Source organism: Lolium perenne, chromosome 4 (genome assembly GCF_019359855.2).
Source record: "Lolium perenne isolate Kyuss_39 chromosome 4, Kyuss_2.0, whole genome shotgun sequence".
In the NCBI taxonomy this organism is placed as follows: domain Eukaryota; kingdom Viridiplantae; phylum Streptophyta; class Magnoliopsida; order Poales; family Poaceae; genus Lolium; species Lolium perenne.
Genome location: NC_067247.2, coordinates 308,323,843 through 308,395,931, shown reverse-complemented (window position 1 = coordinate 308,395,931; position 72,089 = coordinate 308,323,843). Strand labels below are relative to the sequence as shown.

Below are 72,089 nucleotides of genomic sequence, written 5' to 3'. Positions count from 1 at the left end.
TATTTATTGAGCAGGGTACTTGCTTGCTTTGATGGATATGTGGGCGTTGTTCCCCTGCATATTTTCGAAAGATAAATACTGTAACATATATTCCAGTTTTTTACGGAGTTTGTTCATTTCTAGAACAGTTATATTTTTGTTTAGTACATACTATTTGTTCTGATGCTTCCGGTATTTGATTTCATGCTGACACTGAACTACACTCGCAGGGCACAGGCTCCTGAAGCCTGCAGTGATATGTGATCCAGAGATTACCATAACCACCAGGTCGGAGGACGACGACTGCCTGATCCTCGCGAGCGACGGTCTATGGGACGCGGTCTCGAACCAGGTGGCCTGTGACATCGCCTGGGAATGCCTTGAAGATATGAGCAATGAAGCCGCTCAGTACGGTGGCAGCGCACTGGTCGGACCAGATGAAGATGAATGGTGTGTCGACGCTGCGATCGTCCTCACGAGGCTCGCCGTCGCCAGGGGCATGCTAGATGACATCAGCGTGGTCGTTGTTGATCTGAAGATGATGGGTTAGCTAGGCAGATCAGATCATCATCTCCTATGCAGCTTAGACTTGATAGGCAGCTTAGCTCTCCGCAGTCTTTGCAAGCAATATCTCCGAGACATTTCCTCTGTTCTTTGGATTCTTAGCTCCCTAGCTAGTTCTTTTACAGTTGGTTGGCTTTATATATGTTCGGCCAAAAGAGTCTGCGCAACATCTAGTAATATGGATGGACGAAACAAGTTAGATTTATAACTGGAAACAAGCATGACTGCAAGTGACATAAGTTAATGCTGCTGTCAGTTATGGTTTTTTTATAAAAGGCGTTTTTATTGACTCATGATGTCGCATCAAATCGATATAAGAAAAACGAGTTCACACACCCAGCCTCCAGATGAATAGTGCACCCGATGATTTGGTGCTGTGTAACTTTCAAAATTTTCTCTTCTATTCTTCTATTAATTGAGAGGTTACAAACTTAACTCAAATGAAACTTCAGGCCATGAACCGAGAAGTGAGCGTTGTCATCCCAACTTTCCTTGCTCATCGCCCTGCTTCGTCGCCAGGTCCACTTCATTATCGTGCCATCCCACAATGTTATCACACGGTGCCGATCTACTCTACCAAACAACGGAATCAACGACTGCGTCAGCTTGGTTTATTCACTAACTGAAGAAAACACTAGCCGTCGGAACTGACAGAATAACAACTAACACTGAAGTTTCTAACGAAACTAAAAAAATTAAACATCTGAACCTAGCAGTTCCCGGCCTGCAGCAACACTGGTGAGCCAATGGCCCCTGCTTCAGCCCATAGTCTCGCTTCCACTCTAATCCAGAAAGCAGAGAAGTGACTCTTGCTCTGGTGTCTGGTGTGGTTGGCATGTAAAGTAAGAATGGATTAATAGCTCACTATTCCTATTGTTTTATTATATACAACAAATACTATAAAGCAACTGAATAATATGCAACGAACATAAAATGGAAAGGGGACGGCCTCAAAGCAACCCGCTGTCGCCATTTTTATTTGAGATCATGGCAAAATGTTGGCAGTCTTGATTGATCGTACAAAAGCTTCAGCCCAAATTGCAGTGGTAGTGTTACACCTGATCGATGGGGGTCTAGATATGTCAATGATATTATTTGCGGAGCCAGATTTACCGAAATGAGTGTACAGAGTCCAAAATTACCATGGATTTTTCCTTGGCACCGAAGGAAAGCGAGTCTGGGCTACTTCATATCCAAATTCTTCTGCCAAGTGGGTTTGGAAACTGCTAGCCCAAGCCCACGGGTTGATGACTAGTTTGCTCCTAATTAGTAATTACTTTGGTGGTTGGAGGACACAGGGAAGGAACATTTTTTTAACATGGGTGAGGATTTGGACCTCCACCACCCTAGACGCTCATACTGATTCTGAGTTGATCACGTGTATTGTATATTTTATATTTTACCTTTTGTATCTTTAATTTGGATATCGGATATTTGTACGGTTGTGTGCATCTTAGTTATATAGAGTCTGGGTGTAATGTTTAAACATTTTAAGTAATGAAGTGCCATTTATTAAAAAAACAATCGCATATGCCAACCCTGGAGTGATCAGAAAGTTCTAGAAAAATTGCCTATAGATGTAACGATGCAAGTGGGATGGGCCTTCCCGACAATCCCGCCTCCCATCCCGTCATAAAAGCCATTTTTTCCGTCTAAAAATACATGTTTAGCATCGGCGGGATTAGCCCTTCTATCCCATTAATCCCATTTGTAACGCTAGCTTACACCTGAAAAAGCTCGCGCATGCAGACGCAACTTTAATCCAGCAACGTTGTGCTAGCTAATTGAATCATGCATGTGCGGTCAATCGATGGGTCCCATGGGTGTGTCCGGCTTCCTTAATCCCGCTCGGTCCCACTTGATCCCAATGGGTGGAATACTCGCGAGGTGGGATATCCCGTTATCGCGCCGCTTGCATCTTTATATAGATGCAAGGTGTGCCTCGCAATGTACATATGTTGTGATTAATTGTTATCAATAGAGAAAGTGCTAGTATATGTCGAACTTTATCGGTACACTTTTGCAGTGTTCCTAGAGAATTTTGTAACCACGGACACAACTCATAGAAAACATAGTACACCTCTTTTATTTATTATAATTCGAACACACTACAATACACACTTAAACATCCATGCAACTGCTATTGACTAGTATGACAACAGTACCATGATACGGCACAACAAAGTAGCAGCATGCGGTACACTGCATTTAATTATGGGTTTGACTAGGCATCAGTTGACTGAGAACTTAGTTCGTTCTCAGCCAACATGATTGTTCGCTAAATAATCCCGGTCGATACTGATATCGGTACACTTTTGCAGTGTTCCTCGAGTATTTTGTAGCCACGGACACAACTCAAAGAAAACATAGTACCCCTCTTTTATTATTATAATTCGAACACACTACAATCTCTACCTAATCTATACCTACTAATAAAGGAAGGAAGGTTTCTCCCCTTTATTTTCGTCCGTTTTAAAATTGCCCCACCTTTTCGTTTAAATTACGGGCAATGCCACCGGTTATGTAAAAACGATTCGTGGCGGAACTGTGGCGCTGCTTCCGTCGACGTGAGCTGCGTTCGTTCGTCCTCCCGTGCGTGCGTGCCATGGAGCGGCCCACGTAGGCCCATAGTTTAACCGTGTCCTACACAGCTACATATCCGCATCTTTTCTTATCTTATGGGCCGCGCAACGCGAAGTAATCAACTTAGCAGGTATAGTTGTGTTTAGATTAGTCCCACCTCGCTCTCTTATACGGTGGTCCTCCTACTTATATACTCTCTTAAATTGACAGTTGCCGGGGAATCACCAAAACAGCAAGCCGCCTAATCAGGAAACAATTTCATATGCTGATGGACTGTGTGCATGGATATGATGGAAACTGAGGTCGAATCTATCGGATATAAGCGAGCCACCGCACCACTCGGAAGACACAGGGAGAAAAACGACGGATGCATAAACTTTGGCATCTCAGCGTTGGTCAATGGTTCCTTCATGCATGGCTTCATTGGCATAGGTCTCAAATGTGTTGAAAGTTCAAAGTGCTGGCCAGGCACCTCAAATAGGAGCAGCAACGAGCAGATTTGTCTCAACGTATTGAAAATTAACTGGATTCTCGAACTGCTGGCCGGGCAAGTCCAACACCAGCAGGGAAGTGTTTACCGGGTTTACGCTGAATCTGACTTGCTTCAGTATAATGGAAGTGCATGAATAACCAAAGATTACATTTAAAGCCAAGGAAGCTGCCGATAATACTGTTATTTTTTCCAACAAAAATAATCTTTCAGTTAGAAATTTGATTTGCTGGCAAGCAATGGTTTGAAGTTTGAGGAGCTCCAGAAATATAGTTTTTCTTCATGGAAATATACCTATTCAGACTTTTTAATGCCAACTGAAAGATTTAGTTAATTTGATTTTCATGATAAAATTACTTATTCAATGGAAATAAAATTATATATGTTTTATAATAGACAAATAAGACATGGATAAAATAAAGTGTGTTTTATCATTTGCAAGCATGATTAAACCTTTCGCGGCAAATAATATGGATAGGGCAGCAACTTTTTCTGTTTGAGCTTTTCTCTCTCTGTTTAGACTATTTTTTACTAGAAAATATCTCAGGTTTCAGATCAATTTCGTATTACAATCATTGATTTATTCCAAATGTTTACTTGTACAAAAGAACAATTAAAAGAATGGATTGTTTTTGGTGCATGTATTATGGTTTGTGCTAGCATTGCACATCGAACGAACAACGACCGACTCCGGTGGTGCAACTGTCTCCGGGAGCTATGCATATACGCTTTTCCACCCGTTGCAACGCACGGGCAATTGTGCTAGTAATAATAAAGGAGCTAAGGTTTCTGCCAAAATTTTCGTCCAACTTTTTATTGGACCGTTTTGCCCTCCCACCAAACCACATAATACGTAAACTGCCATCGTACCGGTTCGGTCTTATTTTTCCTCCTCCCCCTCCAGGTTCGCCCGAAGCACTAGCCACCTTCCTCCTCTTGCGTCTCCCACTCCGGTTCTGAATCCCCTCCTCCGCTCGTCGACACACCCGTCGACAAACGCGGCCCATAAACGATGCAGAGTTCGTGACCGATACTGGTTCCATCACCAGTTCGTAGGAGGTTTGGTCTCTCGACTCTCCGGTCTTCCTCTTTACAAAGATCCACACGACCGGCTCCTCCTATCCCCAACCAAGCCTGAGGTTCGATTGATTTTCTTCAGATCCAAGGCCAATACACGCCCCGCTGCCTCGCGCCGTCAAACCCAACAGGCCTCCCTTCTTCCAAACGCACGGATCTTGGAAGATGTTGGTCTCCTCCATGGAGGATATCACACCAAACAGCCAGATTGAGATCTGACAACTGATCCCCATGTCTAACTGTTGCTTCGAGGCAGAACGAGCCCCCCAAGCAAGATCTTTGCAAAACAATACCTACATGCTGGATTGCTGGAGCTCAGATTTGTTGGAAAGGAATTTTACCGTGAGCAACAAAGAAAAAAAGAACAAATTGAAGAACAAAACGAGCATGAAGGCCGGTCATGCCTAGCGCGGAGTCGGCGGATACCGACGCTCGCGGCGAAGTCGACGACCAAGGGGTGCGGTCCACCACGCCACCCCAGCGCTGCTCCTCCAAGTGCTCTGGCTCGAGGCGAAGGCGACGACCCACAAAGACGACTGCGACCTCGGCGAGACTCTAAATCACGCCTAGGAAGAGACCGGCGGGAAGGTGATGGAGCGGATCCTGCCGATCCTTGGCCGGCCACGCGGGGGATGGGAGGAGGCCGGCGGGGATGATTGGGTCGGACCATACGGATAGAAAAACAGAGAGATTCAGCAACAGATATGTTTGCTAGCTGTGCCTGTACTTTTCCTGCGTCTGCTTCGTTGCTGACTCAAGTTTTTGTTTTGTGTTTTAAGTGTTTCCCCGCCGCTGATTGCTTGCTCTATATGTTTAAATGATGCTGCTGATTTGCTTGTTGTAATTGGTAGTTATCATGAAGATCCTGCTGAAGCTGAAGGCGATGTTGCAACACCTGCACACATTGAAAAGGCCGGTACTGTATGTTCCTTGTTGCACCATTTTATATTCATCACGGTATTAAGCAAATCATGCTCGAATCTGATGTTTGCAAACTATCTGTACTTGATTTTACCTACCAACGTTTTAGCCTGTAATTTTCTGATTAATTAGTTTGGTGGCATCAAAATGAGAGGACGCTGAGAAAGATTGGATATTGTTGTTTCAGAAATGTGTAAGCTAATAAATCACAACATGACCAATCCAATTTTTTAATAATCGACCGTTGTCCGCGGCACAAGTGTAGATCAGACACGGGTGTTTCCCATCAAGCGGTATTACGAGTCGACGCAGCGATGGTTCGCTATCTAATCCTTTTAGGATTGATTATATTCATCATGAATAGAAGAAAACTTGACCACCAACGAACAATGGCGACGAACAGAAGTGTCAATATAGATAATTTATTTGTTTGAGTATTTATTTTTTCCGGTGCAACGCACGGGCACTTTTGCTAGTACACACTTAAACATCCATGCCACTGCTATTGACTAGTATGACAACAGTACCATGGTACGGCACAACAAAGTAGCAGCATGGGGTACACTGCATTTAATTTGATTGTTCGCTAAATAATCCCGGTCGATACTGATCAGTCGTGTCTCGTGAAATGTTCATGGGCTTTGACGGAGTAGAAATGTGCTGGGCCGAGTTGTCCTCTTCTAGGCCTTTTCAGTTCATGGGAGTTTATCTTTTTATTGATTTCATATATACGGATGAAACTTCATTTATTTATTGGCAAGAGGCCAACGAGAGACAACTCTATTAAAAACAAGACACCAAGAGACACGCCGTTAAATTATGTATTTTATATTTGCACATGAATTAAAAAATAAGAATTTTAATTGTAAGCGGGGTTTACAAATGATTTTTTTTAGTTGCAAGTCGGGTTGTAACTATATTTTTTCAGTTGTAAGTTGGGTTGCAACTATATTTTTTCACTTGCAAGTAGGGTTGCAACTATACTTTTTAAGTTGCAACTCGGGTTGCAACTATTTTTTCCAGTTTGCAACTGACTTTATTTTGAGTTACAAGTCGGGTTGAAACGAACTTTTTCTCGGTTGCACGTTTCAGATGGCATCTGAGTATTTTTCAGTTGCAGCTGGGATTATTCAGTTGCAAGTTGGGTTGCAATTGAGATAATTATGGTTGTAACTAAAAAATTCAATTGCAACTAATATATTTTCAATTGCAAGTGGGGTTGCAACTATATTTTTTCCCATAATCAAAATTATAAAATAAAATATCAAAAAATACTCGTACAATTTATGTGATAACATAAGAAATCTACCCATGAAGATATTCTACAATTACCGCACAAAATTTAGAAAAAAACGATTGGTATAAAAAAGGAATATATGTTCTACAAAAAAAAAGATAAGAGCCCATTTTTTCGCAAAAAAAAATAAAGAACCCATTCGCATAGCCCACAACTTCAGGCAGGTATATAGTACGTGGATGATAAAATACAACACTAGAACGCTAGGCCGGCCTCGCGTGGACAAGAACAGCCCAGGAAAGAAAAATGCAGGCCAATCCTACAGGTATGGGCTGCCCCTGCGAAACAATTAATTAAAAAGCCTAGTTCATGCACGAATCTTAACACAACACATCGGACGGTTACAAAGTTAAGTGAGAACTAGCAAATCCTTTTAATTATTTATGCATGTGGGAGTAGTAGATGGATAGAGATCACACATAATGGACCATAAATATTTATTGAGGGGCCGGCAGGTCTTCTTCTTTGGTCTTATACTGGACATTGAAGGTATCCATCCCAGTGTATATGCCATCGTGAAGCTGGGTAACCCTCACCTCTCCGGTGGGCAGAGCATCCTTCTGTGTGTAGGATAATGGGACATCACACTTGGCTTGTGATGCGATCTCACTCACCGTCACTTTCTTCATCTTTGGCATGACCACATCATAGACAATGTTCTGCTTCGTCTCTTTCACCTTGGTTTCACCCCAGTTATAGTCGGCGGTGAACTCGTAGCTGATTTCCGTCACCACTTCCACCACTGCCAGGACCCCGGCGGTGATGGTGGTCTTGACCTCCGCCTTGGTCGAGACGCTCGCGTCCCAGGTGCTCGTCTGCAATCTCCGTGACCGTCAGGGATAGCTTTTTTTTTTAACAAAGGGAGGTGCCGGAGGCGCCAAATTTCATTCAGCTCAAACACAGTTTACAGCATGCAGTACAATACCCTGAAGATAGAAGTTTTGGAATCCTAGAACTATAGGGCAACTGCCGTGATGATGAGCTGAATTTATACAACTAAAAATAGGCTCACAGATTATCTGATCTGATCGCCTGATGTGCACAGTTGTGAGCAACTCCGTTTATATCTCTTTTGATGTGATAGATCTTCCAGCGTAGCTCCCTGCAAATATGTTTGTCCTTTGCTACCTGCTCTCTAATCTCCCAGGGCACCTGTGTACTTGAAGTCGAAGCTACTGCAGTCGCCCTCGCCAAGCTCAAATTATCAGTAAGGAAGGTGACTTGATAAGCTTGAACCTGATTTGCAATGTGCGCCGCAAGAAGTAGGGCAAGTGCCTCAGCATGAAGCGGCGATGGAGATTTCTCCGCCGAAGCTTGAACGAGTATTGTTGCCTGAAGATTGCCTTGTTGAAGTTGACAGTAGACTCCTAAACCTGTTAGTGTTCTTCCCTGAGTACCTGGGACTTTCTTTGTCTTCCAAGCTGCATCCGAGAAAATCTTGTTTCCTATAATTGTCATATCAGTTTTGATTGTCTCCACAAGTCTGGCGCTTAGATCATGGCCTTGATCTTCATCTCTGTTACCTATATTGCTATTTGTGTGTTGATATCTCGGCCAATCCTGTGAAGTGCTCCATCAACCTGCAACCTATTATTTGAAATCTGCAATACATCCAACATCTCCATATTCATGTTTATTGCATTTGCCCTATGATATAGTTGCTTTTGATTGATGTCTTTTTTATTAAACAAACAGTCATTTCAAGCTTTCCAAATGCACCACATAAAAGTCAAAATATGTTTAAGGTTGGCATAAGGATGATCCATATTTAACATATTCAAAAGCAGTTGAGTGAGAGAGTCTGTATTTGCAACGAGTAAGTCAATTCTTATGTGCCAGGGTTCACAGAACCAAGCAGCTCTTGCAAAGCTACAAGTGAAGAAAAGATGTATTTCATTCTCCTCTACTCCACACCTACAACAAAGTTTGCTAATATGCTTGCTATATTTACCTTCTCGCGCACCTGTAGGCATTGCTTTCCGAAGTAATCTCCACCCAAAAGCTTTGACTCTCGGGATTATTTGCTTGTTCTTCCAGATTTGGTTTAGCATCTGCTTAGTGGATGGATGCACCTGGCTTGATTTTGGCTCTCCATGGTCCTGCAAATATTGAAGACAGGCACGATATGCACTTTTTGAATTACATTTACCCGTATGCGTTAGTTTCCAACATAAAAAATCTTCATCCTGCGAACAGATGATTGGCGTGTTCTTTATAGTGGTCGCCATAGGAGGTTGGAAGAGAGAGTCGATGAGATGATGGTTCCAGGATTTTTGAGTAGGAGTCCACAAATCTTTAGCTTGTGCTGGGTAAGAAAAGTTTTCAGGCTGAATGATAAGATAATCATAGATATGAGTCCAATCTTTGTTTGCACCATGGTGAACTCCAAATGGAGATGCAGCCCCGCGAAATTTGGTAGACTGAATGTGCCTTAAGAATAGGCAAGACTTTGATTATGGAGGCCTAGAAAGCTGACTTAGGTACATTAGTATTTGAGCGCCAAATAGAAGAAACGAGGAAGTATTTAGATTTCAACACTGCATGGAGAAAATCGTTTGGTTGATCCGCAATTCTCCAAGCCGCCATAAGGATGAGCCCATGGTTTATAGCTTGTAAATTCCTAATCCCAAGACCCCCTTCATTTTTTTGGAGAACAAATGTCTTTCCAAGCCCACAAACAAAGACTTCTCAAATTTGTTTCTTCTCTTATCCCCGTCCACCAAAAGTTTCTAATTATGGCCGTGAGTTTAACTATGAACTTTTTGGTGAAAAGAATATTTGATATGTAATAAACAGGTATGGAAGAGAAAACATATTTTATTAGCTCAAGTCTAGCTGCATGAGAAAGCTGGCCAGCTTTGTAGGTTGATAGTTTGGATTTGAATTTATAAAAAACAATATTATAAGCTGCAGTTCTATCCTTACCCGGAATAATGAGTGGATGTCCAAGATGCAAAAAGTTGTTGTCTATGTCTGGGACCGGGAAAATTTGTTTTATGGACTGCTTTTCACTTGGTGCGACATTCCTGCTAAAAATAATTCCAGATTTTGTCCAGTTTGGAGTTTGCCCTGATCGGATACAAAAGTCTTGCAAAATTCTCTTCATTCTAGCAGCTTCTTGGACAGTGGCTTGACCACAAACTAGAAGATCATCTGCAAAGATCAAAGAATGGATTGGAGGGCAATTTGGTCCTAGAGTTATCCCTGCAAAATAGTTAGTCGATATGGCTTCCTGCAGAGCAATAGATAATTCATTTATAGCCAGAACAAATAAATAGGGAGACAAGGGACAGCCTTGTCGGATGCCTCTATCACATCGGAACTTTGCAAAAGGTTGACCATTAATGACGACAGAGAAAGTCGGCGAAGATATACATGCATAGATAAGATTGATGAAATGACTATGCAGCCCCTTACGAGTAAGAGTTGCTACAATGAAATTCCATTCCATTCTATCAAAAGCTTTTGCAAGATCAATTTTGGGCATGAAAGCTTTGCATTTCCAAGATTTAAGAGCAAAATAATGCGTGAACTCTTGAGCAACAATGATGTTATTACTAATGCGTCTACCTTCTATAAAAGCTTGTTGGGTGGGGTGGATGTAGCCCGACAAATGAGGTTTAAGTCTATTTGCAATACATTTTGCAATAATTTTATAAATTACATTGCAAAGACTAATAGGTCTATAATCAGCCGGAATGGAAGTGAAAAGCTTTTTCAGGAATCAGAGCAATGTGAGTATCATTAATGTGAGCTGGCATGATACCTGTTTGGAAGAAACTTCTTACCAGCTGGATAACATCTGGTCCTATCCATCCCCTAGTGGAAATGTAGAATTCTACATTGAAACCATCTGGCCCTGGTGACGCATTCCTTTTCATCTCCTTTAGTGTGTCCAGAATCTCTTTCTCATCTGGAATGCAATATGTATAATCATGTGTATCTTGAGGGAGTTGTGTGTGCATGAAGGGCCTGCCATTGCTAGTTTGAGTGGAAGCAAAGATGGATCTGAAATAGTTAACAAAAATATTGCTTATCCTGTCTGGCATGTATTGAAGAACATTGTTTTCATCCTTGACAGAGAAAATGGTGTTTCTTCTTCTTTTAACAATAGAACGATGGAAAAAATGAGGTATTTCTATCTCCATCTTTGACCCACTGTTTTTTTGCTCTTTGCATATAAGAATCGGTTAATTTTGTCATGGTTTGCTCATACCTTTCCACCAAAGAAGATTCTAATTTATGATCTTGCTCTTCCCGGGCCTTCAATTGAATTTGGTTGATTTGATCTTCCAAGTTATTTAATTCCTGCTGCAAAGGTTTTTTTTCTTACACCAAATCGTGAGCGAACCTGCAAGATGGTTAGTTCTATTCGAGAAAGATTTATTTTTAGAAACATCCCAAACAGATTTAGCATATTCCTGGAAATCTTGCTCTTTGAGCCACCAATTTTCGAATTTGAATGGTTTTTTAATTTTTCGAGCCGGGCCCTCCGTGGAGAGAAGAATGGCAGCATGATCACTTAAACTATGAATGAGAGGTATGTTATAAACATTGGAAATGGGAAAACCATCACACCACTCAGCATTAACAAAACATCTATCTAATCTCTCAAAAGTGGGTTTAGACGAGAAATGCTTATTAGTCCAAGTGTAAGCCGGTCCGCTAAAGCCTAAATCAAAGAGACCACAGATCTTGACAAAGGAGCGAAAAGCATACATATGGGATTAATTTATATTAGAGGAGTTTTTGTCCATGTCATACAGAAGTTCATTCATGTCGCCCATACATAGCATTGGGAGGCTTGAGTTATCGTACACAAACGTAGCCACCTCATTCCAGATCTGATTTGTTTGTCGATGATACAGATCACCATAGATACATACTAAACCAAATTTTTGATTACTACTACAATGAACAACAGTGGCTAGGATAACATAGAAACTAGAGCTATGCACGGTCACTTGAATATCATCACTCCACATCAGCCACAACCCACCTGAGCGTTTTCGGGAGGGCACTACAAAGCTATTCGACATAAGCATTTAACTTTGGAAGATTTGATTTCAGAAACAAATGTTACCTGAGGTTTTCCGGAGTAGATCATCCTGGCAAGATGCATCATTTTCTCACTCCCAAGATTCTTGCTCATACCCTGGCAATTCCAGCCCAGTGCCCTCATGGCACCTGTGGCGTCTTGCAGTTGTCGGCCCTGCCTCGAAACCTATAATCGGTGGACTAGAGTTGCTCCTTTAGTTTTGTTTGTAGCTTCTCTGAATTTCATGGAGGCACTAAAACAAATTTATAAATGAATCCAAGCTCCAGGCCACGAAAAATTAACAAGAGAGAAACAAAAAAGTTCCCGGATTGCAATCAGATCAAAAAGAATAGCGCAGCTCCGCAGGCTTCTCTTCGCGAAGGGGCCTGTTGTGGGTATACTTCATGGGTGTACCATCGACAGTGCCTAGATCCGGCAAGCCCGGGTGGCCCATAGATGGTGATGTGGCATGCGGCCCATCGGGCGGCCCAGTTGCTGTTGATCCTGAAGGATGAAGTCCAGCCCAGGATAGGGAAGCCGGATCCCAACCGACCTTCGGAGGAAGCCGGATCCGTGGAGGCCCATATGGAACCCGGATCCAGTACGACGTAGATAGGAAGGCGGATCCTTGACGTACACAGCAAGATATTGTACCGTAGTTAGGCAACCTGAAATCCGGCTAGGACTCTCCATGTAAACCCTAGATCCGTGCGCCTTTATAAGCCGGATCCCGGGAGCCTTAGAGGCACAACTACAACTCATTGTAACAACACGAAAGCGCCCAGATAATTCCAGACAAGCAGCAGTAGGCCCTGTCATCGTGCAGGTGTTCCGAAGCTGGGTAAATTGCGTACCACCGTCCCGTGTGCACTCCGCCCTATGGCCCCTACTTCTTCACCCCCTCGTGAGGATCCCTCCTCCGAGGCATCGTCGAATAGGCAACGACAGTTGGCGCCCATCGTGGGGCCAGCGGTGTCTGGAGGCCGGAACTGGGAGGGTTCTGCCATGGGAAGCTACGACGACACAATCGCTGTGGGCGCGTCCTCTACGCCGAAAACCTTCCGATCGTCCCTCCGGATGAGTGCCGGATTCCGGCTAAGACCAACCCCGTCAAGCTCTCCATCGTCCCAGTCGGCGGCATACACATCTTCATCGGCGAAACCGTCGATTCCGATGGAAACGCTCTGGTAAGTAACGATGACGCGACCGCCGCTAAGCAGGACGCAGTCGTGAAGATCCGATCTGAGATGCATGAGCTTCCCAAAGAAAATTCCGCCTTGGATCTGGAAAAATGAAAACCCACCCAACCCGCCCCTGAGCAGGAAATAAAGGTGGAAGACCAATGCAGATCCGCATGGGTCTCCCAGGTGTTAGAGAAGCAAAGGTGTCACTTCGTACACTTCTTGGCCCATACCGCCGGAACCGCCCCTCAAGAAGCCGGAGCTGGTCCCGAGCAGGTTGAGGCACCGGAAAACAACGCTGCTCCGAATCAGCAGGAGGCTGTCGGATAAAGCAGCGCTCCAGCTGAAGAATCGATCATGGGCAACCTCAGCCCAATTTCCGGGGATACCCCCTCCATGGATACTGAAGAGTTCGATCGCAAGGTGAAGGAATATATACGGTGATCAGCCCGAAGTTGAATCCGCCCAACCTAAACAGGTTCTCGCAACCTTGGCGGCGCTGGATCAACGGGAATCAGAGGATGAAACCACCCAATCCGACCCACGGCCATCCCACGCAGGATCTCCGCTTTCGCGAGAACGACCGCGAAAGGAAGTTTTGTCCCCAGAAGAACTGGTTGAGCAAGCAGGCATGGATGCAACCGCGCACTCAGATATCCTCAACAAACCCATTACCTCCGAAGATGCAGCAAATGCGGAAGCGCTAGAAGCTAAGAGACAGGAGATGCTGGCCACAGCCAAAAGATTTGCCCAAACCGCAGCCGCAATGATTGACGAGAGAAAGGAAGCCGCGAACTTTGTGGACAATTTTCTCAAGCGAGAGTGTGAGGTGGACGAATCACTGGTGAAAGTCAAGCAACTCCGGAAGCATTGGGAGGACAAGATCACTGAGGCTCAATAGGAGGTCGATAAGATCCGGCGAGAAACTATTGCTCCCCGTAAGATCACCTTCGCAACTCCGACCGAGCAGCAGCCGTACGCCACTCCGAAGGATAACATGAAGAAGGCTACGGAGATCTTGAAGAAAAAAGACGAGGAGATCGACATCGACTACGTTCGTACGCTCGTTGCTTAAGCAATGAAGCAGATACTTCGCGCAAGTTGGAATCCAACCCTGAACATTGCATCTCTATCGCGCAGAAGGACGCCTACGACAATCGTCATCGTGATGATGAATCGCGAACCGCATCCTCGGAACGCAGAAGGAAAACCAGAGAACACCCCAATCCAATCCATGTACCATCAAAGACGCCTCCGTCAGATCCGAAGAAGGGAAAGGACGCAATGTACACTGGTAAGGACAAGTACCGAAATCCCTCATCTCCGCCTAACGGATATCCGCGTCCTCCACCTCCTTGCCGCCGTAGTCCAGCCGGAAACACCAGACCCCATGGCCTGGTGGAATCAATATCCGCGACAACGTGCTGCCCTCAAGGAACATGAACAGGGAGCGAACGCCGGAACCTCGCCGGAGCCAGACCAATGATCGCGAGCCTGAGCCCAGGAGGAGTCGGAACGAAGAACGCGACCCGGAGCTTCGCAGATGCCGGAACGGCCAAGGCAGCCAGCACCAAGGTGAAGGCAGCCATCGAAGCCGGAGTTAGCATCGCGAAGGGCGGGGATAATCAGAAGGCGGCAGCAAAAGGCCGCATCGGCCCCCTCGCAGGTCTCCCTCACCACCACCTAGCGGTGGAGGCGGAGGTGGAGGCGGAGGCGGTGGCCGGAGATCTCGCTCACGCTCAAAATCCCCCCGCAACGGCTCGCATGATGCGCGGGAACGCCTCAACGAATACAAACTGACTACATTGGCCCAAAGTGCTTTGGCAGGATGATTCGAGAGGAACCAAAGCCAAGGATGAACCTCAAGCTACCCGGAAACCTGAAGAATTATGATGGCACGGAAAGGCCGGATACCTGGATTGAGGATTACTATAATGCAGTAACCTTCGTCGGAGGAACCCCTAATATCGACTGCCGCATGCTTCAGCTGTACCATGTAGGTCCAGCCCGGATCTGGCTCAGCGACCTCGAGAAGAACTCCATCTTTTGCTGGTTTGACCTGAAGACCGCCTTCGAAAAGCACTTCAGGGGCACCTACAAAAGGCCTGCCACAACAAGCGACTTACAAGCATGTATCCAGTAGAAGGGAGAAACATCAAGAAACTTCCTCACACGGTGGTTGGCATGCAGGAACGAGTGCGAAAACGTCGACAATCGTACAGCCATGCATGCCTTCATAGGTGGATTGCAGAGAGGAGGACTGCTGCGATACAAGCTCACTTGCTTGGTCAATGCAAATAAACTGACTTTGGATGACATGATCACCATTGCCAGCGATCACACCGCCGCCGGTGATGATGCATGCGGAGATCTCGCAGCCACTGCAATTCCCCTGCATCAGCAGAAGAAGAACCGTGATAACGGTAACAACAGCGGCCATAAGCGGAAAAACCCCCCTGATGACCAGAAGAGTGGCGGATCCGAGATGGTCGCCATGGCTTTCCAGCGCGTAGGTCAAGGAGGCGGAAGAGGCCGCGGTCGCGGAGGCGGAGCCGGCAGGGGCCAGCAGCGTGGTGATGAAGTCACTGCTGCCAGAGCCCGCGCCCCCCAAACTTACGAGGAGTACAGAGACATGCCATGCCTTGCTTATTTGGATCCGGCTACAGGGAAGTCCACTCACACTAACCGCAACTGCAAGTGGGTCAATGATCTGAAAAACGACCCGGAAGCAGGATACAAGCGAGCCCGGAAGCACCGCCCACGCGGCAATGGAGGCAAGGGCAAGAACAAGGACAAAGAGGAAGACAGTTCCGAGGCGATGTATGAGGATGACGCTTCGCCGGATCCCAAGGAAGGATCCGCAGCTAAACCCAACCCCTTCGTCAAAAAGAGCGCAGGCGCTTACCACACTTTCCTGGGAACCCCTACAGTCCGCGCCAGCAAGTCAGCTTTCCGGATCCTGAAAGCCACAGTTCCAGCTGTGCCGCAGTATGTCAGGTGGTCGGAAGTCCCGTGCACATTTGATAGGCATGATCATCCTACCATTGTGCCAAAAGAGTGCTACGCCTTAGTTGTAAGTCCCAGCATCGACGGCTTTGAATTCTCCAAGTGCCTCATGGATGGCGGAGCCAGCTTGAACATCATGTACCTGGAGACTCTGGAGCGGATGAACCTTACCAAGGAATAGCTCAAACACAGCAACACTGAGTTTCATGGCGTGGTTCCGGGTAAAAAGGCGAATTCCCTCGGCAGCATCAGACTTCCCGTGGCCTTCGGCGATGTTAATAATTTCAGCGAAGAGATGATCACGTTTGAGGTCGTGCCCTTCAAGAGCTCCTACCATGTCATCTTTGGCAGGCCCACCTACCACAAGTTCCATGCACGAGCGTGCTACATCTACAACAAGCTCAAGATTCCGGGTCCCAATGGTATGATTACCGTATCCGGAGACTACAAAAAGGCTCATGAGTGCGAGTTGGGCGAAGCCGCTTTCACAGAGTCTGTGATATCTGGAGAGGAGCTGAAAGGCTACAGAGCCGCGGTGGATCCGACAGAGATGCAGACCACCAAGAAACAGATCTCTGAACAGAAAAATTCCTTCAAGGCCGCGATAGAGACCAAGAAAGTCAACTTCAAGGAAGGAGACGCTACCAAACAGGTCTCGGTCGGAGCCAACATGGACCCCAAATAGGAAGACGCGCTCGTCGAGTTCCTCCGCGCTAACATGGATATCTTCGCATGACAACCTTCTGACATGTCCGGAGTACCAAGGGAACTCGCCGAGCACTAACTCAACATAAACCCGGGGGCTAAACCAGTGAAGCAAGCTATGCGACGCTTTGGAGATAAGAAGCGCCGCGCCATAGGAATGGAATTAGCAAAGTTACTAGAGGCAGGTTTTGTAATAGAAGTTATCCATACTGATAGGGTCGCAAATCCCGTCCTTGTACCCAAAAAGAATTCTGAAATACTAAGAATGTGCATCGATTACTCCGGCTTGAATAAGCATTGTCCGAAGGATCCGTTTCCCCTGCCGCGCATTGACCAGGTCATTGATTCGATGGCAGGGGCGGAACTTCTGTGTTTTCTTGACGCATATTCCGGGTATCATCAGATCCGGATGAAGAAGTCCGACCAAAAGGCGACCTCGTTCATCACCCCATTTGGCACTTACTGCTATGTTACCATGCCTTTTGGTTTGAAAAACGCAGGTGCCACCTACCAACGTACGATGCAGCGGTGCTTGAAGGACCAAATTGGCCGGAATGTGCACGCCTACGTCGACGACATCGCGGTCATGACCAGGAAAGGATCTGACTTGATCAGCGATCTCACAGAAACCTTTGAGAATCTCGGACGGTACAAGATGATGTTGAATCCGCTGAAGTGCGTCTTTGGCGTTCCAGCCGGAAAACTCCTTGGCTTCATTGTCTCTAACGGGGGCCTTGAAGTTAACCCGGAGAAAATCAAGGCACTCCTGTGCATCAAAAGGCCAACTTGTCTCAAAGATGTGCAACGACTAACTGGTTGTGTTGCAGCAATCAGCAGGTTCGTTAGCCGTCTTGGCGAGAAGGCGCTACCCCTGTACAAGCTATTGAAGAAGATAGACAAATTTCTCTGGGACGAGGCAGCGGATGCAGCACTTCAAGGGTTGAAGGAAATACTCACCTTCCCACCTATCCTAGCAGCGCCAGAAGAGTCAGAGCCCATGCTCCTTTACCTGGCAGCTACCAACAGAGTCATCAGCCTCGTCATCGTGCTGGAGCGACAGGAAGAAGGACACGAGTATGGAGTCCAAAGGCCAGTCTACTAAATTAGCGAAGTGCTTACGGAATCCAAACAAAGATATCCTAACTTTCAAAAGCTAGCCTATGGAGTGTTCCTAGGTAGCAGGAAGTTGAGGCACTACTTCCAGGAGCATCCCGTAACAGTCGTGAGCAAAGCTCCGCTGTCAACAATTCTCAATAACGCTGACGCAACAGGACGCACAGAAAAATGGGGCATTGAATTATCCGCCTTCGACATCAACTACAAAGCCAGGACTGCGATCAAGTCCCAGATCTTGGCAGATTTTGTCGCAGATTGGACAGAAGCTCCGGATATAAATTTGGAGCCGGAACCAGAGACATGGGTTATGCACTTTGATGGATCCAAGCAGCATCAAGGCTCGGGAGCCGGAGTCACCCTGAAGTCCCCTACCAGAGAAGAACTGCAGTACGTTCTGCAGATCCACTTCGAAGCTACAAATAACATGGCGGAATACGAGGCTCTACTACACGGTCTGCGCATCGCTAAGGAAATTGGGATCAAGCACATCATTTGCTACAGAGATTCCGACCTGGTGGCACAACAAGTAGCCGGAACCTGGAACGCCAGAAACTTTGTCATGGCGACTTACAGAGACGAAGTTGACGAGATCGCCAAATGCTTCCTCGGATACGAAGTCAAGTACGTCAGGCGAGACGACAACGCAACGGCAGACATGCTATCCAAGCTCAGATCCGGCAGGAAGCCAATTCCGCCTGGCATTTTCATGGAGCATCTCCGGATACCCTCGGTGAAGAGCGCTAACCCGGAAAACCCAGATGTGGCAGTATCTCCGGCTAAGGAAGTGATGGTCATCACTCCGACCTGGACACAGCCTTTCCTGGACTACCTCATCGATCAAAAGTTGCCAGAGGACAAGGTCCTTGCAGGACAGATCATCAGGCGATCAAGATCCTACACAATCGTTGATGGACAGCTCTACAAACGAAGCGCAACAGGAGTTTTTCTCAAATGCGTCTCCAACCAAGATGGTATTGAGATACTCAGAGAGATCCATGCAGGGGACTGCGGGGATCATGCCGCTCCCAGGTCACTCGTTGCAAAAGCTTTTCGGCTTGGGTTTTACTGGCTCACAGCTAAAGAAGATGCTGACAAGCTGGTGAAGACCTGTCGAGGTTGCCAGTACTACGCTACTCAACCAAACGCTCCAGCCCAAGAGCTGAAGACCATCCCTATCACCTGGCCATTTGCGGTCTGGGGGCTCGATATGGTTGGTAAACTAAAGAAATCATCTCCTGGCGGTTTTGAGTACCTCCTGGTCGTTGTTGACAAGTTCAGTAAGTGGATCGAGGCAAAACCAGTGAGAAAAGCTGACGGTGCTACGGCACTAAAATTACAGATACGACATCCCACATAGCATAATTACAGATAATGGCACAAACTTCGCACAAGGAGAACTAAAGGATTACTGTGAGGACGTAGGGATACGGCTGGACCTTGCTTCTGTGGCTCATCCACAGTCCAATGGTTAGGTTGAAAGGGACAATGGTCTCATATTATCAGGAATTAAGCCACGCCTTGAAGAACCGCTGTGACGCGCAGCTGGAGCTTGGGCTGAGGAGTTAGATTCTGTCTTGTGGAGTTTACGAACTACCCCTAACAGGTCAACCGGATTTACTCCTTTCTTCCTAGTATACGGATCCGAAGCCGTGCTCCCCTCCGACATCATCCATGATTCACCGCGAGTCTCCGCCTACAATGAAGAAACTGCTGACGAGGCCAGACAGCTATCTGTGGACCTGATCGAAGAAGCTCGGAATTTAGCTGACCAACGCTCCACCATATACCAGCAGAAACTCCGACGCTATCATAGCCGTCGAGTTCGGAATCGCTCATTCACGGCCGGAGACTTGGTCCTCCGCCTTCGTCAGGTGAAAGACCATAAGCTGCAATCTCCATGGGAAGGACCCTTTGTCGTTAGCAAAGTGCTTCACAATGGATCGTACTACCTTGTCGATTTTCGGGAGCTAAAGGACAGACCTGCTAACTGGTACCGGAAACGCAAGCGAGAGGATTCAGATGACATATACGATGAAACAGATCGCCCCTGGAACATTGCACAGCTATGTCCTTTCCACACTTAGCAAAAATTTTAGAATTACATACCTTGTAATAGTTATGCATGATCAATGAAATAAAGCTTCTGGTTCACTCTTTGAGTCTTTTACCTCCTTTACTTGTTCATTTTTAGATCATGTAAGTTTTCCGACTAAAACCGCAGAGCTGGATATTTCCACCTAGGCGTGTATGAAAGTTGTGATTTTCAAAATCGTCCTTTTCTGGACGTAAGCTTAAGTTTTCTGGCAGAAATATTTTCTGTTGCAAACTCATGGATTCCTGGTAACGATTTCCGGCACCTACGCCGGGGGCTTGTTTCCGCGGTTATTGACGGACGCCATTGGGCTTCGTCGCCGCTGGCTAGCGTTTTCGGCTAACGGTCTTCCGGCTCGTGGAAGGTCAAATGAGTAAGCCGGAAAATATAAAACCAGCACTTGCTTTGAAGCAAAATGAAACATGCAAATAAACATTCAAACGTATAGTAGGATAAGTATTTCCGCCCATGCATAAGTGTTTCGTCCCTAGCTACTTAAGAATTTAAGTTATCTTACAAACCCACTCCGAGGCCAAAATGATACATCAGTTTGTTTGTTTCACAGATTTCTACTCGGAGGATTGCTCCTCATCATATGCTACATAGGCAGAGCCGTCGCCAGAGCCATCGCCGGAGCCAATGCCGGAGTTTCCATCGGAGCCTCCCTCGGATTGCTCAATGCTCGATCCGGAGCCCTCCGCGTTGCCCTCCTCAGCACCTTCCTCTTTGTCTTCCGCGTCCGAGAAGCCCTTGGGGAGATCGTACTTGTTGTACCAGAACGAGTGGTTAACTCGTCCAACGAAGAGTCGATCGAACCCTTGGGTCTCCGCGAGAATGGCTCTCATGTTGGTACCCTTGGGAGTATCGCGCGCAACGTCCGCGAATCTCATGGTGGGGAAGTGCGCTTTGCAGGTGGCTAAGACGAGGGAGGCGACTCCGCGAGCAGAAGATTCTTGCCAATCTTTGATGAGCTCCGGCACCTGCCTCATAATCTTGGACATGGTGTCAATCACCGTGGTCTTGGCCCTCTTCAAGGACAGTGACTTGGCGATTCCACGACATGCCTCGACCAGCTCGTCAATTGAACTCCGCGCTTCATCATATGCTTCCGTCCTCTTGAGGGTTGAATCCTTGGTCCATTCAAAGCCAAGACTCGCTGCGAAAATGATGATCAATTCTTTCGCGGATATAGCAAAAGGTGAGGAAGTCGGAATTACAACAGGAAAGGTTCTTACGGAAGTTCATTTTGTCAATAGCCTCCGCCTCTTGACTCTTATTTTTAGCCGCTAAGGTTGATACCCTTTGCTGGCTCTTCTTAAGTTTGTCCACAAGTTCCGCCATGTCGCGTGCGTGCTTCTCCGAGAGCTCCTTCTTCTCCAAAGTCTCCTTCTCGGAGGATTCCTTCAGGAAGTTCTTGAGGGACTCGTTCTCCGCCTCGAGCACTTGGACCTTGGCGGACAGGGCATCAATGGCAGGACGCTTGGTAATCTCTTCTGTAGGCGGAAAATCACACAAGTTATGCATCATGATTTTTCATGGAAAGATTCGAATCCAGCCCGGAGTTCTTACCATTCAAACGGGTCTCCAAGAGCGTTATAGCCTTTTGGCTATTTTTCAGCATTCTGGCGCAGCCCTTCTATCTCAGTCATTTGCTCCAGCACATGGACGCGCAGGTCTTCGTGCAGCTTCCGCGTGTTCTGAGAAGTAGGCATGAGTTAGCCGAAAATTCAAAATTCTGGGGGCTGGCGAGGAGTTTAAATTCTTGGATTGAGAAAATTTTAAATTTCCGCTAAGGTGCACATCTAAAAAGCATCGGCTCACACATGTTACCCGGAAAAATGTCCAACCCAATGCTTGGGGGCTAGAGTTACCTGACGCACGTTCTTGTGCTGAGTGAAGAAGATCTTGAGGGAGTCCTCGAGGTCAGACAGCTCCTGCATTTCCGTGTTCGCAGGCCCCCACACTTTGTCCAGCATGGAGGAGACTTCCGCATGGCGCTGTGAGAGGGGGACCTTTTGCAAAGTCGAAAAGAGGTGAGGATGAGTTTGGGGCGTGCCGGAGGCATGACTTAGCTGTAACTTTTTCTCAACTTCCTCAGCCGAAGGTTTAGCTGAGGTGGCGGTTGGTTGCTCAGGCGGAGGTGCGGATGAGGATGCGCCCTTGCCGGATTCTCCGTGGCCGGTCTCGGCAGTTGTTTCTTCGGGGAGGTCATCAAGGTTGATGACGTCCTTAGGATCCGGCTTGGCGGTAGAGGAGGCCTTGGGCGGAACCTCAACTTCCGGTGTGACTGGCATGGAAGCCGGAGATGGCTTCGTTCTCTTCTTGGGGATCTTGGGGGGCTGGCTTCCGGAGCTTCTGTTGCGTAATAAGAAAGGCATAATAGTTAAGCACATGCTGATTCATGGTGACAGAGGAGTTTTAAGGCGGAAACCAAGCACTTACCCGGATGGTTTGAAAAAATGGTGCATGTCAGGTTGGGCTCGGTTGATGGTGTCGATGAGCTTGAGGCGCTTCTTCTCCGCCTCTGCCTTGCGGGTAGCCGCGGTGCTAAGCACTTCGCGGGCACGTTTGGCTGCGGGGCTGGAGGGAGCAGCCCTCTTCCTTTTGGAGGGGCGCGGAGCCTCGGGAGCTTCCGCGTCCGACGCGACTTCTGGGTCGGTGTTACCCGCGTGAGGGACCCGGAGGAGAGTTCCGAGATCGCCCTCCTCAAGGGCTTCAAGCTATGTTACCCAGCCAACACTTAGACAAAATTCAGATTAGAAAGGAATCGACAGTTGCGTCAAGGCGACGTACCGCGGTTCCAGAGCCGTTGGTGTGGATGTCCTTGTTACACACGTGAATCCGAAGATCACGCGAAATCTTGATGAGGAGTCGAATCCGCTTGTCGATGGCGTCAGCGGAAAGGTTGTCCTTAGAGGCACGCATAGGATCGCCGCGCCCCGTGTACTGGAACATCAGGCGGTCCCGATGTTGAAGTGGTTGGATCTGCTTGGTGAACCAAGACATTGTTAGGTCCTTCCCTGACAGGCCTTCTTCTGTCAGCTTGCAGATCCGCCTAACTGCTCGGGTCAGCAAAGGTGACTCGGAGAGGTGAGGACATTGTGTCCAGGCCGGAGTCTCGCTGGCAGGGCTATTCTTGAAGGGCGGCAGCATCCTCTCGCTCGCCGGGTCGAAAACATCCTTCAAGTAGAAAAAGCCACCGGACCAATATCGCGCGGATTCGTGGCGATCGGTGGGAGGATAGACGCGGCTGGGACGGAGCATGAATGTAATTGACCCGCAAGTGGCCAACTCGGAGGCTTTAGGAATCTTCTCCTTTTTAACGGAGAAGTAGTACTGAAAGAGAGAAAGTTCTGGGGGTACCCGGAGGTGGCCTTCACAGAGAGTGACTTGGTTGCTGATGGCCAGGACGCCGTTTGGGGATATGTTGTGGGGCTAGAGCCCATACGCCTTCAAGATTTCCGAGAAGAAATCACTTGGCGGAAAGGAGAAGCCGCGCTCCACCAGCGCCTTGGTCACCACCATCTCTCCGGCTTCGGGAGCTGGAGCCAAAGAACCCGGAAGTGTCCGCCAGGACCCGGGTCTTAGGAAGCCTTCCGCCTCGAGGTTGTTGAGCTCGGTTTCCGTGGTGGTACAGGGCCACCATTTCCCCTTGGCTTCGCTGTCTCGCTGGCGAGTGATGTCTATGCACGCTTATATTCCTGTAGACAGTGTTGGGCCTCCAAGAGCAGAGGTTTGTAGAACAGCAGCAAGTTTTCCCTTAAGTGGATCACCCAAGGTTTATCGAACTCAGGGAGGAAGAGGTCAAAGATATCCCTCTCAAGCAACCCTGCAATTACGATACAAGAAGTCTCTTGTGTCCCCAACACACCTAATACACTTGTCAGATGTATAGGTGCACTAGTTCGGTGAAGAGATAGTAAAATGCAAGTAATATGGATGGATATGAGTGGTAATAGCAATCTGAAATAAATATGGCAGCGAGTAAACATGCAGTGGAACAGTAAATAAATGGAGATTCGATGTTCGGAAACAAGGCCTAGGGATCCTACTTTCACTAGTGGACACTCTCAACATTGATCACATAAGTGAAACTACTCTACACTCTCTTGTTGGATAACAAACACCATTCATTGTGTAGGGCTACAAGAGCACCTCAATGCCGGAGTTAACAAGCTCCACAACATCCGATGTTCATATTTAAGTAACCTTAGAGTGCATGATAGACCAACGCAATTATACCGAGTACTAACATAGCATGCACACCGTCACCGTCAGGCTATGAAAGGGGGAATAGATCGCATCAATACTATCATAGTAATAGTTAACTTCATAATCTACAAGAGATCACAATCATAGCTTATGCCAAGTACTACATGATGCACACACTGTCAACATTACATCATGGAGGAGGAATATACTACTTTAATAACATCACTAGAGTAGCACATAGATGATATTCAACTAGATCACAAAGAGAGAGATGAACCACATAGCTACGGTAGAGCCCTCAGCCCCAGGGGAGAACTACTCCCTCCTCATCATGGGAGACAGCGATGGCGATGAAGATGGCGGTGGTGTTGATGGAGATGCCTTCCGGGGGCAATTCCCCGTCCTGGCGGCGTGCCGGAACAGAGACTTCTGTCCCCCGAATCTTGGCTTCGCGATGGCGGCGGCTCTGGAACTTTTCTCGTATCGTGGCTTATTCTTCTAGGGTTTCGTGATGGAGTCCTTAAGTAGGCGGAAGGGCAGCCTCGGAGGGGCCCTAGTGGGGCCACACAATAGGGGGACGCGCCCCACCCCTTGGCCGCGCCGCCCTAGCGTGTGGGGCCCCCTGGCTCCCCTCTGGTCTCTCTCCGGTGTTCTGGAAGATTCGTGGAAAAATAAGATACTGGGCGTTGATTTCGTCCAATTCCGAGAATATTTCCTTACTAGGATTTCTAAAACCAAAAACAGCAGAAAACATGAACTGGCAGTTCGGCATCTTGCCAATAGGTTAGTTCCAAAAAATGCATAATAATGACATAAAGTGTGTATAAAACATGTGTGTATCATCATCAAAGTAGCATGGAACATAAGAAATTATAGATATGTTGGAGACGTATCAGCATCCCCAAGCTTAGTTCCTACTCGTCCTCGAGTAGGTAAACGATAACAAAGATAATTTCTTAAGTGACATGCTATCATAATCTTGATCATACTATTGCAAAGCATATGAGATGAATGAAGTGATTCAAAGCAATGGTAAAGACAATGAGTAAACAACTGAACCATATAGCAAAGACTTTTCATGAATAATACTTTCAAGACAAGCATCAATAAGTCTTGCATAAGAGTTAACTCATAAAGCAATAAATTCAAAGTAAAGGCATTGAAACAACACAAAGGAAGATTTAAGTTTCAGCAGTTGCTTTCAACTTTCAACATGCATATCTCATGGATAATTGTCATCATAAAGCAATATAACAAGTCCAATAGGTAAACATGTAAGAATCAATGCACACAGTTGACACAAGTGTTTGCTTCTAAGATAGAAAGAAGTAGGCAAACTGACTCGACATAAAAGTAGAAGAAAGGCCCTTCGCAGAGGGAAGCATGGATTACTATATTTGTGCTAGAGCTTTTATTTTGAAAACATAGAAACAATTTTGTCAACGGTAGTAATAAAGCATATGTGTTATGTATAAGACATACTATAAGTTGCAAGCCTCATGCATAGATTACCAATAGTGCCCGCACCTTGTCCTAATTAGCTTGGATTTACATGGATTAACATTGCATAACATATGTTTTAACCAAGTGTCACAGAGGGGTACCTCTATGCCGCATGTACAAAGGTCTAAGGAGAAAGCTCACATTGGATTTTTCGCTTTTGATTATTCTCAACTTAGACATCCATACCGGGACAACATAGACAACAAATAATGGACTCCTCTTTAATGCATAAGCATACAACAACAGATAATATTCTCATAAGAGATTGAGGATTGTTGTCCAAACTGAAACTTCCACCATGGATCATGGCTTTAGTTAGTGGCCCAATGTTCTTCTCTAACAATATGCATACTCAAACCATTCAACTCATGATAAATCACCCTTACTTCAGACAAGACGAACATGCATAGCAACTCACATGATATTCAACAAAGGTGAAATAGTTGATGGCGTCCCCAGGAACATGGTTACCGCTCAACAAGCAACTTATAAGAAATAAGATACATAAGTACATATTCAATACCACAATAGTTTTTAAGCTATTTTTCCCATGAGCTATATATTGCAAAGACAAAGGAATGGAATTTTAAAGGTAGCACTCAAGAAATTTACTTTGCAATGGCAGAGAAATACCATGTAGTAGGTAGGTATGGTGGACACAAATGGCATAGTTTTTGGCTCAAGGATTTTGGATGCACGAGAAGTAATCCCTCTCAATACAAGGCTTAGGCTAGCAAGGTTATTTGAAGCAAACACAAGTATGAACCGGTACAGCAAAACTTACATAAGAACATATTGCAAGCATTATAAGACTCTACACTGTCTTCCTTGTTGTTCAAACCCTCACCAGAAAATATCTAGACTTTAGAGAGACCAATCATGCAAACCAAATGTCAACAAGCTCTACAGTATTTCTTCACTAATAGGTGCAAAGTACATGATGCAAGAGCTTAAACATGATCTATTTGAGCACAAAAATTGCCAAGTATCAAATTATTCAAGACATTATACCAATTACCACATGTAGCATTTTCTGTTTCCAACCATATAACAATGAACGAAGCAGTTTCAACCTTCGCCATGAACATTAAAAGCTAAGAACACCAGTGTTCATATGAACAAGCGGAGCGTGTCTCTCTCCCACACAAGCATGAATTTATTCAGAGAATGAAAATAACAAAAACGAAAATAAAAGCACACAGACGCTCCAAGTAAAGTACATAAGATGTGACGGAATAAAAATATAGTTTCAATAGAAGAAACCTGATGAAGAAGGGGATGCCTTGGGCATCCTCAAGCTTAGACGCTTGAGTCTTCTTGAAATATGCAGGGATGAACCACGGGGGCATCCCCAAGCTTAGACTTTTCACTCTTCTTAATCATATATCATCCTCCTCTCTTGACCCTTGAAAACTTCCTCCACACCAAACTAAAAACAAACTCATTAGAGGGTTAGTGCATAATAAAAAATTCACATGTTCAGAGGTGACACAATCATTCTTAACACTTTTGGACATTGCTCAAAGCTACTGAAAGTTAATGGAACAAAGAAATCCATCAAACATAGCAAAATAGGCAATGCGAAATAAAAGGCAGAATCTGTCAAAACAGAACAGTCCGTAAAGACGAATTTTTCTGGGGCACTAAACTTGCTCAGATGAAAATGCTCAAATTGAATGAAAGTTGCGTACATATCTGAGGATCACGCACGTAAATTGGCAGATTTTTTTGAGTTACCTACAGAGAACCCTGCCCAAATTCTTGACAGAAAGAAATATGTTTCTGCGCAGTAATCCAAATCTAGTATCAACCCTACTATCAAAGACTTTAATTGGCACAATGATACGTCTCCGACGTATCGATAATTTCTTATGTTCCATGCCACATTATTGATGATATCTACATGTTTTATGCACACTTTATGTCATATTCGTGCATTTTCTGGAACTAACCTATTAACAAGATGCCGAAGTGCCGATTCTTTGTTTTCTGCTGTTGTTGGTTTCAGAAATCCTAGTAAGGAAATATTCTCGGAATTGGACGAAATCAACGCCCAGGGTCCTATTTTGCCACGAAGCTTCCAGAAGACCGAAGAGGAGATGAAGTGGGGCCACGAGGTGGCGACACCATAGGGCGGCGCGGCCCAAGCCCTGGCCGCGCCGACCTATAGTGTGGGCCCCTCGTGACACCCCTCGACCTGCCCTTCCGCCTACAAATAGCCTTCGTCGCGAAACCCCCAGTACCGAGAGCCACGATACGGAAAACCTTCCAGAGACGCCGCCGCCAATCCCATCTCGGGGGATTCAGGAGATCGCCTCCGGCACCCTGCCGGAGAGGGGAATCATCTCCCGGAGGACTCTACGCCGCCATGGTCGCCTCCGGAGTGATGTGTGAGTAGTCTACCCCTGGACTATGGGTCCATAGCAGTAGCTAGATGGTTGTCTTCTCCTCATTGTGCTTAATTGTCGGGTCTTGTGAGCTGCCGAACATGATCAAGATCATCTATCTGTAATTCTATATGTTGTGTTTGTTGGGATCCGATGAATAGAGAATACTTGTTATGTTGATTATCAATTTATATCTATGTGTTGTTTATGATCTTGCATGCTCTCCGTTACTAGTAGATGCTCTGGCCAAGTAGATGCTTGTAACTCCAAGAGGGAGTATTTATGCTCGATAGTGGGTTCATGTCTCCGTGAATCTGGGGAAGTGACAGAAATCTCTAAGATTATGGATGTGCTATTGCCACTAGGGATAAAACATTGGTGCTATGTTCGAGGATGTAGTTACTGATTACATTACGCGCAATACTTAATGCAATTGTCTGTTGTTAGCAACTTAATACTGGAGGGGGTTCGGATGATAACCTGAAGGTGGACTTTTTAGGCATAGATGCATGCTGGATAGCGGTCTATGTACTTTGTCGTAATGCCCAATTAAATCTCACTATACTCATCATAATATGTATGTGCATGGTCATGCCCTCTTTATTTGTCAATTGTCCAACTGTAATTTGTTCACCCAACATGTTGTTTATCTTATGGGAGAGACACCTCTAGTGAACTGTGGACCCCGATCCAATTCTCTTTACTGAAATACAATCTACTGCAACTGTTCTACTGTTTTCTGCAAACAATCATCATCCACACTATACATCTAATCCTTTGTTACAGCAAGCCGGTGAGATTGACAACCTCGCTGTTTCGTTGGGGCAAAGTACTTGGTTTGTGTTGTGCAGGTTCCACGTTGGCGCCGGAATCCCTGGTGTTGCGCCGCACTATATCTCGCCGCCATCAACCTTCAACGTGCTTCTTGACTCCTACTGGTTCGATAAACCTTGGTTTCATACTGAGGGAAAACTTGCCGCTGTACGCATCACACCTTCCTCTTGGGGTTCCCAACGGACGCGTGATGTACGCGTATCAAGCTCTTTTTCTGGCGCCGTTGCCGGGGATATCAAGACACGCTGCAGGGGGAGTCTCCACATCCCAATCTCTTTACTTTGTTTTTGTCTTTCTTAGTTTTATTTACTACTTTGTTTGATGCACTAAATCAAAATACAAAAAATTAGTTGCTAGTTTTACTTTATTTGCTATCTTGTTTGCTATATCAAAAACACAAAAAATTAGTTACTTGCATTTACTTTATCTAGTTTGTTTTATTTACTACTGCTAAAATGAGTAATCCTGAAGTTGAAGTTCGTACGTTTAAGCAACAAGGGGGAGAATGTTTAAAAGATGCTTGGTATAGAATTAGTAATGCCCATAATAGGTGCACTAAGAAACACTCCACCACTATTTTACTCAGGAATTTTTATGCTGGTATCTCTAGCTGGAATAGGTATGTTCTTGATTGTCTCGCGGGAGGAAACTTCCTAAGTACTCCTGCATTAGAAGCTAGCTGCATTATTGAGAGTCTATTTGGCATACCCCCTGTTGATGAAGTTAAAATTGAAATCTCTCTTGAAGATGTTATGAAAAAATTGGAAACCATAGAGAAAATTTTTCCAAGTATTGAAACTAAATTGGAAATGTTACTTGATAAAACTGATGAACTTGATAAATCCTTAGGAGGAATTGATGAAAGAATTAGTGTCCTAGGAACTTGTGTTGTCCATGATAATCAAACCAATAGGATTGGCGAACTTGAAAAAGCTATGGGAACCTTGAGTTCAACTTTTTCTTCTCTTAAATATAAGGAGAAAGCTTATGTGGGTAAGGAGCAAAAGTTTATGTATGTCTCTAAAGTGCCTAAACCAAAGAAGTATTATTATAGGCCTAAAATTGACAAAGCCCTTAGTACCACTACGGATGGGGGAGCTTATGATAACGATGCTCCATCTCTCGATAACACTTGATATACACTTTCTGCGCCTAGCTGAAAGGCGTTAAAGAAAAGCGCTTATGGGAGACAACCCATGTTTTTTACTACAGTACTTTATTTTTATTTTGTGTCTTGGAAGTTGTTTACTACTGTAGCAATCTCTCCTTATCTTAGTTTAGTGTTTTGTTGTGCCAAGTAAAGTCGTTGATAGTAAAGTTCATACTAGATTTGGATTACTGCGCAGAAACAGATTTCTTTGCTGTCACGAATCTGGGCAAAATTCTCTGTAGGTAACTCAGAAAATTATGCCAATTTACGTGAGTGATCCTCAGATATGTACGCAACTTTCATTAAATTTGAGCATTTTCATTTGAGCAAGTCTGGTGCCTCAATAAAATTCGTCAATATGAACTGTTCTGTTTTTGACAGATTCTGCCTTTTATTTCGCATTGCCAGTTTTGTTATGTTCGATGGATATTTTGATTCCATTGACTTTCAGTAGCTTTGTGCAATGTCCAGAAGTATTAAGAATGATTATGTAACCTCTGAACATGTATATTTTGATTGTGCACTAACCCTCTAATGAGTTGTTCTAAGTTTGGTGTGGAGGAAGTTTTCAAGGATCAAGAGAGGGAGATGATACAACATGATCAAGGAGAGTGAAAGCTCTAAGCTTGGGGATGCCCCGGTGGTTCACCCCTGCATATATCAAGAAGACTCAAGCGTCTAAGCTTGGGGATGCCCAAGGCATCCCCTTCTTCATCGACAACATTATCAGGTTCCTCCCCTGAAACTATATTTTTATTCCATCACATCTTATGTGCTTTTCTTGGAGCATCGGTTTGTTTTTGTTTTTGTTTTGTTTGAATAAAATGGATCCTAGCATTCACTGTGTGGGAGAGAGACACGCTCCGCTGTAGCATATGGACAAGTATGTCCTTAGGCTCTACTCATAGTATTCATGGCGAAGTTTCTTCTTCGTTAAATTGTTATATGGTTGGAATTGGAGAATGATACATGTAGTAATTGCTATAATGTCTTGGGTAATGTGATACTTGGCAATTGTTGTGCTCATGTTTAAGCTCTTGCATCATATACTTTGCACCTATTAATGAAGAAATACATAGAGCATGCTAAAATTTGGTTTGCATATTTGGTCTCTCTAAGGTCTAGATAATTTCTAGTATTGAGTTTGAACAACAAGGAAGACGGTGTAGAGTCTTATAATGTTTTCAATATGTCTTTTATGTGAGTTTTGCTGCACCGGTTCATCCTTGTGTTTGTTTCAAATAGCCTTGCTAGCCTAAACCTTGTATCGAGAGGGAATACTTCTCATGCATCCAAAATATTTGAGCCAACCACTATGCCATTTGTGTCCACCATACCTACCTACTACATGGTATTTCTCCGCCATTCCAAAGTAAATTGCTTGAGTGCTACCTTTAAATTTCCATTCTTCACCTTTACAATATATAGCTCATGGGACAAATAGCTTAAAAACTATTGTGGTAATGAATATGTACTTATGCACTTTATCTCTTATTAAGTTGCTTGTTGTGCGATAACCATGTTCACTGGGGACGCCATCAACTACTCTTTGTTGAATATCATGTGAGTTGCTATGCATGTTCGTCTTGTCTGAAGTAAGGGCGATCTACCACCTTATGGTTAGAGCATGCATATTGTTAGAGAAGAACATTGGGCCGCTAACTAAAGCCATGATCCATGGTGGAAGTTTCAGTTTTGGACATATATCCTCAATCTCATATGAGAAAATTAATTGTTGTTACATGCTTATGCATAAAAGAGGAGTCCATTATCTGTTGTCTATGTTGTCCCGGTATGGATGTCTAAGTTGAGAATAATCAATAGCGAGAAATCCGATGCGAGCTTTCTCCTTAGACCTTTGTACAGGCGGCATAGAGGTACCCCTTTGTGACACTTGGTTAAAACATGTGCATTGCGATGATCCCGGTAGTCCAAGCTAATTAGGACAAGGTGCGGGCACTATTAGTATACTATGCATGAGGCTTGCAACTTGTAAGATATAATTTACATGATACATATGATTTATTACTACCGTTGACAAAATTGTTTCTTGTTTTCAAAATCAAAGCTCTAGCACAAATATAGCAATCGATGCTTTCCTCTTTGAAGGACCATTCTTTTACTTTTATTGTTGAGTCAGTTCACCTATTTCTCTCCACCTTGAGAAACAAACACTTGTGTGAACTGTGCATTGATTCCTACATACTTGCATATTACACTTGTTATATTACTTTACATTGACAATATCCATGAGATATACATGTTATAAGTTGAAAGCAACCGCTAAAACTTAATCTTCCTTTGTGTTGCTTCAATACTTTTACTTTGAATTATTGCTTTATGAGTTAACTCTTATGCAAGACTTATTGATGCTTGTCTTGAAGTACTATTCATGAAAAGTCTTTGCTATATGATTCACTTGTTTACTCATGTCATATACATTGTTTTGTTCGCTGCATTCACTACATATGCTTACAAATAGTATGATCAAGGTTATGATGGCATGTCACTCCAGAAATTATCTTTGTTTATCGTTTACCTGCTCGGGACGAGCAGGAACTAAGCTTGGGGATGCTGATACGTCTCCGACGTATCGATAATTTCTTATGTTCCATGCCACATTATTGATGATATCTACATGTTTTATGCACACTTTATGTCATATTCGTGCATTTTCTGGAACTAACCTATTAACAAGATGCCGAAGTGCCGATTCTGTTTTCTGCTGTTTTTGGTTTCAGAAATCCTAGTAAGGAAATATTCTCGGAATTGGACGAAATCAACGCCCAGGGTCCTATTTTGCCACGAAGCTTCCAGAAGACCGAAGAGGAGACGAAGTGAGGCCACGAGGTGGCGACACCATAGGGCGGCGCGGCCCAAGCCCTGGCCGCGCTGACCTATAGTGTGGGCCCCTCGTGACGCCCCTCGACCTGCCCTTCCGCCTACAAATAGCCTTCGTCGCGAAACCCCCAGTACCGAGAGCCACGATACGGAAAACCTTCCAGAGACGCCGCCGCCGCCAATCCCATCTCGGGGGATTCAGGAGATTGCCTCCGGCACCCTGCCGGAGAGGGGAATCATCTCCCGGAGGACTCTACGCCGCCATGGTCGCCTCCGGAGTGATGAGTGAGTAGTCTACCCCTGCACTATGGGTCCATAGCAGTAGCTAGATGGTTGTCTTCTCCTCATTGTGCTTAATTGTCGGGTCTTGTGAGCTGCCGAACATGATCAAGATCATCTATCTGTAATTCTATATGTTGTGTTTGTTGGGATCCGATGAATAGAGAATACTTGTTATGTTGATTATCAATTTATATCTATGTGTTGTTTATGATCTTGCATGCTCTCCGTTACTAGTAGATGCTCTGGCCAAGTAGATGCTTGTAACTCCAAGAGGGAGTACTTATGCTTGATAGTGGGTTCATGTCTCCGTGAATCTGGGGAAGTGACAGAAATCTCTAAGATTATGGATGTGCTGTTGCCACTAGGGATAAAACATTGGTGCTATGTTCGAGGATGTAGTTACTGATTACATTACGCGCAATACTTAATGCAATTGTCTGTTGTTAGCAACTTAATACTGGAGGGGGTTCGGATGATAACCTGAAGGTGGACTTTTTAGGCATAGATGCATGCTGGATAGCGGTCTATGTACTTTGTCGTAATGCCCAATTAAATCTCACTATACTCATCATAATATGTATGTGCATGGTCATGCCCTCTTTATTTGTCAATTGCCCAACTGTAATTTGTTCACCCAACATGTTGTTTATCTTATGGGAGAGACACCTCTAGTGAACTGTGGACCCCGGTCCAATTCTCTTTACTGAAATCAATGTTCAAGAAATCGTTAATCTTAAGTTATCGGCCAGCCTCAAAATGAAGATTAATCGCTTATCGTCCGATTAATCGATTTTATCGGTTGCCCATTTATCAGCTTAATGTTTTGTATATTCTAATTTGCAGCACTCAATTTTGTATAATATGCTATGTAAAAATAATATTGGAGCATTAAGCAGAAGTATTACCTTGATTATTTGCATTTGAATCAATCAAAATGAAAATTTTGAGCTAATGCACAGTTGTACAAGACCATAGGAAGAAAATAACGACTGCCATACAAAATTTCAGTGAAATTTCACGGACAATCAGCCGAAATATCTGTCACTAGAGTGAAAATCGTGCGAAATATCGGCCCTCAGACGGAAAATCGGCTGAAATATCGGTGCAGCGATAAATTAGCCGATATGATGAAATCTTATCAGTTACCACCCGATTCACGATAAATCGGCTGATAAATCGGTATCTCGGCCGATTTTTTGAACAGTGACTGAAATACAATCTACTGCAACTGTTCTACTATTTTCTGCAAACAATCATCATCCACACTATACATCTAATCCTTTGTTACAGCAAGCCGGTGAGATTGACAACCTCGCTGTTTCGTTGGGGCAAAGTACTTGGTTTGTGTTGTGCAGGTTCCACGTTGGCGCCGGAATCCCTGGTGTTGCGCCGCACTATATCTCGCCGCCATCAACCTTCAACGTGCTTCTTGGCTCCTACTGGTTCGATAAACCTTGGTTTCATACTGAGGGAAAACTTGCCGCTGTACGCATCACACCTTCCTCTTGGGGTTCCCAACGGACGCGTGCTGTACGCGTATCACACAACAATGCAATAAAATAAAGATAAGGAGAGGTTGCTACAGTAGTAACAACTTCCAAGACTCAAATATAAAACAAAAGTGCAGAAGTAAAATAAAAACATGGGTTATCTCCTAAGAAGTGATTTCTTTATAGCCATTAAGATGGGCTCAGCACTTTCAATGATGCACTCGCAAGAAATAAGAGTTGAAGCAAAAGAGAGCATCAAAAAGCAAATTCAAAACAAATTTAAGCCTAACCCACTTTCTATGAAAAGGAATCTTGTAAATAAACAAGTCAATGAAGAACAAAGTGAATAGCATAAGAAAACAAAACAAGTGTAACTTCAAGATTCTCAACATAAAGAGGGGAAAATTAATATTATTAAGATGCATATAACCATATTTCCCTCTCTCATAATAACTTTCAGTAGTATCATGAACAAACTCAACAATATAACTATCACATAAAGCATTCTTATCATGAGTTTCATGCATAAAATAATTACTACTCCCAACATAAGCATAGTCATTCTTATTAATTGTAGTGGGAGCAAATTCAACAAAGTAGCTATCATTATTATTCTCATCATCAAATATAGGAGGCATATTGTAATCATAATTAGATTTATCCTCCATAGTAGGTGGCACCAAAAGACCACTATCATTATAATCATCATAAATGGGAGGCAAAGTATCATCAAAGAAAATTTTCTCCTCCATGCTTGGGGGACTAAAAATATCATGCTCATCAAAACCAGCTTCCCCAAGCTTAAATTCTTCCATAACATTAGCAATAATAGTGTTCAAAGAGTTCATGCTAATAACATTGCTACAACTATTTTGGAAACAAAGTTCCATGGGTTTTTTAATTCTCTCTTCAAACACATCATGTCCTAACTCAAGATAAATTTCATAAAGATCTCTAATTTTTTTTGTTGTTTTCCATTAAGCCTAACTAGTGAAAATAAAAACAAGAAACAAAAAGATGCAATTGCAGGATCTAAAGGAAATAGCTTCGAGCACTCACACATCGGCAACAGTGCTAGGAAATACTTAGTAGTCGGAGGATGTGAATACCTTTTACCTTACCTCCCCGGCAACGGCGCCAGAAAATAGCTTGATGTCTACGCACGCTTCTATTCCTGTAGACAGTGTTGGGCCTCCAAGAGCAGAGGTTTGTAGAACAGCAGCAAGTTTTCCCTTAAGTGGATCACCCAAGGTTTATCGAACTCAGGGAGGAAGAGGTCAAAGATATCCCTCTCAAGCAACCCTGCAATTACGATACAAGAAGTCTCTTGTGTCCCCAACACACCTAATACACTTGTCAGATGTATAGGTGCACTAGTTCGGCGAAGAGATAGTAAAATGCAAGTAATATGGATGGATATGAGTGGTAATAGCAATCTGGAATAAATATGGCAGCGAGTAAACATGCAGTGGAACAGTAAATAAATGGAGATTCGATGTTCGGAAACAAGGCCTAGGGATCCTACTTACACTAGTGGACACTCTCAACATTGATCACATAAGTGAAACTACTTTACACTCTCTTGTTGGATAACAAACACCATTCATTGTGTAGGGCTACAAGAGCACCTCAATGCCGGAGTTAACAAGCTCCACAACATCCGATGTTCATATTTAAGTAACCTTAGAGTGCATGATAGACCAACGCAATTATACCGAGTACTAACATAGCATGCACACCGTCACCGTCAAGCTATGAAAGGGGGAATAGATCGCATCAATACTATCATAGTAATAGTTAACTTCATAATCTACAAGAGATCACAATCATAGCTTATGCCAAGTACTACATGATGCACACACTGTCAACATTACATCATGGAGGAGGAATATACTACTTTAATAACATCACTAGAGTAGCACATAGATGATATTCAACTAGATCACAAAGAGAGAGATGAACCACATAGCTACGGTAGAGCCCTCAGCCCCGGGGGAGAACTACTCCCTCCTCATCATGGGAGACAGCGATGGCGATGAAGATGGCGGTGGTGTTGATGGAGATGCCTTCCGGGGGAAATTCCCCGTCCCGGCGGCGTGCCGGAACAGAGACTTCTGTCCCCGAATCTTGGCTTCGCGATGGCGGCGGCTCTGGAAATTTTCTCGTATTGTGGCTTATTCTTCTAGGGTTTTCGCGACGGAGTCCTTAAGTAGGCGGAAGGGCATCCTCGGAGGGGCCCTGGTGGGCCCACACAATAGGGGGGCGCGCCCCTCCCCTTGGCCGCGCCGCCCTGCCGTGTGGGGCCCCCTGGCTCCCCTCTGGTCTCTCTCCGGTGTTCTGGAAGCTTCGTGGAAAAATAAGATACTGGGCGTTGATTTCGTCCAATTCCGAGAATATTTCCTTACTAGGATTTCTGAAACCAAAAACAGCAGAAAACAGGAACTGACACTTCGGCATCTTGTCAATAGGTTAGTTCCAGAAAATGCATAATAATGACATAAAGTGTGTATAAAACATGTGTGTATCATCATAAAAGTAGCATGGAACATAAGAAATTATAGATACGTTGGAGACGTATCAGCGAGCCTTCGATTTTTTGGCGGCTGCTTCTTCCGCCTTCTTCTCTGCTTGATCTGCTCCGGAGGCTTTCTCCGGGTTAGCGGATGTTCCCTCAACGTTCTTGCCGGAATCCTTGGAAGGTTCCAGCTGAACTGGGACAAATGGGGGAGGGGCGGAGGAGAGGGGCGTTGCCATGATCGGCTCGGATGTAGGAGGCGGAGTCGAAAAAGACATCTGAAGAGAAATAGTGGCGGAAAAAACTAACTTAGTCGGATCCAATGTTGAAATCCTACCTCATCCCTACCAACTACGGTGCGAAGACGAAGCTCGAGATCTTACCGGAATGGCTTCCGCGGTGGTCGGAGTCGCCGGCGACGAGGTTTAGCTGCGGTGGCTCGCTGAAGTTAAGAACACGAAGGACACGGCGCAGCGGCGAAACGACTCCGGCGAGATTCCGGCGAACTCCGGTACGGCGGAGGAGAATCTCGGAGGCGGCGCTACGCTAAGAGGTGAAAAGGGGGAGAATGGGGTGATTAGGGTTTGAACGGCGGATATTTATAGGCCGAAGGAGGAGATTCGTGCTCCGCATCCTATGGTCGGAACGCAAGCGTCGCACCGTTGGATAAGCGACACGTGTCGAAACCCTAAGCGGTAAAAACGGCTAAGGATAAATTACCGCTCAAATCGCGCGAAAATGGCGCCAGGATTGGCGGAACCGTTTGAACCTTTTAAGGTTCCGGGTTGCAGCGCAAAGATAAGCAAACTCTTGTCCGCAGCAGGGGATTAACCCGGAGACATGTCGTATGCTGTCAATGGATGAAGTCCCGCAGGATGGGGGTATTTTCCGACTACGAGTTGGGAAAGCAGAAAATGTGAAGTTGGAGTTCTTCAAGTTTATCCGCGTTACCGAAATTGCCGGAAATCATGAAGCGTTAGCAAGGCGGAAGCAGGAGGTGAAACTCGGAGAACTCTGGGGGCTACTGTTGTGGGTATACTTCATGGGTGTACCATCGACAGTGCCTAGATCCGGCAAGCCCGGGTGACCCATAGATGGTGATGTGGCATGCGGCCCATCGGGCGGCCCAGTTGTTGTTGATCCTGAAGGATGAAGTCCAGCCCAGGATAGGGAAGCCGGATCCGTGGAGGCCCATATTGAACCCGGATCCAGTACGACGTAGATAGGAAGGCGGATCCTTGACGTACACGGCAAGATATTGTACCGTAGTTAGGCAACCTGTAATCCGGATAGGACTCTCCATGTAAACCCTAGATCCGTGCGCCTTTATAAGCCGGATCCCGGGAGCCCTAGAGGCACAACCACAACTCATTGTAACAACGCGAAAGCGCCCAGATAATTCCAGACAAGCAGCAGTAGGCCCTGTCATCGTGCAGGTGTTCCGAAGCTGGGTAAATCGCGTACCACCGTCCCGTGTGCACTCCGCCCTATGGCCCCTACTTCTTCACCCCCTCGTGAGGATCCCTCCTCCGAGGCACCGTCGAATAGGCAACGACAGGGCCTGAACAGGAAAGGCCTATTTTCACTATTTTTGAGGATTTTTGGAGTCGTGGGGCTGGCTAGAAGCCTAGCGATGGGAGGATTGTGAGATGCTGTAGAGGCAAGAACCTGTAACAGGGAGAAGGGTGCGAGGAGAGCCTCTTCCCGTCCAGTAAAGGAAAGCAAACAACAAAAAGATTGAGAACTGCTCGTGACAGGGCAGGGCGATGGTCGTCGACTGATTCCAATAAAGGAGCAGGGGAGGGGGCGGCGGGAGGGTGGGGAGGGGAGGGTGTGGAGCAGATCTTCGGGGACGGCGGGGCGAGGCCGGCGGCGGCGGAGGACCAGCTAGGATTCGTAGCAGAGAACTCTTCTTGTTTCTAGAAGTTTCGGAAGAAAAAGCTTTGGGGATTTAAGAATTAGGTATGGAGAGAACCGATCAGGGAGCAGAGAGATGAGTATATAGAAGAATCAGAAAAGGAGATCAGATTGGAGAGGAATCGGTAGGGGCGCATCACAGGTAGGAGATTGGCATGTCGCCAGAGTCGCCACTTGGGCAGTCCCTCATCCGGAGGAGTCTTGTACGATCAGGCTAGCAACACGCAGCTGTTTATTTCTTGGATGTGTTCCCTCGCGATGCTTTGCCTCTCAGGGATAGCTTGACGTTGTTGTTGATTGCATACGAGGTGGCCATGGTTATGGTTTTATTGTCAATTGTCATACACCCTGGCCTTCTCTATCCCATGGTACACCACGTTGTAGATCTCCCGAGACAAGACCGGCTCCGCCACCCACAGCTTGTCCTCCTCGGTGATGTGGCTCTCAGCGGCGTTAAGGCAACTCGTTTTGCTATCGAGGGTGAGCCTCCTGCAGAAGTGCTTGTTCGCCATGCTCTTGAGACCGTAGTAGTCGCCGACCTTGATCACCTTGAACAATGTGTCCTTGTAGCTCTCCTCGTCGTCCCCGTCTTCTCCGTCGGGGATGATCCAGTTCGTGTCAAACCTCAGGAACCTGTCGTATGATTTGGACCTGAGGCGGACGGTCCCGTCGTCGTTGTAGTAGGTGGTGTACATCACGCTCGGGTCGGCGACGTCGTCACTGGAGAACTGCAGGTACGGGCTGTCCTCCATGACTTCGCACGCGCTCAGGTACTTGCCGTTGTCGCCCTTGAAGGCAACATAGCGAGGCAACACTACATGATCCGACATATCGCGGAGAAGAAGAACTGAGTGAAGCTTGTCTTCTTCGTCAGCGTGTTCCTGTATGGAGGCGTGTTTACCTATCCGGGGATCATAGAAGCTGTTATCGTACTTAGAGAATTGTTAGTTTGTAAACAACAACTTATTTAAATAGCCAACCAAAATTTGAAGTTTTGTCAACAACCACGGACCGCGGGCCTAAGTCCAAATCCTTGCAGTAACTTAATGCATCCCTCGCCAGTCAAGATTATTTTCTACATTTTGCTTGAGATTTTCTCTCAGGATAGGTGCTGGCTAAGTTAATTTGTTGCTCTCATATTTTTTTAAAGCTAGTTACAGTTAGGTTAGTCTTTGAATTAAAGTTTAACTAGCACATTGCCCGTAGCAAAGAAAAAATAAATATAACACGACCAAAATAATTTTGCATATTTCTTTCTAAAAATATTACGCGGATCTCGAGCAAATGCACATGCTCTATTAAAGATGTCTGAGATTGGATGATGTTTGCAAAGAGGATGTCTAGCTGACTATCTTTTTCCACAAAGATAAGCTGGTGAATTGATGATAAATTGTTACTTTGGTCGCTAACATTGCTTACAACTTTTAGAGACATATATTCCCACAAGCACCAAAACAGTCGAAGCTGTATATAAGCCACTGAAACAAACTGTAGGGCCATCACAAAATTCCCAGTGCAATCGAATTGAACTTCTCATCCATTTTCTGATAAAAAGAAATGAAGATTTGAGGCCTCTCCATGTGGCTGACGTTGAGCATGCAGAGCCAGACGGAGCGCTGGATCATGTGGAACGCAGCAGGCCGTTCAGCACGAAGTCGGGCGCACCATCTTCACCCGCCGATGCATCTGCCGCGTCGAAACTGCAGCCAAGATCCTCTCAAGTTCGGACACGATCACCAGAACAGGGGAGGCGTGGAGACTCCATTTGCATCCATGTCTCGGTAATTTCATTACAAGAATCGCGGACTAAATCAAATCAGCTGTGGCCATGCTCCGCCAAGTCCACCCCATCTCTTCTGGCCGTCGCATGTCCGATATTCTCCCATGGCCAAGTCCCTCATCCCCTCCCGGCTTCCTCAGCCAACCTCCACCATATCGATCCCCTTCCTCGTTTTTCCAGAGATACACCTGCGGCGATTTGGGAAATTCCCGTCGTGGAGGAGTTCCAGCTCGAGGATAGCAAACCCCATACTAATGTTTTAGTGGGGATTAGTAGGGATAATATTGAATCTCTGTTGTCACCAAATTTTCACAAAATCCCATCCCCAGTCCACTCGGTAGAGGTAGAGTATTAAGCATTGAAAAATTACACTAAAATTTAGATAAAAGTGGGGTAAGTGAGAATTAAACTCGCTCATACTCTAGCACCAAATATGTATTGGAGATCAGCGGGGATTTGAAGTTTGGAGCGGATTATTCCCGCTAATCCCCACTAAAACTCTTGTAGCAAACAAGCCCTTAATTGTACACGACGTTATCCATGGCAAGTAATAATCGGTCACCAGCCTAAAATAATCAAACAAAAATGGAAATTGAGGCACTCCACATGAGTATCGTGTCAAATTTTGATTGGATGAAAATGTACCATGAACAGTGTCCAAAACATTATGGTTAGAGCAAAGAGGGTCAGCTTTTATATATAGTATTTATGAGCTATGGGTTGTTTGTATTATTTTGATATGAAAACTGCAAGTAATTCTAGGTAGATTGGGTAATCTGTGGGTTATTTTGACATTATCCTACATTTTATTTATATCATGCATGGAGTTAAATGTTTTGCCTTATGCCTTTATATGGTCTGCGGCTCTGCCCGCATCACTTGGGCGTCGGGGCGGCGACCCCGACCTTGGCGGCGGCCTCCTCCTTCCGCCGGAGATGGCCAACAAGATATGGTGGATCTTGGGATCTCATGTCTTGCAGAATAAAGGCGGCGGTCCTAGGACCTCTCTTGCGTGAAGAGGAGGACCTACCGGAGGCCTGGACTCGTGATCTGGCCGGAGGGTTGAGTTCCGGAAGGCTCCGCCGGTGAATGTAACAGTGTTTTACCTGGACTTTGCTGGATCGGAGGTATTCGGTCGTGCGCACCCATGCTTTTATTCCGACCGATTGGTTCTGGAGGGAGCGGCGCGAAGCTCTTTTTCTGTGTTGACATCATGTGACTATGGATCCATGATGAAAGTCGGAAGAAGAGAATTTCATGAAGGCCGGAGGGGAGGACTAGCTAAGGGAGGTTCAAGTCTCCACGCTGTTGAGAGATTGGCTTGGTGTTCCGGGCTTCACAGCAGCGGTATGAAAGTGGGGGCGACAACACAGGTGAAGTGCAGAGTCCTACCTTTCAGGGTGAAAACCCAAGGTCTGGCCTTAACTGGTTGTGCATGGCAATGGCCTTGGTGGAGGCATTGTTTTGAGAGCAGGGACTATCTTCAGGGTGAAAACCTAAGATCTTTGATCGGACGACGATGGTATTTGAGCACTGTTCCCTTCTTGGAGGCTTCGTTTTTTGGAGAGTCTGTAATTCAGGTGTTGCCTTGGCGGTGGATGTACTGCTGTTGTTAGGCCCGAGATGCTGTAGTGGGGCTTTTGTTTCTTAGTTTTCTTTTCCTTTTTTTGGTTGTGTGCATCCGTAGTGCCATTAGGGTGGTGCGTTGTTGCAGAGATAGGTTGTAATTGGTATCTTCTTGATATTAATATATTCTCTTTATCGGAAAAAAATGGGATGCAGTGTCCACTACAATATTTTGTGAAATCTGCAAGGAGCAAGAGAATAAAGGAAATAGGCCTACCGCTTTCCTTAGTCTGGAGGGGTACAAGAATTTAGGTAGAGAATTTGGTATTATGACAGAAAAAGGCTACACCAAACCACGACCTAAAAATAAATGGGATCCAGCAAAAGCATTGTATCAAGCATGGGTATATTACACTACCAAAGCAATGTGACTTGGTTGGGATCCGGTGAAGAAGACAATTACAGCCGATGATGCACAGTGGGTTGAATTGATCAAGGTATTACATATACCATGCTTTATGTCATATTTACATTGCAAAATAGATGGCCCACTTTATGGTTATTAACTTGTTCAATCTTATGTAAGCTAACAAGCTTATTGCGGGTTTCAAGAAAGGTCCACCGGACAACTTGGAGTTGATGGAGGTCATGTTAGAGGATGCCCATGTTGATGGGACTTCGGCGGTAATGCCGGGAGTGCCAAGAGAAATTCCCGCTTATTTGGTTGATCTTGTAGTTGATGATGAAGGCTCGGTGCCAACACCTCCTAGTGTGAACAAAAGCGTGGGGCTGCTAGGATTGCATGTAGCCGAGTGAAGAAAAAGAAAAATCCCATGCAAATAGACTTCAAGCGTTTTGTTGATCATTGCATTAATGAAGATCGTGGGACATCATCTTTCACCCAAGTGGTTTAAGACATTGAAGCCATAATGAAAGAAGTTGTGGAATGTGGAGCCGATGAGGGTAGTGTTGAGCATTACATAGCAACTAAATTTTTTGGCAAACTTGAAATCGAGCTTTCTTCTATACCATGAAACTATGGAGGGTCAGCTTCATTGGTTGAAGATGCAATATAAGGAATTGAAGAGAAACTAGAGCTACTTTATTTGCATCACATGTGTAGACGTGTGAAACTTGTTGCTCTTTTGGATTCATATGGATAATTCTTGTAATAAAAATGGCATGCCTGTTTTATATTTAATATGAACACGTCAAAATTAACCCTTAAGCATAACAATGATGTTATAAATAATAAAAATTAGCTAATTCATGTCAAATCAACATTTATACAACTTATTTAGACCATTTTAGACATTTCATCCTTCGTACCAGCAATAGCAGCCATCAAAAGCACTCCTGCCAAATATCAAACCTCTGCTTCTCATAGCTGCTTCCCACAGCTGCTTTTCCATAGCTCACTAGCTACAACTGCTTTTTCAAAAGCTACAGCCCAAACAAACAGGGCCTTATATGCCAAGCTTGGTCCCTCTGCATGTGGATGTGTTAGAGCATCTCCAATTGCGTCCATCAAACCGTCCCACAAAGGGATTTTGGGTGCGTCGGACGTTTGACCGTCCCCAGCCGCGCGCTCAAAACCCTTTTCGGTCCGGCATGGGCCAATACGGTGTTCGGTGCTCCGAGCCCCCCCGGACGCTTCGAGGGAGCCGGACATAACAAAACCCACGTCACGGGTGGTGGGCCCGATTCGTCAGCGACCTAGAGGCATGCAACGCTGCAGCTTTGCCTTAATGGCGACGACGGTTTCCAGGGAGGTTCAGGTGAGACGTCTCGTTGGAACTGCGCCACCTCCACGTGTCGCCGCCATTCGTGCGCCTACTCCGTCGCTTTCCGCGCTTTCTTCCCACCTCTTCCCGCGTCGCCACTACACCACGGACCAAACGAGACGGCAAAGAACTGCCGACAAAAATCCACTTAACTAGGCAATTAGACTGCCGGGACATGTTAACTACCGGTACAGATCATAGAAGGCACATTTGCTGCTGGCGGAAATAGAGTAACAACGGCAATTGACTGCCAGCGTTGTTCTATACGTACGGTGGCATCTTATCTGCCCGCACATATAGTTATCTGTTGGGATGGGGATGAAAAATAGCATGCCTTAGTTTACATGTTGTTGTAGTAGTACTAGTGAAATTGAAATAGTGATTGCAATTTGTTACCCGTGGCTGTTTTAATATCTCAGATATCAATATATGGTAGTCAAAATCGTTGAAAGAAAAATGGTGCATGAGTTCTGTGTTAAATCTCTGCCTCCTGTTTGCACATATCTGTTTACATGTGCTGTTGTAAAGTTTCTAGATTGTGTTTGTGTTGTTACTGTCATGTGAATATTCAGATTGGCACCCTCACATTTTTTCAGTAAATGTGTCTTGCTTGTTGATGGATACGATTCTGAATATGACCTCTGAACCTGTCTCTTGTGACTTGTGTATTGTCTGATGAGTCTTGATCTGTTGACGGATTAGATTGTACATTTGTTCTACGTGATCCATGGAAGTAGTAGTATTAGTATTCCTCGGTTATTTGTAGTGAGGAAAGAAACTGGTATTATTTATCTCACTTGCCGGCAAGTTGCAGCATAAGCAGAAGGAAAGATTTGTATAGACACCATGCATGATTTTGCGGTTTGGGTTGGGATGTAGCTGCTGAGTTTTTGGCGGCTGCTATGTTATCATAAGGTCACGGTCTATACAGTATGCATGCTGATGTTTTCCATCTGATTAGGTTTAGAAATAGACATGCACGTACCAGCGATTTGGTGTTGTATTTTCTTATTTCAGAATGCTTCATCCATCTTATCAGTTGAATGATAATACTTCTTTGTTGCTTTTCTCAGTTAAGACAAGAGATGTAGAACTGAACTGGGTTGAACAAGCTTGAAGAGATCTTATACTGAGATAAGTGCCTTGCGGTTCTAGCTCCTTTGTTCTTTTGATAATTCAGCTTGTTTCTATGCACTTGTATATATTTATCTGATTGTCAAAGTGGTGCTAAATTACTGATTTCGAGTGCTAGTATCATCATGTGCAGAGTTTTAATTTATCGATGCATCCACTTTCACAAATTAGTAATGTGTGTTCCAGATGTCATTGGTGCAAAGGATCAACGATTTCTTAAATCAGAGATTGAAGCACATGGGTCTCTTCATATAAAGCTAATCTTTGGAGGTAATGATACATGTGGAGTACAGTACCTTTTGTTGTTCTAAGGAACAACGTTTTTTGTTAAAATGATCATGCTTTTATATTAAGGTTAGTTGTAAATTGTGTCGCCAAAGATTGTAATTACTGTGCTTATCCTCATATATGCTGCAATGCCTAATACTCTGTGTGATCTCTCTTCTAGCAGTAAGTTGATTTGACAGATTTTTTCCGTGGGTATACTCTGATATTTCTTTCTCAGTATAATACTCATATGGGAATACACATCAGATTATTTTTGTATATAGATTCTGGTGCTCCAAGCTGATGCTCCCTCCTAAATAGTATAGTTGAGACTTGATACATCAGTAGTAGATGAGAGAATGTACCTAGATGCTGGGATGGGAAGACAACATGCATTTGTCTTTTAGCATCAGGGAAACCTGAATATCTATGGTGAATAAAGGAGAACTTGCCTTTTAAGTTAATTGTTCCCTACGCATCTGGCAGCCCAACCTAAACTAAACCCACTGGGTAGTTACGTCAACCCAACCAAAACTAAACCAACTAGATTTTACTACCCAAATCGAACTAAACCAAGTGCCAAACTTTGGGTTCAACCATTTGCAAAATTGGGTTGAAAATTGTTCTGTCGAATGCTTCCGAACATGACCAACATGGCCCAGATACGTCCGGCCTTGGCGACGTGGCGCAAGTACGTGGCTCGATAGAGTTCAGAACGCGAAGAAAGATGCATGCCTGGTAAGAAATCTCATTAACCGGGTCTGAACCATGGGTTGTACCTTTTTGGAAGCAAAACTGTTGGAAACCATACCTGACGTCCTGACCAGATCCAATTGTTTCCTCCTACACAGAACCAAACTAAACTAAACCGTCGTCATGCCCAGCCCATTAACGCCCGAACTAAATAGACCCACGAGGATAAATTGACCCACCACACCCGGTTAATCAAAACACATTCCCAGGTTTTACACATCTGAGATGCTATTTTCACGTGTGGGAAGAGCTTGGTTGTTGAACTAAGTCAGAGGCTAGCAAGATCAAACTACCCATGTTATAGCATCATCGCAGTAGGTTCAAGAGCAGTACAAACTTCAAAAAGATCATATTTCTTGTAAGTTAGAGAAATTCTTTGAAAGTTATGAGATCTTGTGTGAGTTCACAGTTTGTTGCAGCAGTATGCAGATCATATGTTCTGCAATCCTCTCATTGTTTTTTACTTGTCAATCTTTCAGGCAGCAACATTGGAGCACTGGTATGTGTTGGAGGCTTGTTCCGGCTGAATAAAATGGGAGTCTCATAAATAGTTACGGAATGGTGGTCCTTTTGGTAATATGTCTAGCTTGCTAGACTTATAGTATACTGCTGAATCTAGATCACTAGATGTTCTCCTCATTTTTGTTATGTACGTGGCCAATGGCAAAGGTTGATAGCCGTATGATGTTCAACACGCAATTTTCAGAAACAATGTGTAGACACATGTAGTTGTTGATAATGGTTATTAATGAAGAAGAAAATACGCATCTGTTCTTTGTCCACATAGGTGGAGGTGTCCTGCATTTTCTGGCTTCGATTGCATTAGTGGCTTCATAGTATGGAAATTGAGGAAAATGCATTGAAGATAACTGTGCAGTTCAACTGCCAACAGAACTTAGTTGTAAGGGCAATCAACTGCCGGTAGAAGTATTGCCGGCCGATAGAAGTACCTGCCGCCAAACTAACCTATCTGCCGGGATAACTCTAGCTATATTGGCATACAAATTGCCGGCACAAATATAACTGCCGGCAAAGATCTTTGCCAGCAGGGTTATAGAGCGCAGGCCAAACTGCCGGGGAAAAAATCTTTGCCGGCAGTTAAATTGCCCTCTTATGCGACCTTTCCCGGCAGCAAAGGTGCCCTTATGTTTCGTCCATGGTGTAGTGCGCAGCCGGTTATAAAAGGCCGCCCCCGCTCACCATTGCCGCCACAAACCCATCAATCCATCCATCCGCCTCCACGACACCATGCCTCGCCGCCTAGCCACCACGTACGCAATGATGAGCCGCACCGATGACGGCGGCCAGGCTCGTCCGCCACCGCCTTGACCTCCGCCTCCACCACCCATGTCCGAGTTTGACTACGATGACGACAAAGAACGACGACATGGAGGAGGACTCAGAGCTCGCGGCGATGAACGAGCAGTTCATGGCCGACGCGCCACGAGAGGCGGCGGAGGAGGAGGCGGCTCACGCGGCCTTCGATGCGGAGCAACAACAGCGGTGGGAGGCGGCGGCCGTGGAGGAGGAGTCAGACAATGACGACGAGTGGAGCGGGCCTAGCCCGGAGGAGAAGGCGGTGGAGCAGAGGGTCATCCTTGCGTCCTTCAAGACACTGAAGAAGGCCGAGGATGAAGCCAACGAGGCCTCGCAGCGGCGGCTCGTGGAGGATGCGTTGGCCCACAGCACTCTGCGAGCGCGAAACGGAGGGAGCGGCAGCGGAGATGCGGAAGAGGGAGAGAGGCAACGACGGGGTGGGGCCGTCAAGGCGGCAAGCGCCTCGAGGGATGGCAAGTAGGCTAGGGCGATCACCTAGCTATTTTTCATTCAAAGTTGTAAAATATAATAAAATTTATAATCAAATTTGAATGAAAAACTTATATTTCGCATTATTACCATGTTTTGGGGTCTTGTTTGGGGGACGTGATGGGTTCGTTGTATGGAAAACAAACAAATTCTACCGTGAACAAGAACAAAAACAAGATCCAATCTAGGAAGAGCCAAGATCTAATTTGTGAAGATCGGAGCAACGAGAGATATGAGAGACTAACCCACGAAGATCCAAAGCCTTACGAGATCAGATCTCGTTGTTGATGTAGTCGATCGTCCCGGTGTTGCAATCCGGCAGCACTTCCGTACTCGGTCGTGCGTACGGTGTCGATGAAGTCCTTCCTCTCCCCGTTCCAGCGGGCAGCGTAGGTGTAGTACATATCCTCGGAATCCCAGCAGCACGATGGCGTGGTGGTGGTGGAGGAGAAGTTTATGCAGGGCTTCGCCTAAGCCAGAGCATATTGCTGTGGAGGGAGAGGGGCGGCTAGGGTTGGGGAATGATGGAGGGTTGCGCCCACTGCCCCCTCCCCTCTTTATATAGGGGGGGGGGGGGGTCGGCCAGGATTTGCTTGGCCCCTCCTCCAAGCCTTGTGGTCGGCGGCCAAAGAGAGGGGGAGAGAAATCTTCCCCCCCCCCAATCTTCCCCCTAGGGTTTTGGGGAAACGCTAAAGGGGTGGCCGGCCTGGGCCTTGAGGGCTTGGTGCACCTGGCCCATTAGGGCAAGGCAGCACCCCCTCGGCCCATGTGGCCCCTCCTAGGGTCGTGGGCCCACTAGGGAACCCTACGGAACCTTCTAGAACCTTCTCAGTCTTTCACCGGAAAATCCTGAACTTTTTTCCGAACCCCATAAATTAACTTCCCTTATATGAATCTTATTCTCCAGACCATTTCGGCCCTCCTCGTGATGTCCTAGATCCCATCCGAGATTCCGAAAAACATTCGGTCTCCATCTCATATTCTGAATCTACTTATACGACATCGAACCTTAAGCGCGTCACCCTATGGTTCGTGAACTATGCGAACATGATCGAGACTCCTCTCCGATCAATAACCAATAGCGGGACCTGGAGATCCATAATGGCTCCCACACATTTAACGATAACTTAGTGATCAATTGAACCATTAACATACGATACTGATTCCCTTTGTCGCGTGATACTTTACTTATCCGGGGTTTGCTCATCGGTATCTTCATACCTAGTTCAACCTCATTACCGACAAGTACTCTTTACTCGTACCGTGGTATGTCATCTCTTGTGACCTTATCACATGCTTGCAAGCTAATTAGATGACATTCCACCGAGAGGGCCCAGAGTATATCTATCTGTCATCGGGATGGACAAATCCAACTCTTGATCCATATGCCTCAACTCATACTTTCCAAATACTCAATCCCATCTTTATAACCACACATTTATGCAGTGGTGTTTTATGTAATCAAAGTACCCTTCCGGTGTAAGTGATTTACATGATCTCATGGTCGAAGGACTATGTTACTATGTATCAAAAGCTTATAGCAAGATGAACTTAATGACTTGATATTATGCTGCGCTTATTTGGGTGTGTGTCCATTATATCATTCACCCAATGACATAACCTTGTTATTAACAACATCCAATGTTCATGATCAGGAAACCATGATCATCTATTAATCAACAAGCTAGTTTTTCAATAGGCTTACTAGGGACTCTTTTCTGTTTACATAACACACAAGTATTAATGTTTCCGATTAATAAAATTATAGCATGGGATGCAAACATTCATCATAAATACAAAGATATAATAATAACCATTTATTATTGCCTCTTGGGCATATCTCTAACAGTCTCCCACTTGCACTAGAGTTAATAATCTAGATTACATGGTAAGGTACCTAACACCCATGGCGTTTTTGTGTAGGTCATGCTTTGCTCTAGGGAGAGTTTTAGTCAACGGATCTGCCACATTTAGATCTGTGTGTACTTTGCAAATATTTATGTCACCATCTTCGACATACTCGTGAATCATATGAAAACGTAGCTTGATATGCTTCAGCTTCTTGTGTGACCTTGGCTCTTATGCATTGGCTTTGGCACCCATGTTATCACAATAGATGGTTAATGGGTCAATGCACTAGGAACCACACCAAGCTCAGTAATGAACCTCGTCATCCATATCGCTTCCGATGAAGCCTCCGACGACGCTATGTATTCAGATTCAATTAAAGATTTCGCCACCATGCTCTGCTTGGCACTCATCCAGCTTACTGCAACACCATTCAATATAAACACGTACCCAGACTCAGACTTAGAGTCATCTGGATCAGTGTTCCAACTAGCATCAGTGTAACTGGTTACAGCGAGCTCTTGGTCACCTCCATAACAAAGAAACATATCCTTACTCTTTTTTAAGTACTTTAGGATATTCTTGACTGTTGTCCAGTGTTCCATTCCTGGATCACTTTGATATCTACTGGTCAAACTAACAGCATGTGCGCTATCCGGTCTAGTACACAGCATGGCATACATGATAGAGCCTATTGCCGAGACATAGGGGATCTTGTTCATCCTCTCTCTTTTTTCTGCCGTAGCCGGACCTTGAGTTATACTCAAGACCTTACATGGCAACATAGGCAAGGACCCTTTCTTGCTTTCATCCATTCTAAACTTTTTTAGAATCTTGTCCAGGTATGTACTCTGTGAAAGCCATATTAGACGTCTTGATCTATCTCTATAAATCTTGATGCCTAAAATATATGTTGCTTCGCCAAGGTCTTTCATTGAAAAACACTTATTCAAATAACCTTTAACATTGATTAGAAGTTCTACATCATTCCCAATCACTTTCTTGTAAATACACGCCTCACCATGAGTCTGTATAAACCCGAAGTCTTTGATCACCGTATCAAAGCGTCGGTTCCAACTCCGGGATGCTTGCTTTAGTCCATAAATGGAACGCTGAAGTTTGCATACCTTGTCAGCATTTTAGGATCGACAAAACCTTTGGGTTGTACCATATACAACTCTTCCTCAACGTCACCATTAAGGAACACCGTTTTGACATCCATCTGCCAAATCTCATAATCGAAAAATGCAGCGATTGCTAACAAAATCCTCACAGACTTTAGCTTCGCTACAGGTGAGAAAGTCTCATCGTAGTCAACTCCTTGAATTTTTCGGAACCCCTTCGCGACAAGGCGAGCTTTATAGACAGTAATATTACCATCAGCATATGTTGTTCTTTTGAAGATCCATTTATTCTCGATAGCCTTGCGGCTATCAGGTAGGTCTACCAAACTCCATACTTGGTTATCGTACATGGATCCCATTTTGGATTTAATGGCTTCTTGCCATTTGTTGGAATCTGGGCTCATCATTGCTTCCTCGTACGTCGCATGGTCTTCATCATTGTTTTCCACAATCATGACATTTAGACAGGGGTCATACCAATAAGGAGTGGTACGAGCCCTCGTAGATCTTTGAGGTTCAGTAGCTACTTCGTTTGAAGTTTCATGATCATCATCATTTGCTTCCTCTCTTATCGGTGCAGGCGGCACAGGAACATCTTCCGGCGCTGCGCTACTCTCAAGTCCGAGAGAAGGTTCAATAACCTCGTCGAGTTCTACTTTCCTTCCAGTCACTTCTCGTGAGAAACTCCTTCTCAAGAAAGGATCTGTTCTTAGCAACGAAAACTTTGCCTTCGGATTTTTGATAGAAGGTATACCCAATTGTTTCTTTAGGGTATCCTATGAAGATGCATTTTTTCGTTTTGGGTTCTAGCTTGTCAGGTTGTAGCTTCTTTACATAAGCTTCGCAGCCCCAAACTTTAAGGAACGACAACTTAGGTTTCTTACCAAATCATAATTCATACGGTGTCGTTTCAACGGAATTAGATGGTGCCCTATTTAAAGTGCATGCGGCTGTCTCTAATGCGTAACCCCAAAACGATAACAGCAAATCGGTAAGAGACATCATAGATCGAACCATGTCTAAGAGAGTTCGATTACGACGTTCGGACACACCATTGCGTTGTGGTGTTCCTGGCGGTGTCAACTATGAAAGTATTCCGCATTTCTTTAAATGCATGCCAAACTTATAACTCGGATATTTGCCTCTGCGAGCAGAACACATAAACTTAATTTTCTTGTTACGCTAATTTTCTACTTCACTTTGGAATTCCTTAAACTTCTCGAAAGTTTTGGACTTATGTTTCATAAAGTAAATATACCCATATCTACTCAGATCATCCGTGCAGGTTAGAACTAACGATAACCACTGGCGCGATGCTACACTCATTGGTCCGCACACATCGGTATGTATGATTCTCAATAAGTCTATAGCTCCCTCCATTATACCAGAGATTGGAGTCTTAGTCATTTTCCTTTTAGACATGCTTCACATCTATCAAGTGATTCAAGAAGTCCATCATAATGGAGTTTCTTCATGCGCTTCACTCCAATATGACCAAGACGATAGTGCCACATATATGCAGAATTATCATTCAATTTAATACATTTAGCATCAATGTTATGAACATGTATATCACTACTATCGAGATTTAACAAGTATAAACCATTCATCTCAGGCGCATGACCATAAAAGAAATTATTCATATAAATAGAACAACCATTATTCTCTGACTTAAACGAATAACCGTCTTGCATTAAACAAGATCTAGATATAATGTTCATGCTCAACGCAGGCACCAAATAACAATTATTCAGATTTAAAACTAATCCCGAAGGTATATGTAGAGGGAGCGTGCCGGCGGTGATCACATTGACCTTGTATCCATTTCCAACGCACACCGTCACCTCGTACCTCGCTAGTCTCCGTTTATTCCGCAGTTCTTGTTTCGAGTTACAAATGTGGGCAAACAAACCAGTATCAAATACCCATGTACTAGTACGATTACTAGTAAGATAGTGTCAACACCCGGATTTTTAAGTCCAGATGCCTATTATGCCATTCATCCGCAATCCCAGGAATATTATTTTTGCGAGACATAATAAGTTCATATCACAGCACATCATTCATTACAACATCATAATAGTCTTACAACAAAAGGATCACATGATCCAGTCCCATTACAACACTTGATCTAATGATCAATTACATAACACATAGCGGGAATACGAAGTAGAGGTCCATCTGTTCCACAGGCAACTGTTGACATCAGGAGTGGTCCTAGTTGTCGTAGACGTCCTGCTGTCCTTCATCTTGGTACCGGGGCTCTTCTTCATAGTCTGGCCATTTGAATAGCCAGGGACACAGTCATAAGTACTTTAAAGTACTCGCAAACTAATACTAAGGTAAGTACTATCACTATATTAATGGGGTTCTAAGCTCAAGGTTCATTTGCATAAAGCCAGTTTTATTTCAGAAGCATTTAGTAAACAAAGACTCTTTGATTGCCTAACTAAACTCAAGTGGGAACATTAGTGTCATTCCCACAACTCTATTGTGATTCAAAGTCAAAGTCACCTTTCAATTCAAGTCACAAGTCACCATTCATACTTTTGGAAAAGTTCTGATGACAGAACAGTATGGCTTTTCCAACTGTCCATGACCGCGGATGCGGCTATTCGAATAGTTTAAACTCTGCAGAGGTCGTACACTTGTGCCACAATAATGGTCCGTCAGGGGTAACTGGCCCTAATTTATCGCACTCAGTGCGCGAACTACCAATCATAACCTTTCATTTACATACCCTAGTATAGGCACCTCTCCCCATGAGCTTGGCCTCCCGGTGATAGCAAACCGCCAACCTGAGAACTTCACAGGGCTTGGGTAGGACATTCATCTCATTTCACGTCATTTCACTTTCAATGGAGGCAGCCTCGGCATAACCCCTATGACGCTTGTTCAGAGGGAACCCATACTAAAATACATAAGTTTCCAGTTAAGCCTTACCCAGATTCAGGTATTGTGGGGTGACACGCGTACAGCACGCGACCGTTGGGAACCCCAAGTGGAAGGTGTGATGCGTACAGCAGTAAGTTTCCCTCAGTTAGAAACCAAGGTTTATCGAACCAGTAGGAGTCAAGAAGCACGTTGAAGGTTGATGGCGGCGAGATGTAGTGCGGCGCAACACCAGGGATTCCGGCGCCAATGTGGAACCTGCACAACACAAACCAAGTACTTTGCCCCAACGAAACAGTGAGGTTGTCAATCTCACCGGCTTGCTGTAACAAAGGATTAGATGTATAGTGTGGATGATGATTGATTGCAGAAAATAGTAGAACAAGTATTGCAGTAGATTGTATTTCAGTATAGAGAATTGGACCGGGGTCCACAGTTCACTAGAGGTGTCTCTCCCATAAGATAAACATCATGTTGGGTGAACAAATTACAGTTGGGCAATTGACAAATAAAGAGGGCATGACCATGCACATACATATTATGATGAGTATAGTGAGATTTAATTGGGCATTACGACAAAGTACATAGACCGCTATCCAGCATGCATCTATGCCTAAAAAGTCCACCTTCAGGTTATCATCCGAACCCCTTCCAGTATTAAGTTGCTAACAACAGACAATTGCATTAAGTATTGCGCGTAATGTAATCAATAACTACATCCTCGGACATAGCATCAATGTTTTATCCCTAGTGGCAACAGCACATCCATAATCTTAGAGATTTCTGTCACTTCCCCAGATTCACGGAGACATGAACCCACTATCGAGCATAAATACTCCCTCTTGGAGTTAAGAGTAAAAACTTGGCCAGAGCCTCTACTAATAACGGAGAGCATGCAAGATCATAAACAACACATAGATATAAATTGATAATCAACATAACATGGTATTCTCTATTCATCGGATCCCAACAACCACAACATATAGAATTACAGATAGATGATCTTGATCATGTTCGGCAGCTCACAAGACCCGACAATTAAGCACAATGAGGAGAAGACAACCATCTAGCTACTGCTATGGACCCATAGTCCAGGGGTAGACTACTCACACATCACTCCGGAGGCGACCATGGCGGCGTAGAGTCCTCCGGGAGATGATTCCCCTCTCCGGCAGGGTGCCGGAGGCGATCTCTGAATCCCCGAGATGGGATTGGTGGCGGCGGCGTCTCGGAAGGTTTTCCGTATCGTGGCTCTCGATGCTGGGGTTTCACGACGAAGGCTATTTGTAGGCGGAAGGGTAGGTCGGGGGCGTCGCGAGGGGCCCAGAGACAGGTCGGCGCGGCCAAGGGTGGGGCCGCGCCGCCTGCCCTCTGGCTACCTCGTGGCCCCACTTCGTTGACTCTTCGGTCTTCTCGGAAGCTTCGTGGCAAAATAGGACCCCGGGCGTTGATTTCGTCCAATTCCGAGAATATTTCCTTACTAGGATTTCTGAAACCAAAAACAGCAGAAAAACAAAGAATCGGCACTTCGGCATCTTGTTAATAGGTTAGTTCCAGAAAATGCATAAATATGATGTAAAGTATGCATAAAACATGTAGATATTATCAATAATGTGGCATGGAACATAAGAAATTATCGATACGTCGGAGACGTATCAGCATCCCCAAGCTTAGTTCCTGCTCGTCCCGAGCAGGTAAACGATAAACAAAGATAATTTCTGGAGTGACATGCCATCATAACCTTGATCATACTATTGTAAAGCATATGAGCTGAGATCAAATCATTCAAAGCAAGTATCTATATTGATATAAGAGATGATAATGCAAGAGTTAGACAAGCTAGAAGTTTTCATGAACTATTGCTTTAAAGACATGCAACCGTACAAAGTTCATTAAAGATGTATTAAGTATTCAGCATAGAAGTTCTATCCTTCGTTCCAAGCATCAAGTAAATTTTCACAACATAAGAAGGATTCAGTCAAGTAAACATAAACATGAACGTCATGAATCAATCAAGCTTTCAAGTCTACTCAACCGGTGAGCGCAAGCATTTGGTATTAGCACCAGGATGTTATGGCATAAAGAATGTTAATGGGGGTTTGGAAGGCCAAATGGAAGAAAGGCTTGCAAAGCTGTAAATGACCATTAGACAAGAGGAAGCCTTATGATCGAAGCTATGCAAGGAGTAGTGATTGCCATGCAACGGATGCACATAGAGCTATATGTGTATGAAAGCTCTCCAATGGAACTAGTGGGGGTGCATCCAACTTGGTTGCTCACGAAGACCTAGAGCACTTTTGAGGAGGCTCATCATTGGAATATACAACCCAGGTTCTATAGTGTAAATTCCCCACATAGTTATACTAGTAAAACATGAAAACTCTCTCATATGAATATAGGTGCTAAACATGAGCACAAATGATGACTATGAATAATGCGGGTGCTAAAACATGAGCACAAGTGTGGATAAAAGATAGTAATGCTGCCCCCTTTTTCTTTATTCTCCTTTTTTTCTTTTTCTTTTTTCTTTTTTTTCTTTCTTTTCATTTTTTTTCTTTCTCTTTTTTTTTCTTTTCCTTTTGATGGCCTCCACGGCTCTTTTCATTTTTAGGGGCAACATCCTAATATGACAACACACTTTTTGGTACAAATAACTCATAATGAATGAAACATGATGTATGAAACTGTATGCCTCTGCCAGTGTAGCAGGATGTGCAATGATCTAGCGTAACATGGGTAAACCACACATCAGCTGTATATGATCATGCAAAGCAATATATAAATAATAAATGACAACATGGCATGTAATGTAAAATGGATGTTGCATGGCAATATATCTCGGAACAGCCATGGAAATGCTGTGGTAGGTAGGTATGGTGGCTGTTTTGAGGAGATGTATGGGCTTATGTGTAGGAGAACAAGAGAAAGTTCTCCCACGGGTTTGGATGTACCGGCGAAGTATGCACAATTCTCAATGTGAGCAAAAGGCAATGCACAGTACCGAAGAGGCTAGCAAATTTGGATGGTGGAAGTGCCAAAAACCGTAGCTTAACATTAGTCAAAAAGAACTCACGAGCTTATTGCAAACAACTAGCAGGTTCATCATTAAGAGCATGATTAAAATTTACTCCAAGGAGGGCCGTTCACGGTGGCACAAGTACCCCGCTAGCTCCCTCGACCTTCAGCACAACTTAGTTATTACGATGAACTCTCAGACATGGAAAGCTATCAAGTCCAACTACGCCTTCAACTATTTAAATAGAGTTTGTAGTACGGCACAAGCTTAAAGACAACAATCCACTACTAATTTTAACTTATTTATCCAGCAAGCCTTACCATCTAAATACCTCAAAACATTTGCAAAAAATCAAGTTATCAAAGCTCAATGTTCTACAAGTATTTTATTATACACTACCACATGCAACATTTCCCGTTTCCAACAATACAACAATTTAACGAAGAAGAAACTTTTGCCATGAATACTATGAGTAAAGCCTAAGGAAATGCTTTTCCATATGCTACAGCGGAGCGTGTCTCTCTCCCACACAAAGAATGCTAGGATCCATTTTATTCAAACAAAACAAACCGACGCTCCAAGCAAAGTACATAAGATGTGATGGAATAAAAATATAGTTTCAGGGGAGGAACCTGATAATGTTGTCGATGAAGAAGGGGATGCCTTGGGCATCCCCAAGCTTAGACGCTTGAGTCTTCTTGATATATGCAGGGGTGAACCACCGGGGCATCCCCAAGCTTAGAGCTTTCACTCTCCTTGATCATGTTGTATCATCTCCCTCTCTTGATCCTTGAAAACTTCCTCCACACCAAACTCAAAACAACTCATTAGAGAGTTAGTGCACAATCAAAATATACATGTTCAGAGGTGACATAATCATTCTTAACACTTCTGGACATTTCACAAAGCTACTGAAAGTCAATGGAATCGAAAAATCCATCGAACATATCAAAACAGGCAATGCGAAATAAAAGGCAGAATCTGTCAAAAACAGAACAGTTCGTAATGACGAATTTTATTGAGGCACCAGAATTGCTCAAATGAAAATTCTCAAATTGAATGAAAGTTGCGTACATATCTGGGGATCACTCACGTAAATTGGCATAATTTTCTGAGTTACCTACAGAGAACTTTGCCCAGATTCGTGACAGCAAAGAAATCTGTTTCTGCGCAGTAATCCAAATCTAGTATGAACCTTACTATCAACGACTTTACTTGGCACAACAAAACACTAAACTAAGATAAGGAGAGGTTGCTACAGTAGTAAACAACTTCCAAGACACAAAATAAAACAAAGTACTGTATTAAAAACATGGGTTGTCTCCCATAAGCGCTATTCTTTAACGCCTTTCAGCTAGGCGCAGAAAGTGTGTATCAAGTATTATCAAGAGATGAAGTGTCAACATCATAATTTGTTCTAATAATAAAGTCAAAAGGTAACTTCATTCTCTTTCTAGGGAAGTGTTCCATACCTTTCTTGAGAGGAAATTGATATTTAATATTACCTTCCTTCATATCAATGATAGCACCAACAGTTCGAAGAAAAGGTCTTCCCAATATAATGGGACAAGATGCATTGCATTCAATATCCAAGACAACAAAATCAACGGGGACAAGGTTATTGTTAACGGTAATGCAAACATTATCAACTTTCCCCAAAGGTTTCTTCGTAGAATGATCAGCAAGATTAACATCCAAATAACAATTTTTCAATGGTGGCAAGTCAAGCATATTATAGATTTTCTTAGGCATAACAGAAATACTTGCACCAAGATCACATAAAGCATTACAATCAAAATCATTGACCTTCATCTTAATGATGGGCTCCCAACCATCCTCTAGCTTTCTAGGAATAGAAGCTCCGCGTTCTAATTTCTCTTCTCTAGCTTTTATGAGAGCATTTGTAATATGTTTCGTGAAAGCCAAATTTATAGCACTAGCATTAGGACTCTTAGCAAGTTTTTGTAAGAACTTTATAACTTCAGAGATGTGGCAATCATCAAAATTCAAACCATTATAATCTAAAGCAATGGGATCATCATCCCCAATGTTGGAAAAAATTTCAGCAGTTTTATCACAGGCAGTTTCAGCAGTTTTAGCAGTTTCGGGCAGTTTCTCGTGCTTTGCATTAGAAGTAGAAACATTGCTAACACCAATTCTTTTATTATTATTAGTTGGAGGTGCAGCAACTTGTGTAGCATTAGCATTACTAGTGGTGGTAATAGTCCAAACTTTAGCTATATTATCTTCTTTTTCATTTTCTTCTCTTTCCCACCTAGCTCGCAATTCGGCCATCAATCTTATATTCTCATTAATTCTAACTTGGATGGCATTTGCTGTAGTAACAATTTTATTATGATGATTTTCATTAGGCATAACTTTCGATTTCAAAAGATCAACATCAGCAGCAAGACTATCGACTTTGGAAGCAAGTATATCAATTTTCCCAAGCTTTTCTTCAACAGATTTGTTAAAAGCAGTTTGTGTACTAATAAATTCTTTAAGCATGGCTTCAAGTCCAGGGGGTGTGTTCCTATTATTATTGTAAGAATTCCCATAAGAATTACCATAGCCGTTGCCATTATTATAAGGATATGGCCTATAGTTGTTACTAGAATTATTCCGGTAAGCATTGTTGTTGAAATTATTATTTTTAATGAAGTTTACATCAACATGTTCTTCTTGAGCAACCAATGAAGCTAACGGAATATTATTAGGATCAACATTAGTCCTATCATTCACAAGCATAGACATAATAGCATCAATCTTATCACTCAAGGAAGAGGTTTCTTCGACAGAATTTACCTTCTTACCTTGTGGAGCTCTTTCCATGTGCCATTCAGAGTAATTAATCATCATATTATCAAGAAGCTTTGTTGCTTCACCAAGAGTGATGGACATAAAGGTACCTCCAGTAGCTGAATCCAATAGGTTCCGCGAAGAAAAATTCAGTCCTGCATAAAAGGTTTGGATGATCATCCAAGTAGTCAGTCCATGGGTTGGGCAATTTTTAACCAAAGATTTCATTCTTTCCCATGCTTGTGCAACATGCTCAGTATCTAATTGTTTAAAATTCATTATGCTACTCCTCAAAGATATAATTTTAGCAGGGGGATAATATCTACCAATAAAAGCATCCTTGCATTTAGTCCATGAATCAATACTATTCTTAGGCAGAGATAGCAACCAATATTTAGCTCTTCCTCTTAATGAGAAAGGGAACAATTTTAATTTTATGATGTCACCATCTACATCTTTATATTTTTGCATTTCACATAGTTCAACAAAATTATTGAGATGGGCAGCAGCATCATCAGAACTAACACCAGAAAATTGCTCTCGCATAACAAGATTTAGTAAGCAAGTTTAATTTCAAAGAATTCTGCTGTAGTAGCAGGTGGAGCAATAGGTGTGCATAAGAAATCATTATTATTTGTGGTTGTGAAGTCACACAACTTAGTATTTTCAGGAGTACCCATTTTAGCAGTAGTAAATAAAATAAACTAGATAAAGTAAATGCAAGTAACTAATTTTTTTGTGTTTTTGATATAGAGTGCAAGACAGTAAATAAAGTAAAGCTAGCAACTAATTTTTTTGTATTTTGATTTAGTGCAGCAAACAAAGTAGTAAATAAAATAAAGCAAGACAAAAAACAAAGTAAAGAGATTGGGATGTGGTGACTCCCCTTGCAGCGTGTCTTGATCTCCCCGGCAACGGCGCCAGAAATTTAGCTTGACACGCGTACAGCACGCGACCGTTGGGAACCCCAAGTGGAAGGTGTGATGCGTACAGCAGTAAATTTCCCTCAGTTAGAAACCAAGGTTTATCGAACCAGTAGGAGTCAAGAAGCACGTTGAAGGTTGATGGCGGCGAGATGTAGTGCGGCGCAACACCAGAGATTCCGGCGCCAACGTGGAACCTGCACAACACAAACCAAGTACTTTGCCCCAACGAAACAGTGAGGTTGTCAATCTCACCGGCTTGCTGTAACAAAGGATTAGATGTATAGTGTGGATGATGATTGATTGCAGAAAACAGTAGAACAAGTATTGCAGTAGATTGTATTTCAGTATAGAGAATTGGATCGGGGTCCACAGTTCACTAGAGGTGTCTCTCCCATAAGATAAACAGCATGTTGGGTGAACAAATTACAGTTGGGCAATTGACAAATAAAGAGGGCATGACCATGCACATACATATTATGATGAGTATAGTGAGATTTAATTGGGCATTACGACAAAGTACATAGGCCGCTATCCAGCATGCATCTATGCCTAAAAAGTCCACCTTCAGGTTATCATCCGAACCCCTTCCAGTATTAAGTTGCTAACAACAGACAATTGCATTAAGTATTGCGCGTAATGTAATCAATAACTACATCCTCGGACATAGCATCAATGTTTTATCCCTAGTGGCAACAGCACATCCATAATCTTAGAGATTTCTGTCACTTCCCCAGATTCACGGAGACATGAACCCACTATCGAGCATAAATACTCCCTCTTGGAGTTAAGAGTAAAAACTTGGCCAGAGCCTCTACTAATAACGGAGAGCATGCAAGATCATAAACAACACATAGATATAAATTGATAATCAACATAACATGGTATTCTCTATTCATCGGATCCCAACAAACACAACATATAGAATTACAGATAGATGATCTTGATCATGTTCGGCAGCTCACAAGACCCGACAATTAAGCACAATGAGGAGAAGACAACCATCTAGCTACTGCTATGGACCCATAGTCCAGGGGTAGACTACTCACACATCACTCCGGAGGCGACCATGGCGGCGTAGAGTCCTCCGGGAGATGATTCCCCTCTCCGGCAGGGTGCCGGAGGCGATCTCCTGAATCCCCCGAGATGGCATTGGCGGCGGCGGCGTCTCTGGAAGGTTTTCCGTATCGTGGCTCTCGGTACTGGGGGTTTCGCGACGAAGGCTATTTGTAGGCGGAAGGGTAGGTCAGGGGGCGTCGCGAGGGGCCCAGGAGACAGGTCGGCGCGGCCAAGGGTGGGGCCGCGCCGCCTGCCCTCCTGGCCACCTCGTGGCCCCACTTCGTTGACTCTTCGGTCTTCTGGAAGCTTCGTGGCAAAATAGGACCCTGGGCGTTGATTTCGTCCAATTCCGAGAATATTTCCTTACTAGGATTTCTGAAACCAAAAACAGCAGAAAACAGCAACTGGCACTTCGGCATCTTGTTAATAGGTTAGTTCCAGAAAATGCATAAATATGATGTAAAGTATGCATAAAACATGTAGATATTATCAATAATGTGGCATGGAACATAAGAAATTATCGATACGTCGGAGACGTATCATGGGGGTACTTGAAATTGGAATGGTGTCGCATCCGAACCCAACCATTAGTTTTGTAAAATTCACTATGCCATTCACAAGTCATATTCACCTTCAAACTCTTTCAATAGAATGACTCATCATTCCAAGGTTTTCAAAGTCATTGGTTTTCACAAGTTCCCATCTAGAGTAGTTCTTTTTAATTTTAGCACTAGCAACTAGTCATGAGGGGTGCTAACTAGCTTATAGCTTTCTAGGCTAAGTGTGATGCTCTTGTACTACTCCATACTAAACCAAGTGGATCATAAATCAAAAATAAACTTTGATAAACCAAAGTCAAAACTTGTAAGGTAAAAACCTGGGATAGGATCATTAAGCATAAAGTAATATGTAAGGGTGCCTTGCTCTTGTAGAGCTTTGCACTAGGGCAACTTGCAATATTATTAGCTTGCCTTGATTGGGGGAGTGATCAAAGTTCTATTCTTCTTCCTCTTGGTAGAATACCTCCTCTACTTGGTAGTCTCCGGTACTAGCGTCCATAAACGAATATGAGGATACAAACACCAATCAATACTTATAAGTAGACTAGTTTACCCTCAAGGGCTCACTCAAGATGATCTAGCATCATCACTAAACATTGCTCCCCAAATTATGCTACGGTTTTCTTACTTAATGTTAGGAAAATAATTTCCTCTTTATTGAAATATGGATTAGGGTTTCTATTTAGTTTGGAGAAATAGTTTCCTCTCATTGAACCTTGTTAAGATTTAAGTTTCTCAAATACTAAGTATGAGATCATGTTGACCAGGGTCAACACTTCATATTTACTATTTGGGGAAAATGGTTTAAATGAGATTCATTATCTCATGCACTTTAAATAACTATGTGATTTAAGATCCTCAAGTGAGCAAGTATGAGACCATGCAACAAGGGTCATCTCATTACTTCACACTACTTGGGAAGATGATTTAAATGAGGTGCTACACCTCATAGGTTTAAAATCTTAAATTTGAGAATAATTTAAATGGTCTAGTATTGACTACATAGCCAATTTTTGATTCTAGCCCATGATCATATGAAAAAACCATATCATATTTTCACATAAACAATTAGAGTATTTGAAAAGTGAATTATGAGAGTTTGAATCACCTCAAAATTCATCATGGTTGATTTTTACTAATTCTTGGAAGTTTGAAAACCTACTGCCTTGTCATTTTTTCATATAAATTCTATAAAGAATCTAGGGTTGAATCCAGTGGGGTTTGATAGATATTTTCATAAGCTTTCCAAAAATATAAAATTTGTCAAATTTGGTTCAGTGGATTTGAAGTTACTCAATTTTGAACAGAGCATCTGTAAAGAATTTGTGTTACAAATCAAATTAACTAATTCAAATTGGTGGGCTGCGCGGGAAAATGAAATGGGCCACAGAGAGGAAAAGGAACTGGGCCGGCCCACTTTGCGTCCATCGCGAACAGGCCGCCTGATAAGGTGGGGCCAGTCGTCAGTCTCTTATTAAACCTGAAGCGGTATGCAGTGATGCGATCCATTGGATTAAAAGCCGATCAAACGGCGCACGATCGTCTTCGTCATCGACGAAGAGGTCCGGCGAGCTAACCCTACTGGCGACAACGGTGGAGGGTCGGTGGCTCACCTGAGCTCCGGCGAGGCTTGGCGAGGCGGGCGATCAAAGTGGAAGACGACGGCGAGCTCAGCGAGGGTCGTGGCAGCTCCAGGGATGGACGTAATCGACGGCGGGCTTGTAGGTGTTCTGGCGGGGCTCCGGCGAGGAATTGGGGTGGCTCCGGCGGCAATGTGAAGGGGAAAGAGGTCGAGCAGGCTCAGAGGTGAGTGGGGAGGGCGATGGTGTGCAGAATGGAGGTGAGGGAGTCCTCCTTTTATAGGGGCGCGAGGTGGCCGAGGGAGCAGAGCAGGTCGATGGTGACGACGGCGATGGAGGTCACGCGGGGCCAGGGGATGGTGGCGTCTGTAGGCGACGTCGAGGCGGTGCTAACGCGCGTCGTGGCGCAGCCAATGGAGGACGGAGCAGCTCAGGAGACGTCATGTACTGGCACGGTATCGGCGGACGTCGTTGATGGCGTCGTCGTGTACGGGTTCCCGCGGTCCAATGGCGGTGTCTGGGAGGTAGGTGGTCCACTGTGGCATGCGTGTGTGCAAGGAGAGGTCAAGGGGAGGGCTGTGCTGACGAGGTGCGAGGGTGAACTAGAGCGTCCAGAGCGCTTGCCGTGCGCGCTCTGGCGTGGCATGGACGGCACGGGCACGATGCGTTCCAGCGCTTGTCGTTGTCTTCTTGGCTCAGGGCTGTGTCTAGCATGATCAGCAGAATCAGGGGAAGGTGAAGGACATGCTGATGTCATCCAGAACTGAGAGGAGAGGAGGAGAGCAGGGTGAGGACATGGTCACCTCGGCATGGCATTGTCCTGGCCTCAAACATCACCAGAGTGTGTCTCCAACACATGGCAAGGTCTACTGGATGTTAGGAGGATCTGATGATGACATATGGTGAAGGGTTGAGGCAATTAACCACTGGATATAAGCATGTGTGTAGTTGGTGAATTTGTGCCGACCATGTGTTCGACACAATGCCCGCATGAACATAATTTTGGAATTTTGGCACCAAATTTTATGGGAGTGATTCATATAATTGTTGTGATGTAGTGGTGGCATTGGTTGGTCAAGGTGAAGTGATTTGTGAAAAATCGAATTGGGTATGATCTTGATTCAGATTTGGTGAGGCAACTTTGCATCTTTATTTTGAGCAATTGGTGATGATCTGGTCAAAGTGGTCAACATCAAAAATGTTCACCTTGATGTGGTCTTGGATGAGGTGCAAATAGTTGAGAGGGTTTAGTTTAGAAATTTCTTAGTATATGGGCTCAAAGTAGGCACCCTGATGTAAATCACAAAAGTGACCATCATCACATGTGAGTTGGAAATTGCATTTATTTTCATTTTGATTTGGTTTTTCTTGATCCCATTGATGTTGTTGAGTGTTAAAAAGGTATAAGAATGTAATCCAAATAATCAAACCAAGTTTTGTGGCCTTTTGCTCAAATTTGCATTTTTGGCCATTTCCTCTCATATGCCTCTATGGACATTTTTATTTTTCTTTATTTTCTTTTGTTTCACCTTGGATTGGATTTGTTGAGTACTAGGTAGGGTTTCTTAATGTTTTCAAACCATCTAGCAAAGGTATATCATGTCCTAGACCTAATGAACGGATCGTAGCGAATAAGAGGGGGGGTGAATGGCGCTACGGCAAGTTTTAGTCTTTTTCAAGTTTTATGCAATGTGGCACCCCCGGGATCAGGGTTAGACAAATACCAGATCTTCGTCTGACATAAGCCTAACCTAGAGCTCGAGAGACTACAGTGAGAGAATCGGTAACACAACAGTAACTCTACAACTCAAAAAGTAATACAAGCTCATAACTGAGCGAAGAACCAAAGCATTACAAGCAGAGGTCACTGACCTGGCATACATCAATCAACGGAAGCGAAATTATGCTATTAGACATAGCAAGATAGCAAAAGGCCTAAGAGGCTAGGAGCATAACGGCGACGTCCCAGCCCATAGATTCCAGGTTGCCACCTGGGAACCCCAAGCCACTCTTCGATGTGGATCTAGAAACCACCATCTGTTGGAGCGACTTCGTCTGAAACAAGAGCATGCAAAGCTGAGTACAGGGACTCAGCAAGACTTAGTACAACCTTTTAGCAAAGCGGGTATGCGGGCTTTCTGTGGAGCTTCTTTTGCGTAAAGCCGGTTTTCCTTTGTAAGACAAGAGAGAGAAGAAACTCGACTACTCAGAACCTCTGAAAGGGGATAAGAGAGCGACATCTCTATCTCTATTAATCATCATATTGTATCCACCAATCTTCATCATCTCGAACCACTATCCTCGGATTACCCCCTCAACACCCGAAGAAGGTATCCGTAAACACACATTGTTTGCCAAGTTTTACGATCAGGTTAAAGTTGTCTATGATCACAGAATCCATTCCCAAGTCGTCCATAACCGTGGACACGGCTTTTCGAAAAGATTCATAACCCTGCAGGGGTGCACAACTTTACCCACATGTACCAACCGACTCTTAATGCCAGAATCATTAGCTCTCTTCCTTGGAAAGCCGACAGAGGGTGGTTGACCACAACCTTTACCTTGCTGTCACCGAGACCATGAGTCACGCGCTAAGGATTGTTCCGCCGTAATGGGTCAAGTCCCGAAGTCGGTCCTTAACGATGTGAGCCGAGGTGGGTTTCCCCAGAGGCCGCAACCCCCAGCCACCACGACCACGCTTACCTGCCTGTTATGTACCTTTTCCCCAAGCAAAAATGCAATGCATATGTCCAGGTAACGCGCAAACTATGTGACTCATGGAATCTACTAGGCAAGTTAGTGAGTCGAGAGGGTACCATAATAGGGCCTCGTGTGGTTGTACGCTCGGTCTTGGTTCAAGAGGAGAGAACTCGGTTCCTAGGGTCGGCAGAAATGAAACAACCCACCACATCCCAATGTGGCCTCTCGTCTGAGCCTTTAATCATGTTTATCAACATCTCTACACTTACCACGTCAACCTGTCATACTAGATTCATCTGATTGTAAGGCTCCAGTCTGAAGACCGGAGTAGTAGCGTAACAAACTAAGCATGGCTAAGCATAAAGAGATAAAGGCTCTCGCGACGCACACATGCCAAACCTAGTTATGCTAGGAGCAGTGGATCAGGTATTTGAGGCTACAAGGGTGAAACATCCAATAGATAGGATAACTCTACCTATGGATAAAAGACAGTTGAATCGCATGAAATATGAAGTAACCGGAATGAAAGCATTTGTAAAACTTATATGAACCAGGCTAGGGCTTGCCTTTGTCCCTGACAAACCGAGGTGGATCTTCGAAGATCCCATGCTTGACTTGTTCGTCGGTGGACAATTATTGATCTTCGGTGTTGTCGTCCTTCATCGTCTCGGACTCGTGCTCTATCGATCGCGAAGAAGCAAATACCGGAAAGGTAAAGAACAATCAACACATGGCATCAATGCAATGCGCAAACAAGAATGATGACATGACATGTTAATAGGTATTGAAATCAATCCTAAGACATGATCATCAGATTAACTGGGGTTCGACGGAACTAGGGTTAGTAGTTCCGGAGCCCTCAAAGGGGTACAATTAGTTCTTCTAAAACAAATAGGGTTCAAAGTTGCTTATCGATGCATGCTTTTGATACTAAAGTGTGGATCTCATTTTTCTGAAGATTTTGATATATTATACACATTTTTCTGAATTAAAATGAAATAGTTATGAATTAAACAAGTTTTATCCATTTTCTTCAATTTCTGGAAAATGTTAATTCTCTGACACACGTGGCCCACTGTCAGAATTATATTAATTAACGAAATATTTCAAAAATTATTAAATTCCTGACGAGGGGGCCCACCTGTCAAAGCATTTTCCAAAATAGAAAATAAAAGAAATAAAAAGAAAATGCTGACACCGGGTCCCACCGGAGTCAACCGCCGGTGGTTGACCACGGCGGGCTAGCGGCAGTGGCTAGCGGCTCGGCTGCTACAGGGCGCCCCTGGACGCGTGGCCAGGCACGTTGGAACCGCGCTGACGCGGCGGTTAGGGAGGTGGCGGCGCCGCCCACTTTAGGTCGCCGGAACGGCGCCGGCGTTGAGCAGCGCGGCGGTGGACATGGGCGTGTGCGGCGGGGACGATACAGGGGGAGAGGGAGAGGGAGATGCGGCACATGAGGAGCAGCAGCTCACCAGAAGCGCCGTGGTAGGCTCAGCTAGGCCGGGGGAGGCCTGCAGGCGCCGCGGCGGCCGTCAGCATTCTCGCCGGCCGCGGGGAAGACGATGTAGTGGTGTCGATTCTGGCCCTCCCGCGTCGATTCCTTCGACAAGGAGGCTCAGGGAGGCGAGGCAGAGCGAGAGGTGGTCGCGGCTGGGCGCGGGTATGGCCAGAGCGACGACGACGAGCGGTGGCCGGCAGGTTAGGGTTCGGTCGTGCATGCGCAGAGAAAGGGAGAGAGAGCGCGCGAGGTTGGGGAGAGGATGAGGATGAGGGGGAAGACGTCGGGGGCGCGAGGGAGCAGGACGTCTCCTGGCCAGGGGCGGCGACGAGAAGGAGGTGGCGTCGGCGAGCACACAGGTGCTGCCACGCACCTGCTTGAGGTAGAAGACAAGGGCAAAATTGCCCATAACCCCCTGGGTTTTGGGCATTTCCCTGGAAATTTTAAAACAAGAGAGAATTAGGGGATTTTTAGGGTGTTTTGACCCAAATTTTTAGGGGCCTTTTGCACAAAATTTAATTTGACCAAAACTACAACATTTGCAACTTTGTTTGAACACATTTTTAGTGCAAATTTTCTCAAACTAAATGCAAATGTATGCATGCTTATGAACAACTTAGCAACAAAATTGGATTAACAAACATGGGATGTTACAACTCTACCCCCCTTACAAGAATCTCGTCCCCGAGATTCCTAAGGTAGGAAGAGAGAAGGTAACAAGGACTACAATGGTCTTCAGCGAGCTTGTCGATACCACGATGATCTTCTTTGTTGAAGAAGTTGATCCACGACACCATGAGGAGCTCTTCATTTTTGCCTTCTTCGCTCCAAAGGTAAGAGGGAATAACTCTGGACGGTGGATCTTTACAAAGATCGAGTATCTCATGGTTAACTCATGGAAGGAGTGTTTTGGAAACAACTCTTGAGCTAACAAACATGAAACACGTCAAGGTAGAGGAGGAGATGGAAGAAGTTTCAAATTCTGGTAGGTGATTTCTCCATGCTGGATAAAATACGAAAAGATGAGGTAGCATAGAGTTAGATTGCTTTTGGTACCATGAAGAGACACTCACCAAAAGGAGGGTGACTCGGAGAATGAAAAATGATTACCAACCAGAGCAACTTTGGATTTAATAATCATAGTCACTCTTCGGGCAAGGATACATGAAACTATTAAAATCTACTCAAAAGGCTGGGGCCTAGATGACTGACGAATTCACACAACGTGTGAACTGATTGGAACTTCAGGTACAAACAACCGGAAGGGGAGGAGCACTATCTGGTAGGGTGAGAAGGATCAGCGGGGAGTGAGATTTCCTCGAACGAAGTTTTTGTCACCGGAGAAATGATTTTGAGGGATTGACCAAGAGACATTTAGCAACTCTGCTTATAATGTTCTCCTTGATGTTATATACACCAATGTTTAGGCTATTGACGAGCCTTTAATAGGTCATCGAGTCAAGGTCAGACTTCGGAATTGAAAAGACATCATAAGGGCAACTCCTAGAATAAGTCGCACAAGATCCTTATGGAGAGTGGTTATTTTTGTTGCTTCAAGAATCTTGGCATTAGGTATTCCAACTAATTGTGTTAACCACGACATCAATCTTGCCGGATTTACAAAGAGACCTATCCCAAAAATCCTTGAGAAACACCAACCATCATTGCCGCCTGAGATTCAGCTTAGGTTAGGTGTAAAGATACTTTCGGACCCAGAATGTTTGAATGTAAGATTTGCAACAGTTACCACCAAGATAAAGTTGCTAGATTCTCAAGACATGGACCACAATGTCAAGCTCCAAAGGATTGAGCTAGATTGCATAATACATGTGGTTGCAACTGTCAAAGACAAATGCGTGCATATGAACTTGCAATGTAACCCAATTGAGTCCTGGTAGGGACATCAAAGAAGATTTTGAAGCTCTTAAACTTCTTCTCTTTCCCGAACAAACCAATCAGTGGCTTAGGGTGCGAGAGGAACGTTTCAAGGAATGGAGGTAACAAACTTCCATCTCAAGAATATTGCGCACATGCCTGACCGACTTGTGATGATTCCCGAGGATAACAAAGGGAACTCGACTCAGATCCACGGCGACATCTTTCAGCAAGTGCACGTGAACTAGAGAAGGTCACTTCTAACATCCAGAACACATACTTCGTGATGGCACAGAGATGGTTCTTAATAGTTTCCAACATTAGCGCCAAACGTCCAATATGAACCTCTTTAAACATGGAGAAAATAAGAATGTCATCGATGGGCTCAATAACAAACTTATCAAGATACTCTAATGAGAACTCATATTCTGCATGAACGAGACGGAAGTATTGGTCAGACCAAAGGACATGAAGGTATACTCAGATGAGACACCATGAGTATAAACATCATCAAGATAGTCCTTGAAACTGAGTTTGATTTGATGATAGCCCAAACTCAAATCAAAGGTTAAGGAACATGGCAGATCCATGGGGAAGATACTATCGGACTTCAGCACAAACAAAACTAGATATCCCTTTAAGAAGAATCAAGTTGGATAGAGCTCTTGTCTTTCAACTCCCCTAGTTGTTGTTTAATCTCAACCAATTATTCATGGATATCCAGTACAGTTTCTTGGAGAAAGGAGTAGTTCACGGAACTAACTTACTCATGAACTCGATAACACAGTCATGTGACAACATGGCGATACTTCTAGAAAGACAACTAGAATATCACGAACCACCGGTATATCACTAAATTCAATAGGGAATCTTGCTTTACAAAGCAAACGATATGGTCTTGAGAGCTTTGGGATAGACCTAACTCTTTGACCGAAGATGTGCCTGAATAAATGGACTTGGCAACACCATCAAACTTCGCTTGGTAATTGGCGAACCAATCCTGCTAAGAATGACACAAATGTCCTTGGATTTCAAGGCAATAAGAATTGCTAAGAATCTCGGATAGCCACATAAATAAGTACACCCCAACATTCCCAAGCACGGACAGCTCGAAGGAAGGGTGAGTGAAGACGTGCAAGAGAATCACTTCATCAATAAGGCCATGATACAAAGCACGACCTCATGATATAGAAAAGGTTGATACCCTAAGGTAGAACGGAGCAGAAGCTAACGAGACTTCTTAATATGCGGATTACAACACTTTGACCAAGTCTTTGAAATGGACAAGGTACTGGAGTTTGTTTCTCCTGACATACCAAAGTGGAATGTATTGACGAACCACAAGAGTAACATGCACTAGAGAAACCAATGCACATTTACCACTTGGATGCTAACTAGCAGACAAAGGTTGGAAAGCAACTAAAGAGGAAGAACATGATCAGCATCAGAATTCCTAATTAAGATGTAGATGCACAAGATAACACTTCAGTGAAACTTATGCTAACAAGAGAGGTGTGGCGGAGTTACAGGCATAGATATGAGACTCTCATAGAGCACTCTTGTCGTGATCCATTTGATTCAATGAAAGAACCTCTGCGATAGCTAGTGGAAGGGGAAGATATTTATTGCCGCAATTCAACACGACAACAACCACAAGCTTTAAGGCTAGCTTGATTTGGATTTAGCCATCCCGATGTAATGTTTGAACATTAACACCAGTGTTCAATGGCATGGATCTTGGGTTAAAGGCCAGCTTCATGTACTAAGATTCCTAAAATAGAATTCAGCACATTCGGGGACCTTAGGTTCAAGTTCAAGGGTTTAAAAACCGAGAAAGGAGTAACTACTAAATGAGTGACACAAAAGACACTGCGAGGTAGTAGTCACGGTGTAGCTTCTAGAAGCAATGCATAGCTTCCAAACTACCCAAGCAAATAAAAAGGAG

General features: G+C 44.3%; 1 protein-coding gene and 1 long non-coding RNA gene across 2 annotated transcripts; one reads left to right on the top strand and one right to left on the bottom strand.

Annotated features, from left to right (window-relative positions):
• The first annotated feature begins 4,388 nt into the window (after nt 1-4,388).
• On the top strand, nt 4,389-5,572 carry LOC127296066 (uncharacterized). Its single transcript, XR_007848240.1, has 2 exons — nt 4,389-4,675; nt 4,776-5,572. It is a non-coding gene; the product is annotated as an uncharacterized lncRNA (long non-coding RNA).
• Nucleotides 5,573-39,512: 33,940 nt separating this feature from the next.
• LOC139830205 (uncharacterized) lies at nt 39,513-40,010 on the bottom strand. The gene has a single exon (XM_071818213.1). The coding sequence runs from the start codon at nt 40,008-40,010 to the stop codon at nt 39,513-39,515; it is 498 nt and encodes a 165-aa protein (XP_071674314.1).
• Between the last annotated feature and the right edge of the window lie 32,079 nt (nt 40,011-72,089).

What these genes read in the sequence shown, in the direction of transcription:
- LOC139830205 (XM_071818213.1), bottom strand. Translation starts at nt 40,010, where the DNA reads ATGTCGGATCATGTAGTGTTGCCTCGCTATGTTGCCTTCAAGGGCGAC.